This window comes from Pagrus major, chromosome 3 (genome assembly GCF_040436345.1).
Source record: "Pagrus major chromosome 3, Pma_NU_1.0".
Classification (NCBI taxonomy): Eukaryota; Metazoa; Chordata; class Actinopteri; order Spariformes; family Sparidae; genus Pagrus; species Pagrus major.
This window is the reverse complement of record NC_133217.1, coordinates 12221417-12293232: the sequence shown is the minus strand read 5'-3', so window position 1 is coordinate 12293232 and position 71816 is coordinate 12221417. Positions and strand designations below refer to the sequence as shown.

At 41.2% G+C, this 71816-nt stretch overlaps 4 protein-coding genes across 4 annotated transcripts in view; all 4 read right to left on the bottom strand.

The window, feature by feature from the left end:
• Positions 1-11180, bottom strand: part of rims3 (regulating synaptic membrane exocytosis 3) — a 22579-nt gene extending 11399 nt beyond the window's left edge. The window contains exon 1 of the mRNA XM_073463550.1: positions 10916-11180. Within this exon, the coding sequence (XP_073319651.1) occupies positions 10916-11180 (265 nt within the window). The remainder of the gene's footprint in view (positions 1-10915) is intronic.
• An 18973-nt stretch (positions 11181-30153) lies between these two features.
• nup42 (nucleoporin 42) lies at positions 30154-34746 on the bottom strand. The gene is made up of 7 exons (XM_073463195.1): positions 34455-34746; positions 32689-33031; positions 32492-32580; positions 32279-32355; positions 31559-31645; positions 31358-31460; positions 30154-30962 (listed from the first exon to the last, which is right to left on the bottom strand). Exons 1-7 carry the CDS (start codon positions 34672-34674, stop codon positions 30436-30438), a joined length of 1446 nt encoding a protein of 481 aa, XP_073319296.1. The 5' UTR covers positions 34675-34746; the 3' UTR covers positions 30154-30435.
• Positions 34747-36540: 1794 nt separating this feature from the next.
• Positions 36541-43836, bottom strand: LOC140993832 (gasdermin-E-like). Its single transcript, XM_073463385.1, has 10 exons — positions 43722-43836; positions 41741-41979; positions 40427-40619; positions 39951-40122; positions 39229-39349; positions 38905-39054; positions 38052-38173; positions 37724-37907; positions 37560-37630; positions 36541-36946 (listed from the first exon to the last, which is right to left on the bottom strand). Exons 2-10 carry the CDS (start codon positions 41949-41951, stop codon positions 36710-36712), a joined length of 1461 nt encoding a protein of 486 aa, XP_073319486.1. The 5' UTR covers positions 41952-41979; positions 43722-43836; the 3' UTR covers positions 36541-36709.
• A 6687-nt stretch (positions 43837-50523) lies between these two features.
• LOC140993908 (oxysterol-binding protein-related protein 3-like) lies at positions 50524-71193 on the bottom strand. The gene is made up of 22 exons (XM_073463469.1): positions 71106-71193; positions 62465-62656; positions 61285-61401; positions 60333-60386; positions 60128-60241; positions 59810-59962; positions 59606-59696; positions 59309-59412; positions 59015-59104; positions 58732-58891; positions 58498-58622; positions 58260-58391; positions 57795-57888; positions 57050-57285; positions 56283-56420; positions 55435-55498; positions 54979-55057; positions 54091-54235; positions 53435-53579; positions 53129-53255; positions 52162-52284; positions 50524-51312 (listed from the first exon to the last, which is right to left on the bottom strand). Exons 2-22 carry the CDS (start codon positions 62525-62527, stop codon positions 51216-51218), a joined length of 2451 nt encoding a protein of 816 aa, XP_073319570.1. The 5' UTR covers positions 62528-62656; positions 71106-71193; the 3' UTR covers positions 50524-51215.
• Between the last annotated feature and the right edge of the window lie 623 nt (positions 71194-71816).

Here is a 71816-nt window from a genome sequence, read left to right as displayed (position 1 = left end):
TATCAGCAAACTGAGATGCAAGAAGTGGAGTTGGGGTTGACAACATTTGGATTGTTTGATAAGAAGCCAGTTTTTAAAAAAGCTAATAAAGCTAAGTCATTGTCAGATGATAGCTGATGGGTTTCAAGATTGCATTTCAGACCATACACACCACCTCTTCAGCTCTCCACGAGGACTGTTTGCACGTGATTGGTTAATACTGCTCGGACTACAAACGGTAACAGCGAGACTTCCGATACCAAACTCTTGTCCCTTGCCTGCAGAATCTGCATTCATGCGCAGATATCTGTTGATAGCTACCTTATCTTCCTGGAGTCTCTGACAGCCTCACAGTGACACCACTGCCTCCGCTGATTTGTTACCTTTGGACGGAACCAGGATAGCCTTTGTCTTTGTGCCAACAGCTCAGCTACCTGCTGTTGGCGGCAGCTTCATATTTACATACAGACATCAGACTGGTATCAAAACTCTTATTTAACTCTCAGCAAGAAAGCAAACAAACGTATTCATATCAGAATGCAGGTGAAGTGCCTTACAACTGAGATCAGTTCACACTTGGTTGATGGGCATTGTTCCACGTGCAGAATCTAGCAAGGTTCGCAGGTATGGAGATACAAAGAAGGACAGATTCACAGATGAATGGCTGGCCAATCTGTCTGGCTAAGAATAGAGCACGGAGCAAGGAGGAGTCGGTGGGCGAGATTGAGAAAACATGATAGACGTTCTGAGTGAAAGCGAGAGCAAAAAAAGATGGAGATGAAGGGAGGAGAGATAAAGGAGAGGGAAAATTAAGACGTCAGCGAGCTGGAAGGAGCACAAAGAGGGCGACGAGGGAGTACGGCGAGTGGAGAGATGAGAGACAGAAAGGGGAGAGAAAGTGATTGCCGGTCAGCTTAGCTGGTGTTTTGTAGCCTCTAAAAGCACCGGTGGGGAAGGGAAAGCTTTTAGAGACACGAGTAAGGTTTCAGTTTGTGTGTGTCAGGAGAGCCAGTGACTCAATACGCTTCAAAAGAAAAATGAGACGGCGGAGCAGGCGTTGGAGTGAGGGAGACAACAGAACGGCAGTCTCACCTGAAGCACACAAGGACTATTTTTTCCATTAGTCATACTGAATATGAATAGCTATCATGTGTATTCATCCTGTGAAATGGCTATTATTATATAAGGGCAGTTCAAGTGTTACCACAGCACAGATGCTGCAGAGATTCAACAGCTTCCAGTGTTACTGTTCGAACAATTTGTAGCTTTGTATCCACTGTTGCTCATTTAGTTCACAATTCTTCTCCTCGGCGGTGAATTTTTCCCTCGATGGATATGATCACTGTAAGCTTTCCAAAATGTCTGCCAAAATTCCTGAAGTGTGTTTCCTAGCTGTGACTCAGAGACAGAGCTAGAAGTAGGGCACGAGTGAGTCACCCTGAAAACACCCCTGAGTACTAAAACGCCTGGTCTATTCTCTGGTAAATGTTTTTAACCAGCGGAGATGGTAATCTGTGACCTTTTGGTGTGTTATTGTTTTGTTTTTCCTTCTCTTGCCATAACAATCCTTGATCACTTTCACGTCCTCAAACATTCACAAAACCACCAATAGGATTGTTAAGACAGAGGAACATTTAAAACATGATACGCATCTTGAATTATGAGGGAGGAAAGAATCTGGAATTGAAAGAACGCTGACTGTCATCGGGGAAGGAGAGTTTCCGCTATAGTCTTCTACTGTTACATAAGTGACAATGAGGGAATATCTGCACACACACACACACAGGGCATACTTCTGTTTAGATGAAAGTGTTTTAGTTATTGGTTTTGAATTGTGTCTAGAGCTGATACACCAGACGAGAAACAGACTCCTAGAAAATGCTATCCATGGCTATCTCCCATCTGCATCACATCAGCCTGTCCTGCAGAGCTATCTCTGTGGGGGAGCACAACATTCTTTAGGAAACCATCAAACGATTTTTTATGTACACTGTAGTTCAGACGAACTGATTAAAGCAAAACTTTAGCAGAGCATTTTCCTGTCAACAGAGTTACACAGCATCAGCGCAGCTCTTTGCTTATCAGTAATAACCGGAAAAGTACACTAACATGTGTCCTAGTCTGCAGGCTATCCAACAGTAAGGGCAGTTTGAGAATAACGTTAGCCAGCAAACAGAATTATTAGCAAAAACCACCTAGTCTGGGATTGTCTTTGATGGACATTTATCCACATGTATGCTGACAGCCTTCACTGGGTTAGGGTTTGACCTTCAGTGGTCAAAATTTAGAAACAGCTGTACAGTATGCCGTGAATTTGAGCACAAGCTACATTAGCTGTTCTCATGTTGGAAAAAGGTAAGAATCCACAAAAATAGAGTTTTACTTTGAGTTTCCATAAACTTTCTAATGATCTAGTAGTAAATATGACATCTTTGTCTTGCTTCAGTCCTTCCTTTGGTTCTTTTGAGACAAAAAAAAAAAAATCTGCTCCTTTAAGTGGTTTCAAACTTGAAAACTCAAGCTAGTCACATTCATGATTTACGTTTCAAAGGGGCTCTATCCCAGATTGCAAAATTGTTGTGGCCAAGATCTGGCCCTCACCGGACACGTTCATCCGGCCCACATACCGTGTGGAATGATGGCACTTGCCAGATCTGAGCCACAAGCAGGCCGTAGCGTGGCCACATGTCAGCCAAGAGCAAACCGAATAAACCAGAACTGGTCCAAGTCTGAGCCAGATCCAGCCCACCAGAATAGAGATAAACTGTGGCCCAAAGCCCCGATAAAGAATATAATCTCGAGGACTGCCCAATGCTCTGAGGGCCCATTATTCAGACGCCTAAATGTCCCATTGGACCAAAAGCCCATTTGTCTGCCAGCCTGTTATCCCAAAAACAAAAATCCACTGCTCTAAAGGCTGTTGTTCAAAACATACACATCTGGAGTTCTCTGTCCTTGATATATTGCTGTATTTGGAAGTGCAGGAAAGGACCAAGTTAGGTGACCTTTGTCATTGAAACAATAATGAACACTTGGTTAAGGTTGTGAAACGGTTGCAGTTTGGTTAAGTTTAGGCACCAAAACCACATTTAGTTCAGGAAAACATCATGGTACGCTGGTTACGTGAGTTAAGTTAGTGATAGCAGAGTGTGTGTCTTTGGAACAACAGGTCTTCAGTGTGAGGGGCATTTTTTTTTTCAGAATAACGGGATGTTAAACAAACGGGCTTTTAGTCCAATGGGACTTTTTTCAGACTATTGGGGTTTTGGAATAATGGGCTGTCACAACAAAGGCGAGGCACCATACTGAAGCTGTTCAGGTAGAATTTCTGTTGGTGTGAAAGCTTTGTACCTTTAATTTCGCTCTACACTTGCAAACAAAGCTTGCAAAGGCTCTGATTCTAGTATTTTGGGTCATTGGCATTACACAATAACAAAACAAAATGCATCGAGGAGCACTGGCGATTAGACACTTAATCAGGCGGTTTGTATAGGCAGGGAAATGAAACAGAAACAGCAGTGTTATCTTATTGAAACAAAATAATACTGAGTCAGAAGCAAGGCAAATGGGATTCTTAACATAACTTGTAATGGTGAAAGCCTCTTCCTTGTTACAGTCAGCCAACTCCAGATGATTTGTGTGACAACAGCACACTCAGAAATGTGGCTGCTATTGGTCTCAGAACAAAGCTGGAATCAATTTAATAAGCAAACTAACAAATACCCCTCCTCCGTGTCAGATTTTTATTTTTTTTTTTACTTTTCTGTCTCTGTTTCTTTTCCTGAGTCTCTGGTGTTCTTCCAACAGCATCTACAGCCGCCACAGAAATAAACACGCAGAAGACAGGAAGATTTAAATAAAGGATATCTAAAGGAATTTGAAATGCGAGGTTGAGAAAAAAGAGGATAGGTGTTGAGTGGGTTGAGAGAGCTAAATGGAGCAGGAAGGAGCGAGGCGACTGAGTGTAAATGTACAGGAATACACAAATGTATATGCACTCCTCCGCATATGAAAGTGCATTTTTATCCTTCTTTTTTTCCGTTTTTCTAACGTATTTTAGGTGAACAGGTAAAGAATTTAACTGCATTGATATCTTGTTTATTTCTGCATGTGACAATAAAGCCTTTGAATGCTTTGGATCCACACACACATAAACATGAGGTACAAATTGGGAGGGAGAGAGTTGAAGCCTTTCGCTGGGACGCTCACCAAAAACACACTCAAACAGACACACACCCACGCCTGGTTTCCTTTAATCTAACTCTCCCGGTGCGCTGCATCTCATCAGAGGCGCGTGTTTCTCTGCGAGCCGCGTCCCCTCCGTGCAGACTCACAGTGTACCGGGACCTGCTCTGCTGGCTCTGTTTTCACAGTCATGGATAAACCTGCTCAGGAGATAAGACCATGTTGAGCGGAGGAGTGACTCACCCATTAAACCTGGGAAACCATTTGTGTCAGTGTCTGCGTGTGTGTGTGTTTCTCCTCACTGTTACTAATAATAGCAGGCAATACATGGAACACAGACAGAACCTAAATGCCATCCCCAACACTCGCCTGTTACAAAACCCAGAATAATGAGACAATGACACAGTGGGAGCCAGGGCTCAGCCTAGGCAGTGCTGGGAATGGAACGACATGAAGGAAACTGAGATACATTATGGGGGAAAAACATACAGTGTGATTGTAAGAATGCATGAATATAGTATCAAAGATTAAGATCTAAATCTGGAAGCACACCTTATGCAACTACACCAGTGTTGTGAACATTAATACAGAGATAAAAGATGGAATTTATCCAATTTAACTACAGATAATCTATATAATCCCTTTAACCTTGACACCTTTATTCAGATCGATAGCATGTACAGAAAGACGTGAGATCAGGACTACAGATGTGGCACCATATCACGCTATAAAAAGTGAAACTTTTGAGATGTTAACGTTAAATAAATCTGACGAGTTACGGCTCTTTAAAGTTACACGTCATTGTTTGACAACACCGGAGGGCACAATTAAATGTCATTCATTAACACTCAGAACTGTCTGAGGTCTCAGCTGCTGTCTGAAAATGTTGACAGGGCTGCAGTCATAATAAAAAATAAATAAATAAAAAAAATGTCCTTGTCCTACTTTCAGGCATCTAAAATGAGTGCATGTGAAGATGTTAAAATAACTGATGTGCAGAAGCAGGGCCGCAGATTTAAATCATCAATCTGGCGATTAATCGAGTAATAAGATAAGAAACATTGAGCACTCTGCAATTCTTTATCATTCAATTATTTTTGCTTTATTTAAGAGCAATAGTAAAATACAAAAGAGAAAATAAGACTCTTAACTGAACAACTAATTGATATCCTTTTTTGAAAAATCAACATTTTTATATCTTAAATTACAAGAACATCTGTCTCTGCAGTGCACGCTAAAACAGTTATAGACTCTGTGATAGTTTGTTTTCTTGTGCTGTTACCTGGTTGTGCTGGGGAAGCTTGTGTGTCTCAAAGACCTTGAGAGCTATGCTGGTGGGAGTTTTATTCCAGAGAGGATTCACGAGTTTGTTTTCACTTTAACTTTAAAACAAATATTGATAATGTATTGTCACACCACTAGTCATGACTACTGTAAAAGGCCTGATCTTTAAAGAGCAATCAAGCCAAAGTTCTGAAAGTTTAACCACCCGAGGGAAGATAACGGCTGCATTTTGAAAACAGTGATTATTATTTTCAAATAGAGGACACACCTTACAGTCTACAAATGATGCTGGAAATGAAGTTGTTGTGAAAATTGCATGCAATTCTTGCTTGAAAGCGTCTCCGAAAACACCTCCTCGCTTGCGTAAGAGTTTTACCAGAACAGATTCTACTGATAGTTGTAAATTGACTGGATCCAATTCACAAAATGGAGCACGGCTAGAACATACCCTGCAGAAACTCTGACACAATAACAACACCATAACCAAATTACCACCTAATAACGCTTTAATGGTGAGCCGCTGACATATTCGCTCACTGTCTCGGTTCACTTTGTTTTTTTTTGTCAAAGTGTACAGTGTACATGTGTCTCCTCAGTGTACATCACTTTGTATATTCCTATTTAAGCATCCCTTATAAATCTCATTATCGAATTAATTACTTAATTATTTAATTTAACAGAAACAGACAGAAGACTGGTGATATCATCTTAAAAGTCATAAAAAGGACGCAATACATTTAGGATAACTGGGAATACAGAATGAAGGCATTTAATGGATTTTGGGGAGGACTTTGCAAGCTGAATTTATCCAGGTTCTTGCTCCTTTTTTGCATCCTGAGTCCAAATTACTTCCCTCACACGTTCCCTCTTCTCTGGGGACCCGTTGAACCCGTGCCTTATCGGCTATTAGGTGACCAACCGAGCGAAGCAGGGGGCCGGGCACCTGGACTCTCCCCATCAGCCAGTCGATGCATGTGTCACTCGGAACATAGAGCAGTGACAGCTGACCAGACTGGGCCATTAATGATTGCCAGGAAGGAACACAAAGAGGACCCTAATCGAACTTGGCCAAGCGAGGGGGAATGTTTGCCCGTTAATCCGTCTGTGTGACCTTCGGTCAGTGTGACTGTCTGTGTGGGTCACCCATCTAATTACATGCACACATTTTTTGCTTCTAGCTGGTATGAATTATAATGCAGGGGCAACAACAGATTAGGGTAGCTCATTTCAGCCTCGCTGGGTCATCGAGTTAACAACCTTGTTTGTTGCGAGGAAACAGCAGATTCCTGGTAGAAGAGTGACATAATCTTGTTGTTGAGTGGATTTTACGTAAAGGAGTTTACGTAACATACCTGGATCTGGATTCTGTTTACACCCCAGTCAGTTTCTTGGGTCTACTTGAGGTTTTTTCAAACAGGTGTGCACCAATCCCACTTTTTCTCCCCTTATACCTACATTTATAGCATCTGCCAATAGTGAGTAGAGATAAAACCAGTGTTATTTACTATACTGAGCTAGTTTTTGTAACGTTAGCTTACCTCAAATTGCAGTGTAAACACTTCCACTTTCAAGTAAAGGTTTGCCACTGCTTCACCATGAAATGCACCTATTATGAGGACATTCAGGGTAGAATGAGCATCAGCAGTATCAGAATTAGCTCACCATAGCACATGAGCAGAGTCGAACAGAATAATTAAAGTATTTTAATGTGGATCGGTCACATTTGTCCCATACACAGTCCAGCCAAATAGGTATCAGGAGCCATCTGTTTAGTTATTACTCATACTCAAGCTCAGGCAGTCAAGAGGTTTGTTTTGGAAATGCATCTCAAAACCTGTTGTAGCCAACACAGCAAGAAAACTCCCATGCAGGAGCTGAGCTGTGGGAAGGAGAGCTGTGGTGTGGATGGAAGAGTAAGGAGCGGTGCCCGATACTGGGATTTTTTGTTCCAGGCGCGATGTGTTCCTCTGGCAGCTGAGAACATCTAAATTTAGACACACCCCTCGTCTCCCCTTCCTCTTCTCTACATCCTCAGCCCCTCCTAGCCTCCTCATCCACTTTCCCCTCCATTGTGCTCTCCTCGTCACCACGAACACAGAGACATGAAAGCCCCTGTGGTGAAAATATCGACAGCTCTGTCTGCGTCAGACAAGTGTCAGCTGTGCATGAGTGCGCCGTGCTCTTTGTGTGTGTGTGTGTGTGTGTGTGTGTGTGTGTGTGTGTGTGTAGCAACAGCCATCTCATCCTGATGGGTACTAAAAACAGGTAATGATACGATGATAAGACATTGATGCAGGATTTAGGTGTGTGTTCCTGTGTGCACTGCCCATTTGCCATATGGTGACCATGTCAGAGCTGGCATGAGAACACGTATGAAGTAAACCACCATCCCTCCGCATTTCCTCTCCTTCTTCCCACTTATCGCTCAGCGTTGGCCCATCACCTCACAGCAGAGAGTGAGAGAGAAATGTAAACCTGCCTGGTCTTTTAATATTTACTTAATACAACCATGGTCCGATGAAGAGGTGTTATCAAAGGACTGAAGTTATGTGAGTACAGATCACTGAGGGACAGAGGATGGATACCATTTGCTACATCATTGTGTGTCATTAGAGTAATGAATATTTGAACATCTGAGAACTAGATTTAGATGTCAAATGCTGGCCAAATTCTTTTCCATGAAGTAGAAAAAATGTTCAAGCATCGAAAGTTGGCGTTGAGCGCTTCATCAGATCCTAAGACTTGTTAACTATTCTTAATTTCTGATCTCAATCATAACTAGTACGAGTATTTTATTCGGGCATATTGTCTAAACTTTCCCGATTATTGATTAATCATTTGTGTTGTCTTAAAATGTTTGTCAGTCCAAAACCTAAAGATATTCAGATTAAAGGTGCTGTACGCAATATTTTTTCCATTTAATTAATAGTTTAATAGCTCTGTATTCCAACAGTTATCACTGTCATTGAGTGTTTGATCAGTTACCCATGTCTCTTCCTCCTCTTGCTCATTCAGGCAAAGAGAAAAGACATTTTCTGATATTCACTTTATCCAATCAGGACCAAGAACTGGTCCTGTCTGCTCTTGAATATGCAGAGAGCAGGATCCTCATGTTTGCTGCTATGTCTGGCTGATATGATATGACATGATATGATATGATATGATATGATATGATATGATATGATATGATATGATATGATATAAAGCAGAAAAAAAGCCCAAAAATTCTGAATATTGAGAAGCTAAAAATCCAATTTTCTGCCATTTTTGCATTAAAAATTATAAACTGCATCAATTAATCGATTACCAAAATAGTTGGTGATTATTTTTCTGTCAATGGACTTATCTCTGAGTCCACTAATCATTGCAGCTCTATTCTGATTATAATGTGTATGGCTCTATACTTATTTGTTCTTTTTGGGATCTTTTACTTGGACTAATAATGTGATCTGGACTTCTCCAAGTTCTCGAAGCCGAACACACACTGTTTGAACACACAAAGATCTTCAGTTTAATATCTCAGAAGACAATAAAACAGCAAATATTTACATTTGAAAAGCTGGAGCCAGTGTTTTTTTTTTGTTTTTTTGTCTTTTTTTACATTATTGCTTAGAACAACTAAAATGGTTAATCAGTTTAATTAAATTTTCACAGAAAGACGTTTTTCCACAGACCTCAAAATAAAAAGGTATGATTTTGACAGTGGTACAGACACTCGGGTATGCTATGATTAACGGAGCAGAAAGCAACCACGCTCAGCTCTTGCAATAAGACTCAGCGCTCTCACCGAATAACACGCACATACTGTACGACCACGAAGTGAGCAGGCAAAAGAAACATGCAGACCCTGTTCTCACAAGGTTACAGTTCAGTGTACTGGAAGGAGAGACAGAATGTTCTGAGAAGATGTGGGGACGGCGAATGACGCATTTGTTATCGACAGACAGAAGAATGAAAAAAAGAATTTAAGTGCATTGAAAGAGTTGCATCCCCTGCCCCTCCTGACCCAGCCTCTCAGCCTTTACAAAGCCTCGGAGCGGGACATGTTGTTCCTGCTTCCCACCAGGAGTGAGTGCGTTTGTATCTGACGCTGAGGCGCAAAATGAGAAATGCTTTTGTTGCCGCTTCACAATATCTGTAATTATACCCCACAGGACACTTACAAGAACATAGTGTCGCTATCATTACCATACAGCCACCATGCATACGAGCTGTCAGACCCACTTCGGAGTTCAGCACACAATGGTGCTCACAATAATATTAAAGGCTTTTTAAAAAGGGCTCATTACAATGATAATACGACAAAAGGTAAAGCCAGTGAGAGCTTGTTGAATAAGATATTATAGGTATTAGAACTGAGGCAGTGCGCCACCAAATACCCTTTGGAGTGGATTATGCTAATGTTATTGTGCACACTCAAACAATCACTCTTGTTAGATCAGTGTTTCGCTTCCCTCGAACTGTTTCACTGCATCAGGAAAGCATTTAATCATTATAAAGGCATGAGGAATATTTTGGAAATGTTAAAGACAAGCCAGGAGGGTAAAGGTGATTTAATGTCCCACCTATTAAAAATTCAGTACTCATTCAGGGAGAGGATTATGATTTGGATCTTTAAATCTAAACCAAAATTTAAAGTCCCCCTCCAGTCAGAAATATCTTTTTCTTCTTCTTGCTATAGTTGAATTTATAAGCTTCACTGTGTAGAATGATGTATGTGTAGAGTTTGATGCCAGAAGGCAGTTTTCACATTCATTGCTCAAAGTGTAAATTTTCAGTGCCCACTGAAAATCTGATTTTAAGAGGCGGGCCTACGAGCATGATTTGTCACATCGCAAATAGTTTGGAGGCCAATCCTGGGCCAGTATCAGGATACACAAGTGTAATGTGGAAACCTGATGTGCACATAGCCTGAAATGGACTTTACAGTGAAGTAGGAGATATCTTGTGTCCAGCAGTTAAACTTAAACACCTAATTTCCCTTCTGGGATTAACAAAGTTATCTATCTACCTATCTATCTATCTATCTATCTATCTATCTATCTATCTATCTATCTATCTATCCATCTATCTATGAAATGAAATGAAAAATATTTGCATGTTCATATGTTGTGGAATTTTGAATGATAGTGAAAGAATCAGTGCCCTTAAATAAAGAGATTTATATCCCTACACTTAGGGAAAATAGACAAAATAGAAAGAATGTAAAACAGATGTGGATGTAAAAAAGACAAGTGAAAGTAAAACTGTGAAGCTGATAATTGGAAGAATAGAAAAAGTGAAGAAAGCTTAAGATTAAATTGCACTGAACGAGCTGAAATGGTGCAAATGGTGGAAAAATTACACAAAAGAAAAATATCTTGAGATAGAGAGTCGGGGGAGAAAACTGCACTTCACTGGCACTGCCAGTGAAGCTTAATCTAAGAAAGTTTACATCCAACAGAAGCATTTCAAACTTGAAACTGACCTTGCTGGTTGAGCTGCTGTGTGCTCTTGCTCCACTGCGACAACCCCACGATGGCCACCATCTTGGCGCCCAGACTGGAGCGCCGCTTCTTGTTGCCAGCCAGTGACGTGGAGTCCGGGCCCCCGCTGCTGGGACTCTTCTCCAGGCTGTACATTGCCCCCGAGATGCTGGAGGAGCGCACCACGTTCCGGGCTGCCGCACTAAGTCCGCTAAGGCCGCTTATCCCGCCCGGGCTGGGCACCTCCACAGAGCTGCTGAGCATCATGGTCCCGCTGGACTGGAGGGCCGGAAAGTTGGAGCTGGGCTGAGAGAGGAAGATAGAAGAGGACGAAAAAGAGACAATAAGGTGAAGGTGGAAGTAGAGAGGAGAGGTTGAACAGCTCAAATAAAAGGACGTGTCAATGAGCGGCGTGTCTGATGAAATACAGAATAATAGCTTGTCTTACAGCTGCAGCAGCTCCCCGAGGCTGAAGGACACTGAGTTGAAATTTCAACCACAGTTTGGTTTTCAATTATTGCCCTTATTGCAGAGGCAGCAGAAACGACTTCCTGCCCCATAAAAGACAAAATAAAAAGTGAAAAGCTCGGAAAAGTCGCTCTGATCCCCAGTAGTTTTGCAAACTGAGAAAACAAAGAACACAAAGGTCAGCAGACGAGGACAGTGCAGATGGCAGCAGACTGTTCAAGTGAGTTAAAAAGTATCTCCAGGAACACACAAACACACACACACAAATGTCAAGGCTGGCCTGCTGTTGAGGGGTGACCCTGTCAGCTGGTATTTGTCTCGTGTGTTTTTTTGGATTCCCATTCTGTGTCTGACCTTAAACCGTGACAGATGATGAACTCTGCAGCTCAAGTCATCACTGGTTGGGTGAACCCTGGGAGGATAACCGTGTGTGTGCGCGCACTCTCATCATACTTCGATAAACTTTGTAATATCTAGCTGATGCATGCACCACTCTTTGCTTGCAGAGGTACAACTCTCACTACAGCCTTGTTGTTGTAGTAGGAAAAGCACAGGTGTCACTGATACCAATAGTCAGCCAGCATGAAAAATACCTGAAACCAGACAGTTTAAATAGTGGACGGAGCTTCCAGGCCTAAAAAGTGAAGCCGAAATTGCCTTAAACCTGCGTTCCAATTAATGGCCAGCAGGTGGTGACTTGACTGGTTTCAAAAAGAAGTCTGATTCTATGTAAGCTTATGAGAAAATGACCCTACTTCTCACTTGATTTATTACCTCAAAAGACAGTTTCTGAATTAGTTTATGGTCTCAAGTGCCACTTTCAAGCCTTCATCAACAGGACACTGCTATCATTTTACATGATAAAGGTTTATTGTTATTCTGTAAAATATCCCAACTTCATTACGTATCGTTGTCGCAAGTGTTTCATAACCACGTTTGAGGGATCACTGCAAAAGAAATTTGAGTATAACAGCCGATATATCCAAAAACTGCATATCGGTCAGGCTCTGGATATCTTCCCCAGCTCCACCCTCTGATCCAAATATCCTCACTTCTGGCTCCAAAGAACCAAGACAGTGACAGCCAGAATGCCAAACTTGAGGCTCCAATACAGAAATCCACAAACCAATGGGTGATGTCACAGTGGGTTTAATCATTTATACCTGTGCTTCCCCACATGTGACATGTCAAACATTCAGCGTCTCTCCGTTCCTTTCCTTCTCTCCTTTCCTTTCTCCTAACTTCAGAGCGATTATTCCGAGGCTAAAACGACAGCCCGTGGGCACATGAAATATGTAGATGCACTGTGGCCAACACCTCGATTTCACACTCCTTTATTAATATTTCTCTTTCTTCACTTCTCCGCTCCCATTTAACTTCTCTTTCCACCTGCTCTCTCACTTAATCATTACGACCCCTGCTGTTATTTCTTTTTTGTTACACAGAAAGTACAGCAATGCGGTCTTTTGCTGTCACAGAACCCATTTAATACTCGCCTTGTGAACTTCAGCTGGAGTTCAGCTCAGGTGGTTCACACGCTTCAGCACACCAACACAAGGCAGGGCCTCAGACTAACTGTTCAAACTGGCTACACTGGTGCGCCTTTTTCATTGAGGTGCACCAGCACATCATTTAGGTGCACGCAATTAGACATTTTAATTAAGTTTCTTAACACGTCATGTAAATGATTGTTACAGGAATAAAAGTGCACTTACACGTTTTTCTTCATTTGAATCACACGCAACAAGAAATTGCAATAACTTCAAAAGTATTTTGAGTTTATTACTAACATGAGCATGAAAATGACAAACACTCATATGCTTTTATTAGGCAGGTATAATGTGTGTAAGCATGGTCATATTTGCTAGGTAGCATTAGCATGAGTACAGCTGTGAATCCCATTAGTTCTGCAGGTATGTGACCATTAACCAAAGTATTGGAAAATGAAATTGTTGACCTGATGATAGCACCATAAGGAAAGTTATGGGACTCATAAAGACATTATAATCGGAACATAAATGTTTGTACCAAATTTATGGGAATTTTTTAGACGTTTCACTCAAAGGATCACCAGAAACAGTAGTCTTCAGCATCCGTACATTAAATGCAGACCCATCCAATAGTTGGATGAATAAAATGGTTCAGGGACCAAAGCAGCAGATCCAAGCAAGAGACCACCCAAGGTAAGTTTTCTAGCGTGACTAAAAGTCATCAGTTTTACATTCTCCATGACTGGTCGCATGCAGGGAATGATGCACAAATGCTTTATGCAACTTAAACTCTCACTCCCATGACTGGAAATCATAAATAATACATACACAGTACAGTGAATTTGCCCTTATTACGTCTTGGAATCGAGGACTCGAATGTAAACGTCCTGGGCTTCAGATGTCTCTGTAAATCATCATCATCGCCCCACTTTGTCACACCACTACAGTCATGATGCTTACAGCCTGAAAAATGCTGCTGACAGGCACTTTTTGCAGGGAGGTATTTAGTATAACCACAATAACCAAAGTGGGTGCTATTAGGGAACAATGAACTGACGTAGCAAAGGGCAAATTTTGGCATTTTGTAATGAAACTCCTAATAATAGCCCACTAGGAGGAGGTGGAAGACCGCACGCTTTGTGAAGATCTACTGCAGTGACATTTCTTATGACTGGAAAAGGGTAACGAAAGGGGGAGTAAGGGGAGTTGGTGGCTTAAAATCTAAAATGCAGGTGTGCGTTTAAGCCTTATTTCCTTCCCCCATCTTTTTCTCCCTCCTTCACCTCCTTCCTTTTCTATTCCAACCCATGCGCACTTCTCTCCGGCTCTCTGGGGGGCTTCTGTATACTTTGAGCACACAGCGAGCGGAGCAGGAGAAAATGAGCATAGGGGAGGGATGCTGAGAGATCATGAGCAGAATAAGTCTGTCTCTTTCAGAGAGCCATGAAGACAGAGAAGAAGAAGAAGTAGTGAGGGAAGACGAAGGACAGGGAGAGAAACGTGAGAGGAGAGGACGCCTCAAAATGAATGGACGAGGAGAAAAACACGGCGGGAAGCCGGGGCCTGATCTGTGAGGAAATAATGGAGTGAAAGCCAGAGAGGGAGGAGGAATATGACACTGATGGTGACAATGACTGAGACATGCATCCATTCCTCCTTTCCTCTTAATGATGAGATCTTCAGTCTCTCTCTCTCTGTGTATGGTGTGTGTGTGTGTGTGTGTGTGTGTGTGTGTGTGTGTGTGTGTGTGTGTGTGTGTGTGTGTGTGTGTGTGTGTGTGTGTGGCTGAAGACACACTCCACAGTGAAACAGGGTGAACTTCAGTACTGTATATATTATACTGTAGGCCTGTATATGTTTGCCCAGAGTACATTTACACTGACAAGTGACACTGGTGACTGTGTTGGTATCATAACGTATATTCTGTATGGAAGTTTCACAACTTCTTTGTGAGACTAACATGCTGAGATTCATTCAGTTAAAGGAATAAGTCAACATTTAGAGAAATATACATAGCAATACCATTAGGTAACCTCAAGGTTAGCTTAGCTTCGCATTTGATAAGACTGTTCTGTAGGCCATTTTGGGGGCTCCGAAGCTCCGATGAGAATAACTTGTACACATTCGAAGCTTCGACATTGTCGCGCGCAACACAGGCTAGCAGACTTACAGTCATTATTCACTGATATACTTTGTTATTATTGTGATTTACAGTCTAATGAGATGCAGGAACAGTAGCAGAGACATCAGCCACCATCCCCTTTCTCACTCTCTTCATGAGTCTTTTTGCCTCGATGCAGCCCAAGCCCCCAGGAATAGCACAATAGTGCAATTACAACATCACGTGATGCACACCAGCCCCAAAAGACTTCTTCCCATAAGCTTACATTGTGAAAGAAGCAGCTGTAAAACGGTGAATAATTTTGTTTTAATGTCCCAACCCCCTGCCCAATGACTCATTTCACCGTCATAACTTGATCCATTTGGGCTGATAACACTTGTAAAGTCTAGAGGAGCTGCATGACTAAAGGTTTTTTATTCCCCCATTTTTCCCATACCCTGGCTCTAAACCTGAGCATTAAAGGTGCTGGCAATTTTCTTAGCCTTAAGACTCTTTGCAGTGTTTTTCCCAAAACATGTTAAGAAAAAACAATTGGTTACCCATCATTCACAAAACACTCACAACCAATATTTTTGTAATGGTTATTTTTAAATTTTAAATCATTTATGTTGTAACAGTAGACAAAATGTTGACTCAAGGTCGACTTACTTGCTTGACAGACCAGTGTGGTACGGGCAAAAGCTCTGAAACAATGAGAAAGCAGCTCTGTTTTTCCAACAATAGCCTATTTAGCTTTTTGGGTATAAAGTTCTGAATTTATTTATGCGGTATCTATTTTTGGGGTAGCAGAGTCAGTTGAGAAAAATATCTAAAATACAACTTGAGTAGTGCAACGGCCTCATTATTAGGAAGCTGTTATGTGGTTACTTTGTGTCCTTTTGTCGTCGAAGCAGAACATTTCTCAGTTTTTAAAGAGTTTCTGATTTTGTGAACTCCGTAGCATATACGTGAACCACAGAAAATATTAATATTTTATTTAAAGCGGGACAAGAAGCAGCCTTGTGATATCAAGAAGAAATAAAGACACAGTTTCAGCACGTCATATTTATGCTGTTCATAAATAATGTATGATTTTCAACGAAAGAAAAAAAACACCTGATTTGAGGAGTCTTTCAATCTCTAATATCAGCAGTTGAAGATGCCACCATGTACACGTCCCCGCACAGTGTTTTTTGCTGGACCTAAAGGTACAACCGGAGCCCATCTATCTTCATGTTGAGGCCAGACAGCTCCCCTGCCATATGTGTCTGTGCTCTCTTAACTTCTCATCTCAGAGCTCATTTATTTCTCCTCCCGTCAGCAAATCGACCCCCTCCACCCAGCCCGGCGGCTGAAAGCCCCTCCCCCACACCCTGAGACCTCAGGTGTTCAGTTTTGTAACCATTAAAACTACGCAGACTCAAAATTTAATAAAACGTGTGAAGTTCTGAGCTTTGGACGATTTCTCAAACACTTCACAGATCCTTGTTGGTAGACATCAAGATTTCCCAGATCGAGTCTTCCTGGTTTAAAAACTGTCTGGATGAAAACTCTGTTGGCAAGCAACAATGTAAAAGACTGTCTGCTTTCAGTGTAAGTTGATGCAGAGAAAACATGAGTTAACACATGATCTCTCCTTTCAGTTTCTCCCATAAACACAAATGCCACAACCTTGTAATTAGATATGGCTGAGTAATCCATTAATGGTCTCTTTAAAGTCGCTCTCTCGTATGAAGACCACACTCACTGCTAATGCCGGTCAGTTAATTAGCCTACAATTTAGCTGCAAAGTAGATGGTAAAGATACACTTCAGGTCAAAGTGTCTAAAAAACATATAAAGCCAAGCTAACTACAAAACAAATAAAAACAGTAAAATAAATCTGTGTTATTGTCTTATTTAACTTGTTTTTACTTATCTTACTTACTTTTTGCTTGAACTGTTGCGTGTTACTTTCTCTAATTGAGTGTTTTCTTGTGTTTGCTGTTGGAGTCTCTTTTCATGTGTTTTTGCCAAGTGTTTTTTTGGCGGCTACAACTCAATTTTCCCAAGTGGGACAGTAGCTGAGCTGAATCACAGCTAAATTAACATGGGAGAAAAACATATATATATCAGCAATGTGCTGTAATTAATAAGCAGTCAAATGTCCTCAGGCATTTAAATTATTTAAAAAATCAGCATCTTTATGCTATTTACTGAGAGCTATACTGACTCTTAAGTGGCCATGTGTGGTTGTTTGAATGCCAGCTGCCAGTGTTTACCACAAGGAGCCTTTGCCTCACTTTAATTAAAACATGTAAACATAAAAACATGATACAGTATTTTTAATTAAAGCAATAGTTGGGGTCTTTTGATGTGGGGTTGTGTGAGGTACTTATCTCTTGTCAGTGTATTACCTACAGTAGATGACCGTCAGTCAGTATTAAATATAAAGCGTAGATTTATATATTCTTATTTAGTTGTCCCTTCTTTTACGTACCTAAAATACGTCTTGCTGTCGGTCCTGTTTAGCAGCACAATGCTCTGCTTCCCTGTCGGTGCCATGCGCTGCTTCTCCACACAGGTAGAGAGCTGACGGTCATCTACAGCAGGTAATGCACTGACTAGGGATAAGTGCCCCACATCAAAAGCCCCAAACTGCCACTTTAAAGTGGATTGTTGCTTGTGCGGCCGCAAATACAACTGGATCATTTTGTTTTTTCCTACAAGCGACTACCAACAATACAGGACTTAACGTGAGTATAGACATTTCGGTATGCAGTAAATGTAATATGAACATATAAAGAAGGATAATACTCAAAATCATCAACAAAAGCAACTAAAGAGTAGGTGTAAATCTATAAAGAAAGAAGAGATATAATACTATGGAATCAAAAGAACATTTGGTAATTGATGGTATCGTATATATATATATATATATTATTGCATACTTCTACAGCATTATATACAACATTTTAACCTACACATGTTGTGTACATACACGTGAGTGAAAAACATCAAGAATTAAAATAAATACTCGACAAACAATCACACCGGTAGTGCAGAAGGACAGGCAGGAGCTGTAATGCACTTCCTGTTGAGGCAACCATGGAAACTTCCCAGGTTATGATACGGTGTGTGTCGGCCTGGCGCCTGCTGCCATTGTGTTTGGCCCGGCGTCCTGTTTGTGTGTGTGGTGTGTGTGTGGCTGATGTATCTCTCTGATCACAAGGGGTCTCTTAAGGCGAGAAAACAGAAGGTTGGTTTTGCAGCCATTCATACACACACACAGATACACACAGACACACACACACACAGAGAGCAGGAGTGCCAGGCTTGTGGGACGACTGTGAGCCAAATGGATCACACACAAAATCACACACAGAGAAACCCAGCATAGTGCACACACACATATGCTGCACTGATTGTGCGTGCCAGAGTGTGGCAGAAGAAAGAGCCGAATGACGAGGGGCACTGACACTGATGGGTCTTGGCTGGCGGACCTGAAGTAACATCCAAGTCTTCTGTAAAACACTCAGCTGTGACACAGATTTGATTTCTTCAGTAGCACATTGACCGAGAGACTACAGTGTATCAGAAACAAATTGTCCAGATACAGTCACAGCACCATTAAATATTCACAAATTTCCCATTTCACACTTTGCAAAGCAATAATATGCCTGGTGCACACACACACACACACACACACACACGTCAATTGAATTCTAACAGCCATGAAATGAACAGAAAAAGGAGCTCATGAAGAGCTTACGCCTCGCCTCTCCCATTGGCCCAATCAAATTTTTATCCAATAAAATCTTTAATGAGGTGAGTCATTGAGTCACTCGCTCTGCATCACCTTGTGACAGCAGACATAAATTCGATCCGTCACACCATGTTTTCGCACAGACTGGCTGAATCATGTTGAATCAGCCGTGGCAGGGGAGCAAAGGTTTACATTTTGTCTATCAGAGCAACAATTAAGGGGTAAAACTAGCCTGTCTGACGTTGTCTAACATTTTATATGGAACGTTAAATCAAAGCAAACAGCACACATCTGTGACTGGTGATAACAGCACGCACACGGATGGATAAGCCATCATGTTTTCTAAGCATTCAGCACATGACAACTCTATTTTCAGTAAAGCATGATCTGTTTTTTTTTTGTCAATATGTCATTATAAAGAACTGATTATAGGACTCATTTATTAATTGCATACCTGAATTACATAAAACACAATGACACTATAACCCCAATCTGATGCTCTACACTAAAATGGTACACTCAAATTGGTCACTTGTAGCGTAGCCAAACAACTTGAACTTGAACAAACAAATCAGCTAAATATGTCTGCTTGTCTAGCGTGACGTTAGCGTCCAATATCGCTAAGCTAACTTGAGAAAAACAAAATTACCTTTTTTCTTCACCAAACAGAAAAAGAGAACTTTATAACAACTACTCGTTGTGTTTACCTGCATCCACTCAGCAAAGACGGAGCGCAAAAACCTTGGCTAACACGTTAGCATGATAGATCTATAAAATGATGTCCTTACGGTGATATGCCAGGAAACTATTGTTGTTTTATTGCTGGTCAACTATTTAAGAACATCTTTTCTCAATTAAACAATTTTACAATGCTAATATTCACTGGCAAGTGTTTATATAAAATAGTGTGTAGCATAAATGTAAAATTAGCAGGCTTATTTGTTCACCCCATGCTAATATGCACATTTGTCTGCAGCTAACATGCTCACTTTACATCAGCTTGGTATAAACTGACATAAATAAATACCTTTAGGAGCTAACATTTGTTATCAAGCTAACACATTAAAAGATAAATGTGTTGGTTTTTTTTTACAACTTGGGTCATATTTTCATAGTTTCAGATATCATTACTGCTGGTTATGAAAATATGGAAGACTGCAAAATTTCTCCAACGGTGTAAAAACATGAGTAATCTAAAACCACCATATTGCACATAATAAACAACAAGTGAACTGAGCTTATGCAGCTTTACCCACTTGTGTGCTAGTTCATGAAGCAGTAAACAAACACATTTGGCAGGTAGATGGTTACCGGTTCATAACAATAGCAATTACATGAAAATACTTCTGGCATTAAGCCACATCAATAATCATCAAATCATGGTGGAGTATCATTTCAATCGTTCACTCACTCATCCCCTGCTTCCCCCACGTTCCCCGCTAATCCCTCCACAGCTGAGTTAGCAATACAATGTTTTCATCTCAGCGGTGAATCAAATACCTCGTCCAGGAGTCGTGCCAGCTGCCTTTTGGAGGAGTGAGACCTCTCTCATATCATCACTTATCAACCCCATAGCAGTTACACCAGCTCACAGGGTGTCTCTCTACACATCATTATGGGGAATCTGGTGTCAAAATGACACAGACTGAACAAATTGCCTTTAATTGTTCAATTAGGTTTCCTGAAATGCAAAAAAGTTGTTTGGGAGAAGAAAGTCTGTTTCCCTTTGTTGCACTCAAAAGGTTGACCTTAAACCTCGTCTTGCTCTCATCTCTCAATGCACCGTCACAAGACGGATCGCAAAGTTCCTCCGTCAGCAGCAGGGGGACGGACAGCTAACAGAAAATAGAAAAATAAAAAGCCTTAGTGGCTGGGCTGGAAGGAAAGTGGGTTAAGAGGGGCGTGATGGATGAGACCGGGAGCTTTCCTGACTCATGGCCTGCTTTCTCTGGTGACTAATGTGGTCAGTGACATCTCTCTCGCTGCCCCTCAGCCGCCCCCCTCCCATCTCTCCGTCCCACCTGGGATTGTGGTAGCCAGCCCGGGGCGGAGTAGCACACAGGATCTCACTCCCGCTTACCAAGTCTGGATCACACAGTCCCAGCTTAGACAGCATGGGTGGTGTGTGGGGCTGAGGTGGGGGGGTACAGCAGGCCTTTGGGGTCAACCAAAGCGTGCCTCCCTGTCTTATTTACTGCTAAACCTCTGGAAGGGACGTGTGCACTGGAACGTGGTCAGGTCCTGCGGGAGGACAAGATAAGAGCTGTATATTTATCTCTCTGCCCGCTTATGTTTTTAAGACTTCTATCACAGGCTTTTAATCCATTTGTCTCCCATCTTCCTTTTATATGTGACCTCATTTTTAAGGGTTGCTTGAAGGTTTGAGTGTTTGGCTGATCTGTCAGGCTGATAGTGGTCTTTTTCTACAAGCGGGTGTTATCTAGTCCTGTTTCCATTAATATGATACACTTCAAGGCTTTAAAAGTTGTACTTCATATTTTTGTCTTGATTATTAAAAAATCTGTTATATGCAATTAAATGTACATAATGTTCTTAAGTAATTTAAATGTATACTGGGTGCACCTAAATGAAAAAGTTAGGCGCACCAGTGCAACCAGTGTAAAATGTTCATCTGGAGCCCTGTCAGAGGTTTTCTTAGTATTGTTTTAATCTGATAAATTCAGTATGATTACATTGGTTATGAATGATTATGACCTATATAATTACCTACACCAAGGTGGTTATGTTTCTGCCCGCGTCTGGTTGTTATCATGTTGGTTTGTCGGCAGGATTACACAAAAACTACTAAACGAATTTTCACGAAACGTTGGTGGAGGATGGGTCTCAGCCCAGAATAGACCCCATTAACTTTTGGTGCGGATCCAGATAAAAGGACGGATTCAGGAATTTTGAATAATGCATGGATGTTGATGTAAAAAAATCAGGCGTATTTAGGTGGCTGGTATCTGTGAGTTAGTGACTTGGCGGAGGTATGCGCTCTATGGAGTGCCATTCTAGTTTTAATGTTTAATTGTATATATTAGTTTTACAGTAATGTGCATGAACTTCTTTTATTTATTCATCATGACAGCTCATTGTCTTGGCACATCGTTTTCTTGTGTGTTTTGTATAAATATGGCACAAGTCAATAAATAATTAATTTTCAGTAAAGATAAAAACATGTGGTAATTCAAACACACTGCCCCTTTTTTATATTGGTATATTTATTTTGTAGGAGGTAGTACAGAAGACTTTTGTCTCCTAGACTGGTGTTATATTAGTAACCCAGTAACTCACATGCATGCGATAGAGGTCACCTCTGCTCCTGCAGCAGCCTCAAACATGTATCAGGTGTTCGGGGGAATTGATTTTTTTCTGAGGTCTGTTGTTGCGGAGTCCCAGTATAGATTGGAAAAACTACATTGATATTCGACTGCATGATTAGCTGACATTTGCTCACGAAAAATATGACTTCAAAAATATAGGTCAAAACCCACATCCATATCTGTGTGAGTATGCAAAATAATCTCATACGTGCCTCATTAGCGAGTCCAGAATGGAGCGGGAGGTGAGGCGCGATACTGACCGACCATTCATTGGCAGCCAATCACAGCTGCCCTCTTTGATGATACATAACAGTTGGCCAGGGAATTGTGCCTTACAGAGGGTTGTCTACAAGTGTGTGGCCACATAAGATGCAACAACACACTCACACTGAAGCCTGCTCATTACAATGATAAGTGTCTGCTCTGCCCCTTGGTTGTTTTCATTTTATTTTCATTTCAAAGAAGAGCAGGACCAGCAGCTGCCAGCTACAGATCTGAAGTGTGGTCAGATGTGTCAAGGCGTGTGTGTGTCTCTGTGTTTGTGCGTGCTGCACTATACTTTGCCTTTGCCCTTTCTAGCTATAAATGTTGAGAAGTGTGTGTGAGTGAGTGTGTGTGCGTGCGTGTGAGCAGAGACTCTTTGATGGAGGATGATACAGTGGATATAACAGTCAGGCTGGCCTTTTGAATAGCCAGTTTATCCGGCACTATCTGATGCAACTCTCTCTACTACTCAAACACACACACTCATAGGCACTCACACACACACACACGTAGGGCTGCAGCCAACGATAACATTCATTGTTGGTTAATCTGTCGATTATTTTCTCCATTAATCGATCAGTTGTTTGGGCTATAAAATGTGGAGAAATGGTGAAAAATGGCGATCAGCGGAAATATTCACGTTTAAAGGTGCAATATGTGAGAAATTGAGTTTAAAGCATTCAAAAAGTAACAATATCAACAGAATGTGAAAAAATAAACAGTTTTGACATCTTAGCTAAGACGTCAATGTAGTGTTGCAGCGACATCTACTGGCGTTAGCATGCTAACCGCTAGCCCTGGCCTGTCCTTTTTTTATAATAGCCTATCACTTCAAGCTCCCAATCCTGACTGCTCGCTGCATGGCTGACTGAGCTAACTAGCTAGCAGCACCTACAGTTAGCAGCAGTTAGCGGTTGCTTGGTGTCATGCTGCCCCCCATTTGTATGAATTTGAGAGGACGCCAATTCTTACATATTGCACCTTTAAGAAGCTGTAATCAGAGAATTCTGCCTTTTTTCTTTCTTTAGATAATCGCTCAAAACCAATAATTGATTATCAAAATGGTTGGCGATTAATTGAATAGTCGACGTGATTGATTAATTATCGCAGCTCTGCACACATACAGTATATCATGTTGTCCAATACGGGCCAGCATGACATTTTCTTTTGGACATCGTAATGCAGAAAATATGCTTGGGTGCAAATGTTACTATAATTACTAAAGTCAGAGTGAAGTTTCCTCTTTCAGTGCACTGGTATTATTTAATAAACAATAAAGTTTATTGTTGAGCTGTAAAATAACCTGTCTCTGGTGTTCGATAACCCCATTTACACACCACATTCATTTACATTTACTTAATGCGTGTATGTAGGTCGATATATATCAATATTGGAATTTTTACTCCCACCAAAAATCAAGTATTGCTCAGGCTCTGAATATATTTCACCCTGGTGAACATTTCACAAAGACAGGGTTTGTTCCCTCAGAATTCGTGAGTGTGTCTCAAATCTGTTTGACAGCCACACCCATCCAAATGTGACACAAATACATCATAGAATACTTCACAGACAGTCATGTGAGCTGTTTGAGGACAGAAAATTGGACGACAGCCTCTTTTTCTCTTCGCTTTTGGACTAATAAAGAATGCAGAATTTGTGGAAAAATCTTTCTGGATTAAAATGTTGGAGTTAAATGGAGCTATAGAAACACGGCTTTCCACAGCAGAGTGAGTTGAATCTCCTTCCAGCTTTTACTGTCTCAATTCTGTCTCAATGGATTACTCAGAGGATCAAGTGTGAGTCAGGCGCGGATTTCAAGAGTTAAGCGCGAGGATAATTATTCTTTTCCCTTTAAAAGCGGCCAAGGAGGGCCCCGCTCCTTCAGTTAATGTACTCACTTCACACTCTGACAATTACACATGTCAGAAACATCAAACAGCTTTCAGCCTGCTCTTTGAAAAATTTAAAGAAAGACTCTGGGGCCCCGTCACGTGTCTCTGCCCCATCCACAGGTGGGGATCACAGTTTGAGCTCGGATCTGTGTGGCCATCTGATATAATCTCACACCTCAGCGTGCACTTGGCCTGACCTGAGAGCTGGCAGAGGACGGGGCATCTGAAAATATGCTTATTCTCTCCCCGTCACCCCCTTCCCCGCTCCCTTCCTGGCGCTTGAATGCGCTCACAAGCACAATCGGAAAAAAAAGAGGTAGCAGTGCATGTCTGACCTATCCTGAGGCTCCCGTGCACGTTTGACCCCACGAAACCCTGTCAGGGCACAGCAAAGTCGACCTCTGACATCTGCTCAGTGGATACAAAATTAGTTTCTCAGTTCTTCAGCAACAATCACACCAACACCTCATACGTTTGAGTTATTGGTGCTGAAAAAAAAATAAAAGAAGAGTATTTAGGTCACCTTACAATCACTCCCCTACAGTCCTGATGTGCATTATCTTCTCAATATCATCTCATATGATCATATTAATCCCTTCAGACAGTTAATGAGATTGGCTGAAGTGGCAGAGGGCATGAAACTGTCAGCTGTGAGCACATCTTGGGCATTGCTGGGCTTCTATTGCAACGAAGGTGAGAGCAGAAAAAGAAGAGAAGCAAGTGTTCATCATCTCATCCAGTGCACCTCCACAGCAGGCCTATACATTATAACAATAAAGACACATTCAGCTGACAGCGCCCAGTTTGAGCTGATCAGCGCTGGATCATCCTCTGTGCCATTAATTGCATTATTCAGTCTCATCAGCCCGTTGGCGCTATCACCACTGCCCTGTGCGGGAATTGAGCCCCGCAATTAAATAAATAAATATTTTTTTATTTTTTTTAAAAAAGGCACTTACCACTTACAGCAAGGAGCGGCGAAGGCAAGGTGCGGGCTCGGAAGTTGTCAAATGATGGTTTGCTTCTGTCGTATCTGTAAGAATGTCATCGTTTTGGGTTGTATTTTTGCAGTGCTGGTGCGCAGACGGCGGTGTGCAGGACGCTCTCTTCTCCGCTCTGTGCTGCTGATCACACGGCATCCAAGGCGCGGTGAGAGGCGCGCTGCTGTGGAGGGGAGAGGAGGGGAGGAGAGGAGAGGAGGAGAGGAGGGGAGGAGAGGGGAGGAGGAGAGGAGGGGAGGAGAGGGGAGATTAGGCCTGGTTGCTCTCAGCGGCGTGGCCAACAGCGACCACGTGTGGCCATGTGGAGGATAAACACTGTACATCAGTCCTGTATGAGACATGTCAGGTTAAAGGTCCAGTGTGTAGGATTTGAGGGACCTGACAGAAATATGTTATTCATAATGATGTTCTCATTAGTGTTAAATTGCCTGAAAATGCTTTTACGTAACTTCAGAGTGAGCCATCTACAGTCGAAGCGGGTCACGGCGGAGTCCGCCATGTTTCTACGGTAGTCGCATTTTTAGCGGCCACTTTACACGGGTAGATTTTCCCACAAGCGTAGAAGAGGCGTTGGTGTGTTGTTGTGGCGAGTGGTCTTTAACTGGTTGAAAATCTGAAACTTCACCACTAGGTGTTTTGGGGAAAAGACCACTTCAAGAATATGTTTTTTAAAAAGCAATTAATACAAGGTGTTTCTATTAAGTAAAAGAAATCTGCCAAAGGAAAAAGGCAAATTTGTCAAAAGTCCCATTTATCGGAAAATGAAAAAGTGTAATGTGTAAATCTGACACACTGGCCCTTTAAATCAAGTCGGCCACCACGGAGGTGCATGGCCGGATTAGCCTGCCAGGTGTGTCAGGGGTAAAAACTTTGTTGCAGGTCCCTGTTGACCCCCCTTGTGGTAATTTAAATACAAATGTATTCGGGAACGTGCATCATGTAAATGGGTTGTAAGAGGAATTGTTCGACATTTTTGGAGTAACAAGCTTAATTGGATGAGAAGAACGTTAAGTGTTTTTTACACATATGGCTTGCTCTACGTCTCACCTATTTTTTGCCAGCAGTGGCAAAAAAAAAAAAAAAGCCATTTTGTGGATATGTTTAATGATATTTTAGAGTAAGTTTCCTGGAAACACATTTAAACTGCAGGTGACTCATCGTGCACTCGGGGGTGTATATTAATTATTTGCCCAATAATCGCTTTCTTTATTGTATGAAGCTGCCATGGATGTATAAAAAGAACGTACGGTGCTTGGGACCGGACGTCAAAGATTAGTGTTTAAGTGTAACTTTAATGTGTTTGTATTTGTTTCCTTTTTTGTCATTCATCACATTTTTGTATTCAAAGTTACATTATTGTAGCTCGATCTTAAAGGTTCAATATGTAAGAACTGGCCACCTATCAAGTTCATACTCAAAACAAATAGGTGGCAGCATATCACCAACCACTCACTGCTGCTGACTGTAGCTGCCCTTGGCTAGTTAGCTCAGTTAGCCATGCAGCTAGCGCTATCAACTGGGAGCTCGGGGACCAGGGGTGTGTTGGTGTTTAAGCCGTAAGCACAGTAGCTTTGGACCGGGATGGGCCCAGGCTAGCTAGTTAGCATTCAGTAGATATCTCTTGAACACAATACAAATATATCATAATGTCAAAACTGCTATTTATTCACATTCAGAGGACAATTTTAGGTCATTTTTGAGTGCTCTCAACTGAATTTTTTATAGAGATTGAGTCATTTTAAAGTGCAAAACACACTCTTTTGTAGTTTGATGCAGAACGCAGACGCATTGTGTTTTGCATGTTCTCTTGGCTGAGGCAGCACCGTCTGCATGCACAGATGAAATGAATCTAATGAATGCAATCTAGTGTAATTTTCTGCTCGGCCTCTTCGTGCCACTCCGCTTCAAATGATCCTCACCCACTCTGGTCTCAAACTCAGCCCATATATCCTCTGCACTGACAGTGTTTACTCACACAGTGCGTTATTACTGTCTGTGAGCGGAAGGTATCCTGATATGAACCCATAAACATCTGCAGCACAGAAACCCAGGTCCAGAACCTCGCAGGTGAAATATGTGCCACTCAGTCAGCCATGCAGCAAGCCACTCAAATAGGCATAAATCACCGGCCTTGGATCAATGCCCTGCTTCCCATAGGCGAACCGCTGTGGCACAACACAATCAATTCTTGTTCTGTGCTGCAACAGTAAGGAGGGTCGACTGGAATCAGACCCCATCAAACATTAATACCAGCGCTGAATCCGAATCAGCTCATTGGCATTCTGTACTGAGCGGGGATTCAAGAGCATCTGTTGCTGTCATCAGGCGGTGTAGTGACCACAATCGCAGTGTAATAGCAATGAATACTATGTGCATTTTAAGTAGCGTGTGTCATTAAAGTCTGGAGAAGGCAGCCAGGGAGGAGGGATTGCAGTAGCCGCAGGCTAGAAAGTCATAATTCAAAGGATTGATCGGTTTAGAGCTCTGACATACATACACGGCTGCAGTGTATGGCTAAACAGGGAATTAGCAAGATAGATAACCCCAGTGTCCCAATGGAAAAGTGTGTCAAATATAATAGAGCACCATATACTACGTATGTCCGCTCCATGCTGCTGGAGTCAGGTCACAGTCGATTGAATCACAGTACACATCGTGGTCATGGCATTGGGTTTGTGTAATTTCACAGGAGGTTGGGGATTAAAGCAGGAGGAGGGGGAGTGTGTGTACAGTACACGATAGGTGTGTTTATGTGTGTGTGTCGTCTCTCAAAATCCTAGCTCCCCCTTGGGAATATTGAGCAATCCCCATGAGGGAAGGACGAGGAAATGACTGCATTCATAAATGATATCCCTCGCTATTGAACACAACAGGTCGGATGCGTAGAATTTAATAATTTCTTTATTATAATATAATTGCATCTTGCACCATAACCTTATATAGGTCTTAATGTACTCCAGAGTGATTAATTGCCACCAATAAAAAACATTCTGAGTCGGGCGGTGTGTGTGCACAGGCTCATCCCTCATCTTTAATATCGCCTTGATCCCACTCTGAGCAGCTCATGCATACATTACATAAACACAGGCAGGCTGGCAATTTGATGCCACAGCAGCAGTGAGTGATTAAATCTGCTTATTTGCTGTTGGGGAAACAAGGACGCACAAATGCTCATGTTTTTCAGTTAGATGTGTTTAAGAGTCACAGGATGGCAATTTGCACAAGTTTCAGTGAAAGGAGTGCGCAAGAGCCTTTTCATGAGATAGTCTCTTTTTCAATCGTTCATTAATCTGTTGAATTATTTATGTATTATCTGCTAGCAGGGGGTGGGTGGGAGGTTACTGCTGACAGACTGAGAAGTCGGAGAGGAGATTACTCTGTTGCATCCTGTTGCTGGCAGTCAGTCGTGTATTCAGAGCCTTTACACGAGTGAACGTACTAATAACGATACAATTAAAGTCCTGCATTTTGTATGTATAAATGCAAGTATAAAATCATTAAAGGAGACATATTACGCTCATTTTTGGTTTCATAATTTTATTTTGTGTTACTGATAGAATAAGTTTCCCCCTCTTCCCTGTCTGAAAGGCTCTGTTTAAGATCCTGTCTCTCTAAGCCAGTCTGCTCTGATTGGTCAGCTCACACACGCCCGAGCCAGCACTGCTAACAACAACAGATCAGCTGTGCTAAATCAATTCTTTGGTGCCAAATTAATTATGCAAATGTGTGACATGGTGTTGTAGTGTGATGTCACGGAATTAAAGGTGAGACCACTGACAAGGCGTTTCAGGAGCAGTGTTATCTGAGGGAGAAGAGCTTCCATTGGTGCAGACTTTGACCTTTTAAACTTTCAAGATCTTTTACATGCACAAGAACTCTTCAGGCTCTGTTGGTGTCGGTGTTCTTGCAGATAAGTCCTCCTCTGTGGCTTGTGTCCACTCCTCCTGCAGATGCACTTCTAGCTGGGTCTCCTCTCTCTTCGTCTCCTCTGTTTCCCGTCTTTTTATAGGAATGTTGAGGCTGTAAGGAGTCGTATCTCCAGGCCTGGTAAACGCTGCAAATCTCACAGTAGTCTCTGTAACTCCGTGGTGTCAGGCAGCATCCACACAGCGTGACTATGATTGGCTGGCACAGTTCTTATTAAACTGTATTAGTTATGTGTACAATGCCTTCGACCAGGCCATGATATATTGACTTGGGATGATTTCACACACACAATCTCACACTAAGACACACACTGGAGGCAGCTCCAGCTCAGCTTTACCCCTTGCCGTTATCACAAACTCCCCGTCAGCTGAAAATATGCTCCAGTCAGCAGAGCCGTGAGTCCTACAGCAGCAGAATAGCTTATTGCTGTCTCTTTGTCACTGTATTCCTCTTCTTGTGGTCCCACCGGGTGCTCAACATCTAATGAATACGTATTGAATAGCTTACTCACTCATTGTCATCTGTGCACTACCACACTTTCCTCTCTTTAGTGGGCCTGCAAGCTCGTGTTAATGGATGGATTTAGATACCTGGCTGTATTTATTTCAATGATGTCACATTACATTCTGAGAAAACAGAGGAGAATAGCAATAGAATAACAAACTACCTCTTCTTCCTAAAGTTAGTCCAAAGATATAAGTACCCATTTACACTTGCTGAGTATGTTTCAATAAAATGTTGGCTTGTATTCCGACACCCTCTCCAGGATGAGTAGTGCAATTACAACCTTTATAAATGCAGCTCAGTTGATCTGAGGAAATTCAATTACCATCCCTTTGAGTATTCAGTGAAATACATTCAGGTAAAATGACATTATGTCTGAATTGTTGCAGAGGTTTTGTGCAGGTAAAGGTTTTCTACCAAGTTGAAGGCATGTTTTGTTTTAGGTTCCACTGATAATATAGATTGTTTGCATCAGAAACTCTGCTGATCAAATGATTAGTTTATGTCAACAAACTGGAAGAAGTTAAATTGCAAAAAATTTATTCCGCACAATCCAACCTGCAAGACATTCGATCATTTCAAAAATGGCACTTTATATGAGAGAAGACACAATCTATAATATGTGGTGTGTATTGTGTAGGTGTACATTAAACATACATTGCCCATACACTAAAATCGTTGTAACCAAAGCAAATGTCTGTGCTAAATCGATCTGAAGTATCTAATCAAAGTCTAGTCAAAAGAAAATCTTTACTTCGTATAAATTATCTCTATTTAAAAAATCTTGACAACTTTTCCTACAGCATTATACCACCAGCATGTCTGCCGGGGGAGGCTTTAGAGGGATCTGGCCTAGAGTGAACCTCTTAGCCTTGAACTGATTCAGTTCATCTGGAGTTAGTTTGTCCTCAGGTGAAAACAGACTGTCCGATGCTCCACCGGCTGACACGGCTCCTGCTGCAGTCGGAGCAGCGGCTGTCCCGAACCCACCACTCGTCTGTCCAAAAATACTGCCGCTTCCAGCTGGAGCAGGTGCTGTTGCCCCGAAGCCGCTCCCGAATCCTCCTCCGGTGTTTGCTGTCGAGGAGAAACTGAACCCTGAGGCGGAGCCAAATCCAGAAGGGGCTGCTGGCGTGCTGGAGGTCGGAGCACTGAAGGAGAAAGAAGATGCCGCGGGGGAACCAAACCCAGAGGGGGGTTGTGTAGGAGCTGCTGAGGCACTGCCAAAACCTGTTGTGGATGATGGTGCCGCTGAGGAACCAAATCCACCACTTGCAGAAGCAAAGCTGAAAGAGCTGGCTTGGGCTGGTGCTGGTGCTGGAGCCCCAAAGCCTATAAAAGGCAAAAAGATTGTGAGTGATCACACAAGCAATGGCTCAATGGATCAGTTTATTCAGGAAAGACAAGCTAATTATAAATGTTTTGTTCTATAAATCCACAAACTTGAATTCAGATGGATTCATGTCCATGACACTACGTGTTGTAAAACCATCTGCTACAGCACAGTATTCAAGAGAGATGAGGGATTCTTCAAAGCAATAGTACATCCAGTTAGCTAAGCGTAGCACAAAGACTGGAAATGGGTAAACAGCTAGCAAGGCTCTGTCCAAAACTACCAACATCCATTCAAACAGAACATCTTAATTAGCACATTAATTTTAATCTCAAAGTGCTGAACTACTGCTTTACTGCCCTACTGTTAGGATTAAGTAATACTTAATGTTCACCTTTGCTTCCAAAGCTGGATGTAGAGGATCCAAATCCAGCTGCTGTCGTTGAACCAAAGCCACTTGAAGATGCCTGAGGTGCCGGGTTGTTTAACTCTGCAAGCTGCAAGGAAAATAATTATCATACCACGTTCACTGTATTTATAAAAAGTCCTCCATAAAAATAAATGGAGGCATTGATACCGTATTTGTGTGTCTTACCACAGCTGCGCGAGTCGATGGATTCATGACTTTCAGTTCCTGGATTCTGCTTCTCCACTGGTTGAGCAGCTGATTGATACCATTAATCTGAACACATGAAACAGGAGTTTTCTTATTCTTACTCTTTATAAAATTCAGCATTTTAAAACATTTTAACAGACAACACATAGACTAAGTCAACATCATGTGACTGGCTCCTGTTCACACAGACTTTTTAAAAACAAACAACTGGACAGTTTTGGTGATCGTCATCCTGCATCACAGGATCCACATGGGGAATATGTGTTACAGGGTAAGGAAATGATTTTCCTATCAATAAACATTGCTTATACAGATCCATTATACGATCGCTTCCTAAATAGATTTCACAATAAGCAGATGGATTTATTAGTAATTTAGTTCTTGAAATCGTGCTATAATCTACTCGTTTTCACAACAAAAACAAACCGTACTAGAGTCCACTTGGAGGCAGATCGAGACCACCTTTTCTTGGCAATATCTTCCCACTTTTTTTGTCCTGCATCAGAGTGCGATTTCTCTGTTCCCACATGCCCAAATGAACCAATCTTTCTTGGGAAAAGGCTCCCATTTAAAAAAAAAAAAAAAAACACACACTCCAAACTAGCCAGGTGTGAACAGATTCTCACTGAAGAAAGTCTTCTACTTTCTTATTGGCCTGAAGACAAATGTTAGAACATACATGAGCGACACTGCACTTACATAGCCCTGCAGATCTCCTGAAGCTTTAGTGTTATAATACTCCAGCCTGAGCTCTTCTGGAGAGAGCTCAGTGAAACCTGGAGACAAGAAATACCAAACATGCTCAAGGTTAGTGTCGTGGTGATCGGTATAATACACACGACATGTACATCTCTTGATGTGACGACAAATAACAACAAAAATCATGTTATTAAATGCGTATTTGATACAGACCAGATAAAGGCGTCTTGGAGTTAGAATAACAGGAGAAGCCCCACTGCCCTGAACTCTCCCATATGTCCATGTCCATCTGAATTATCTCCCTGTGTGACCATGAGACAGACATCACATGAATTAAGTCCTAATGACAACATTCATTTTAATGCTGCACAAAAAACAAAACAAAACTGAAAAAAAAATGGCAGACTCACAGTTTTTTGTCATCATCTTCATCACCAGCTGGCCCCTGATGTCCTCCTCCTCTTCCTCCCCTATCAAAGGTGCTTGGAGAATTAAGCTGTGAAAATCTGTTTTGACTGGAGAAACTGAATTCAGAGGACTTCACGTTATCTCTTCTCCCTCCACCTCCTCCTCGGCCCCAGTCATTCCCTCCACCTCCACCTCCTCCTCCTCCTCGTCCCCAGTCATTCCCTCCACCTCCACCTCCTCCTCCACCTCGACCCCAGTCATCACTTCCATGAGACGAGAAGGATGAAGGCTGGATGTAGGCTCCTTTTTGCTGAGAGGGATTCACCCAAACTCTGTTTCCAAACCCTAAAACATACAACATGCACACAAATACCAGTCAGTGTTGAGAACAAAAAGGTTTGGTGCTTGACAATTACAATCATTATACTATGCCCACATTGTTATTGTTATACAGCCACTTCTATAATCTACTCTGTATGTACAACACCTGTAACAGCTTTTAGCCCAATAACTATTTTTGTGTGTGTGTGTGTGTGTGTGTGTGTGTGTGTGTGTGTATCTAGTGTCACCTTATCAGATCTTCGATGAATACCATATGTTGTACAAATGGCAAAGGCCTTTCAGAAAAATGTATGATTTTGGCTTGTATAAATAAATCTGACTTGTCTTGAACTAGTCCCTCAAAGTGTAATGCTACCATTATATGTCCGTCAGCAAACACGGTTTTCTTCTACGTTATCGTTTTCCTTTCACATTGTGTTTAGCTGGCCTATAACGCTTGTTTACCTTTGTTTCCTGACAGTGTTTTCTGCACCCCCTTTCTTTAATTTATTTCGTAACAGCAGGGCTAAAAGTGCTCCAGTTATCAGACAAAACCTTAAGTTAAATCTAAAAAAAGGACCTAGAAGTGAGTTAATTCCTAACCCTTATGTTAAAGGGTAAGTCCCCTGTCACCCCCATGCAGATGGAAAGTACGGTGAAGATTTGTAGTTCACAAAACATTTCTACATAAGGTCAGTAACGTCTTTTGAAACTAATTTGGGATTCCAGAGACTTGGACTGCACTGGACAAGCTGTATGGACATTTTAAAACGAGTCCCCAACGACTTCAGTATTTCAGGAAAATGCTATAATGCTGTTTTGCTGTGACTCTCCAGAAATGTTTTGTGGACTAAGAAACTTCACTTTTGTCCGCGTGTGGGTGGAAACAATGACTGAATTTTCATTTTTAGGGGTAATGTTAAACTTTTTAAAATAAAGACAATTTTGAAAGACATGAAATTAGTGCTCTTGATCAATGTGATTGCTCTTAAATTTGCACTGAGATGTACCTGTTTATGCATCATCAGTGTGCACTTGTATGTCTGTTTGTAGTGTGTTCAATGTTGTTGCTGCCCTTTCGACCAGGTCACTTTTGAAAGACATTTTAATCTTAACGAGGCTCTTACATGGTTAAATAAAGAATCGGTCTATATCCATAAAGATAAACGCTACCTTTCTGACAGTTATAATGGTGGATTTTAGTTTCCCATTGAAAAGTACTACGTTACGCTGAGATACGCTATGTTTCTACTGTTTTGTCTGTTGTTACAGGTTAGTTGAGTTTATATTCAAATAAATGCTAGCTAACGTTACCACCACAATTCTGCCTGTTAGTTAGTCTAAGGTTAGCTAGTTAACGCAGGAGACCTACCTACCTATTGTTACAAACTGAATTGACTTTGGGGATTTTAGGAGCTATGTTAAGTTTATTCCTGTTTGACGGTACCTCCACCTCCTCCTCTAGGCTGCTGCTGCTGCTGCTGCTGAGAAGAGCGGCTGTTGTAGTTGTTGTTGTAGCTGTTGTTGTAGCCTCCACCACCACCGCCTCCTCCTCCTCCTCCTCCTCCTCCACCTCCACCTCCTCTGTTTCCTCCCCTCGGGTGCTCGTTCCAGCACTTATCGCCGTAACGACAACGGCCCTGAAGAAAGAAATTACACACCGGCATGTCTACGCGGTGCTACGCAATGTTTCCTCTCTGACTCCCGCTCGGCAGTGTTTTCATGCGACCACAGGAAGAAGCCAGCTCGAGTTCGTGTCGCAGGAGATTTACGTCACCGGTTACTAGGCTTGCCTACCAGCGACAACAGCGACCTCACCTGGCAGCCGAGTTAGCTTGTGGCATGTCAAGGTCCCATCTGGTTGGACAGGGTTTACGTTTAATCACATCATGCACTGCTAAATATATCGAAATGTTTACTTGAAGACGAGTTATCTGTTTTATAAGCTCACCCACTAATATTTTTTAATGTCAGAAAGTGCCCAGCTACCAGGCATTATTAACATGTGCTTTGAGCTTAATTATAGGCCCTGCCCTCCACACACACAGGTGTTTGCAATTATTCTGCTTGATCAGACTTCTTAAATTGGGCTGTACAATGCTGGAAGTTTCCTGAGGCCAGTTTAGTAGTGAAGATACACTTTGTTAGCATGGCTGGACTGTCCTGTTAGTGGGCCCTGGGGCAAATATTCCCAAACAGCTTCGTTATGACTACCCCAGGTTTCCAATGTGTTCATTACTTTGTTGTGACTTGATTAAACATATCTTTCTTAAGTATTATTAATCATATGACAAATACGCAACGGTTTAGCTTGCCCCACCCTGCCAACAGGTGAGCAAACATTTTCAGAGATTCAAATCTGTCATGGCCTGTGAACACACACGCACACACACACACACGCACTGTACTGACATGTGAAAACCTGTGTGGGTGTACAAGAGCATAAAGCACACACACACTTGTACAGAGGTGAGTACGGTATGTCTTTTACAGTGTTTATATAAAACTTTGACTTAAACTGTCTCAGACTTGTCAAGATGAACCCTTTTCGACAGTCATACATGCATGATAATGAATATGTTGACAACATCAGACAAATGCTGTTGGATCTTAGTCATGGAAATATAAAAAAAAATGAGCTAAGATTTTCAATAAAATAGTATTTAATGGAAGTTTAATTGTTTACAGTTATTCAAAGAAGAGTACAAAGTAAACATTTTCCTTCAAGATTTCCAAGAAATCATCTCATTTTTTATTTCGTTTGACAAAATTATATAAATTGACAGAAGAAATGAAACAGACTTAAAAGCAATTGTTTTTCCAAAATGCAATACTAAGATATAAAGCAAAATGTTTCTTATGGACAATAAATTAGAACATTAAGTGACAGTTAACGGAAAGTGCCTGTAAGGCCATGGAAAAGGCAGCTTCATAAAACTGTATGGATCATGTAAAAATACACATAATCTAAATATCAATACTGTAGTTTGACATTATATAGCATGACAAGTGTTATATATTATAGTTTTCTTGATAAATAAAGCATATTTCTTGATTAAGAACAGTAGCAGCAATGAAATGCACATCCTGGCAAGAAGAGGCATGCAGCAGCTCTCAGCACATGTATAAATGTTATCAACTTTGTCACAGGCAAGCATCAAATCTGATATTTGTTTTTAATTAAAAAAATTCAAATCTGTAAACATTTCTCAAGCTAATCTGGTGACCTCAGGGGTCACTGTCTTTTCTCCTTTCAACGATGAACATGACAAAAACTTTATTGTGAGCTAAAAATGAAAAAAATATAAACAAAGAAACTTTATTTATACAAAACAATAAGAGCTCCGAGGACATACTTATTAAGGTGCCTCATCAAATACCTAAACTCCTTAAAGTTTTACAAGCAAGTGAGACAAATCTATGAGCCATTTCAGAGCTGTACCAAAGTATAATTCATCACATAAAATATATATTTATATTATATTATATTATCTATATATTTTTTTTACAAAAATATGAAGTGCTTGCTGAGTAATAAAATATATGTAGGAAAACATATGTAGAGACATCCAATGTTGTAACAAATGATATGAAAAAATAAATGATAATAGCACTTAGCTTAGTTCAAATAAGCTTGACAATAAAGAGAGAAATGGATAGACTATAATCCATGAAAAAGAAATAGTGCACATGTAGACATTACTACTTCTTTAGCCCTTTGCTCAGTAAGGACAAACCATGTGTGCTGAGACGGAGGACCAATGGGTGAACTTCTTTGGTACATCCTGTCTTTATCCACAGCCTGTCGCTGTCTCTCCTCAGCATCACATCGGTGGAGGCGAGCAGCTGTTCTGCCAGTTGGAAGGCCTGGCTGTCCTGCAGCAGGACTGCAGGACACTGGATGGAGTAAGGCTCGCTGCTCTCTTTCAGCCCGCACACCTGGTGAGATAGATGGATAGATTGATGAATAGGTCTTCATTGCAAAGTCTCGGTTTAAAGGTTTAAATCGTACTTTTCTTAAACAAATTGTCTGACGTTTTGGGAAATTCTGTATGCTTATTCACTTTATCCTTGAGAGTGAGATGAGAAGACTCATATTTTCACTACATGATGATGCTACAGTAGAGCAATCAGCCTGCTAGGTGACAGCAGCTTAGCATAAAGACTGGTACCAGGTGGAAATAGCTGGCTTGTCTGTCGTTGTGGCTTCGAGAAAGTTACAAAAGATGTTGTTTTTTGTACAAATTAAACAAACTACATATATTTTGGTCATTAAGCGAGCTTTAGAGATGTTGGTTAGTGAATTTTATTACCTTTAGACTGAGCAAAGCTAGCTTTTTCCCCCTTAATGCTAAGCTAAGCCAATCGGCTGCTGGTTGTAGCCTCATATTAAGTGTGTAGACACAAAAGTAGTATCAATTCGTACTGTATTAATATTTTTTTAACAGTTTTCGCACTGATTGAGTCAAATAAATAAGTCACAATAATAATATTTCGATTCTTGTGTAACATTCAACAGTGTGAAAATGTGCAGGAAAACAAGTAAACGAACCAGTGTGTCGAAGGCCTCCAGAAAATCAGGACAGCTCTCACTCAAGAAGCTCAGAGTTTCATCTGGCAACGCTACAAAAAACAATTAAACACACAAAATGATTAAACTGTGGGAAATGCATTTCTTGTTTTGCTCTGAACACTGTTTCTGTCGTTCAACCTCACCTTCCATGGCACTGACCAACAGGTGAGCTGCATTGAGGTGGGCAGGAATGGCACACAGGCTGTCCTCAGTGGGACTGTTGATGCAGAGCTGGTTCACTATAGCTATCACTAATTTACTCTGACTCTCTGACAACTCCTCTTGCCCGACCGTATCCAGCGTTTCCCCACAACACATGTCCTCCAGCTAACAGAGAGAGGTACAGGGAAGAAGGAAAATGAAAACAGTCAGAACAATTGATTTTTGCCCCAGTGTACTGTCTTTAAAAGAAATAAACTGTGTTTATCGGTGACTGTGTCCATGTATTGGTGTTGGGGTCATGTCACTCACCAGACACTGCAGATATGAAAGAGCAGTTCTGTCCTTCAGAGTGTCTTGGAGCTCCTTGAATAAGGCATGTCGAGTTGGCTGGGAGAGCTCGGCCAGAGGAGAAAGGTCCATCTCCTGTGATCCTGTAAGAGACCGAGAGATACTCCTGAAGTCCTGAACATATAGGCGTCTCTTTAGTTCGTAGTCGGTGGCAGCCTAAAAGCCCTATGGTGGTCACGGACACCCTATTGAGTGTCTTTCCTCTATGATATATTCATGTCATAAGTGTATTTTTGCTGTATTAATGCAGATTTTCATTTTATTTTATATACTGCCAGGTAGCTTGTGAATTTGCCCACCTGAGATCCATTAAGCTTTATGTTACTGTAACCTTTAATAATACTGTACATCATCATCATCATAATTTATTTGTTGATTATATTTTATTATTAATCTGAATTTGCAAAGTGACTTGAAACTAAAGTTTTCAAATAAATGTAGTGAAGTAAAATGTACAATATTCTGCCTGTGATGGAGGTAGACATAAAGTAGGAGGAAAAAAGGAAAAACTCATCTAAAGTAATAGTTCCTCAAAATTGTACTTAAGGGTGGCACTTCCCCACCACTGCTAGTCAGCTAATATTTTAGAAAAAATAACTTGTGAAGCTGTTGAAACAACAAATCAATTCATTCACAATGTTGTTTGTGTCTGAAAGAAAAGGGAACCAATGTCAGTTCCATTGTTTTACGGTTTTCTTTTACTTCCTTGTAAACGAAAATACAAATGATGTAATAAAAAAACAGTTAAACAGTCAGACATGTTATATCCCATTAATGAGTAACTGGCCAAATATACAAATGAATGGGAGCGCACCATTTTGCACCACACTGGGAAATACGGTCTCTGGACTCTTCTTCCCATTGCACTTGCCGTCCATCATATCCAAGGAATCGTGGGATGGCATGGATAGCATAGTTGAGTCTGACTCAAAGCCTCCTATTGTGCCAGGTTGTAGGCATATATCTGAAAATGCACACAACATCATGGATGAACACACAGAGGAGGAAGGGCAGGTATAGTAAACAACTAAGGTGCACAAGCTTATAGTAAATACAAAATGACATTTTTGACATTTCTTTGCCAACATACACACACAAAGACACACAAAGATACAAACCCGTCCTCAAACACACTCACCAAACTGTCCATTCTTTTTAATCTCCAGTTCCAGGATGCTGTATGCAATGACCGTACCAGAAGGGATCTCCAAGGAAACATTGCTGTTCGCCTCAATGTTGTTGCTTTCCTTCACACACACCTGAGAATACACGTACAGACACAAAGCGTTTTTTGGACCTGATGAATTAAAATATTTTTGGATGGATGAGCTGATGATTGTGCTGCTGAAAGAGAATTTAAATGAGAAACAGTTTTATGGAACAATTAACAAACATTGAATCTTTCCCCAGAATATGACACTAATGTTAAAACTACACTACTGTATGCTGGATTTCCCTAAAATAAAAATAACAGTAAAGTCTCATACAAACATAATCCCTTTAAATCATCACTTATGACTCATAGAAATGTGTGGCTGCATTTGTATCGAAATAATCCCACATTGCAGTCTCCGTCTCTCTCCTCTGCTCTAGGTCTGTCACAAAGAGCTGCCAGTCTGTGTGTCTGTTTGACTGAGGGCAGGGTGAGGCTACACGCACAGGCTGAGCAGAGTGGCAAACAGCAGACAGGATGAAGTGTGCACTTCACAAATTCTGGATGGTTGTGTGGAGGAGTGGGACTGTTTATTTGTCCTTTGTTCTCAATAACATCACTCCCTCTCTGTATGTACTCTACAGCTTCTCAACAGCTGTTGCTCTGTCTTTCTCTGTTTGTATTTGATTTCAATGTAGGGGACCTACCTTCACAGAGCTCCCCAGCATTAGCCCGAGCATGCCCCCGAAGCTGCACTGCTCCTTTTTCTTCTGGGTGACGTTGCACGAGCTGGTGGTGAAGATCCTGTCCTTCACCACTGCCAGCAATTCAGCTCGCTTCTGCATCTGCTTCACCAGCCTGTGCTGCATGTCCACCTGCCTGATGCAAAGAGATGCCGGTTTTTAATCTACAACAGCAATGCAGTACATGTGTACCATTTAGTTAATCTTATGTGTCAGTCATTAACAGTGATGATTGCATTCAGATGAAAAGACTGAGATAAGGAACAGATCACAAGAAACATAGTAAGATGACACTATTGATGGTGGTGATTAAGTCTCTTAATGTGTCTTGTCTGACGTCTAAATACATTTATAGTGCTCATCTCATTAATAATGAACTCATCAACCTGTCACCCTCTACTGACTATGTGCAAACAGTACAAAAAGGAACTATTCAGTACCTGTCACTGGAGTCACGTAGCAGCTTCTTCACATCAAGTTCTTCTTTCTTCAGCTTGCCAAAACATGATTGGAGCTTGGTGGAGCCCCGCCCCTCCAGTGTTAGGTTTACAGAGCCAGCCTCAGTGTCCAGCTTCCCAGAGAGTAAGTCCCCATACGTCCCCTCATAGGTCACAAAATCTTTCTCAGACACTCCTGAAAAGACATGTGGTGTAAGCATATATTATTTATTATATATATATATATATATATATATATATATATATAAATATATATATATATATATATATATATATATATATATATATATATATATATATATATATATATATATATATATATATATATATATTATTTACTTATTTGACATGTATGGATGAAACTTATAAACGTATGTATTTATTTGTGTTGTTATTGTATCACTATTGTCATATATGTATTTGTATGTCTTTCAAGCCTAATTCCAAAAAAGTTGGGACAATGTGTGGAAAAAAACAGAATGCAATGATTTGCAAATGCGTTTCTTTTTTAAAACTATTTTCATTTGAATGCAGTACAAATGGTGCGTTGCCAAGTCAGAGCTGGGAATAGAGTTGAACTGACCGCATTACAGCACAATAAGTTGGACTACCATTTCTAGCTAGGTTAGCCATCGTTCACAAACCTAGTTGATGACAACCCATTACCCAGTATTTTCTGCATATAAATACTGAATCAACATGTCTAAGGATAGAAATTGCACCGTTTACTGTGTGTAAGACTGATATAATTAGACACCACTAAGACAGAAGTGAAATGAACAGTATCTACGGCTTTCACCACTGTTGCTAAGTGGAGCGACCATCTTGGATTTTGAGGTCGGGGATTGGTGAGGTGCTAATCTGACCTCAGGTCAAACCTCAAACCTCAGAAAATTTCAGTTCAAGACAAGATATTTAATGTTCAAAGTGATAAACTTTAAGGCTTTTTGTAAATACACATCCAGCTGCATGGGAGCGTCCCAACATTTTTGGAATCAAGGTTGTATTTGTTTTGTTTTTTTAACTGAAGTTTTTTTTTTTTAACTTATCTACATACTGTTTATGTATTTCTATTCTACATTTTTTATTATAGCAAATTTAGCAACTTTAGCAATGTAAACCTCTCATTTCCATGCCAGTCAAGCTCATTTGAATTGAACTGCTTCATGCAATGTGAAACCGTTTGTCACACAAAAAGCTCAATCGCATGGAAATAAAATATCACAATCACATAACTTGAGCAATTTTTTATGTCTTTGCATGGTTTGAACGGTCTGCATGTCCACAACTACATACCCGGAGTGAGCACCTTGTCACCCTGCAACAAGTCGCTGAGGGTGAAATCTGTCGGTTGGTACTTTGGTTTCTGCCAGAACCAGACGCAGTTGCGCTTCACGACCAGCGCCATGGGAACCAGTTTGTGTGAGTCATTTATTCTGGAAACGTGGATGAGACTTCCCTCGGTGTCAATCTGACGTAGGAAGTTGGCAGTGGCTTTGGAAAACATGGCCTCAGCAGACGAGGACTGCAGACAGCTGGAACAGAGAGAGACGCTTAAGGCCTCAATTTGACCTCATTTTGGAAGAGCATAGAAGAGAAATGCTTTTATTCAAACCACGAGGGTAATTTCCAGTTGGTATTCTCCCCAGTTTTCCCCTTTTGACAAAGTTTACCCGAGTTTGAGAAGTCCCAGCAAAGCTGAGCAAACCCAGAGTGGGTGATTGTGAGTATCATGTAGCCCCACATGACTTGTCGAGCCCTGCAACAGTAGGCAATGACTCACTAGACTAAAAGGAAGTCCCCTGCACGTTGGTAACATATTAGTGTGACCACAAATGAACGCGTTCAAACATACATACACACCCCAGACTTGTTAATTCTGCTGGCTCAGCTTTCATACTTTGAATATTTAAAGTAATGAGGCGTGATGGGGATTTGTGCTGTGAGGGAAGAGAGGGGAGGAAGAATAGAGGAAAGGCTGCTGGTTTGGGGAATGTTAGAGTTAAACATAAGAAGGCGTCGTTGGCTGGAGGACAGAGAGAGGAGCCAGTGAGGGGAAATGAATGTTAAAACAGGAGAGAGCATTGACCTCTGGATCTTTCCCACTGAACAAAATCAAGAACACCAACACCTTCTCAGTATAAGTCAACTCCCCTCGACATGACATCTCAGCGTGTTGAGTCACTTGTTTTGAATTATTTAACAGTTGTCGTAACGTCAGTGGGGACCTTTCTCTCACCTTAAACTCTATTCCAAAAGCTCGAGTATGCTGTTTCTAAATATTTAATGTTTCTTTTGTTTAGTGTGAGGTGGACCAAGGAAACAAGGGAGAAAGAGAGAGAGGAGGACATGATAGCGTCTTGTTTAAAGGGGCACTGTGTAGTTTTATTATTTATAATATTAAAGGTGCTATTTGTATTTTTTTGTATTCTCATTCCCATAACTGACGCTTTGGGGTGGTGGCCGACCCGTCCTATAATCCCAAAGCTTCAGTAAGTTTTTGACAAGTTGGGAATGAGTCAACTGTTCTTATAAATAGCACCATTAATGAGGTAATAGTACAAACTCTTTTTCCCTAACTGAATAAACAAGCTGTTCTCAGAGGAAAATAAGGTCCCCGGAACACTGTTTGAAGCTAGAAAGGTGGCAGGGTCCGCCAAATATAAACAAAGTGAAACGGTATGAAATTGTGTTTGTTTTTTCAGTTTATTCAGTCGTGAAACGCAAGAGAGTTTCTTTATTTCGTTTGTTGTGGGCATAACAAAAACATTCAATGAAGATCTTTCTCTTCTGATTAATATGTCTTTCCCTAAAACTACATAATGCACCTTTTTATCACTTCTAAAGATAACGTGACCTCAAACAAACACTCTAAGGTCACTTTTGACCTGGAACTGAAGTCCATAATAGAATAAAGTTTCAAGAAAAGAAGAATGGACTACTATTTCCCAGTTGGTTTTGCGCCCCCACAACATTCCTGCCCCGTGTAAACAACTTACACACAGCCACACACACTTGCACGTGTGCCAGCGCGCGTGTGTATTTCCCGGCAGTACACTTCACTAATATAACCAGGCTGCAGTGGCTGGGAGCTGTGCGTGCCTTCGTGGTGATCTCAACATGAGCCTGAAAGGGCGCATGACTCGGATTATGAATGTAAAATCAGATGAATTCAGCGGAGAAAAGTATTCTGACTGTAAAAATCATAACAACCCGACCGCATTCATCTCACGTGTATCTCAAGCAGACAAGACTGACTCAGTGTAAACGAGCTTACCTTTCAACAGCTTATGGAAAACTCTTCAAGTTCAGGTTTTGGCGTCGTTCGGTGCGTCCACCGTGCGTAAAAGTGGACCAAGTTGTCCAAACGCGGGCAGAAACGGTCCCCTGGCTGTAACAATGACGCTTCCCTCAGAGTGTTGATACAGAACTAATAACAGCGGTGTTCAGTCAGAGCTGTGGCTGAATTGTTGGACAAGGTTTGACTGTAGCTGTCCTCTTCTCGGAGGAGGATAGAGACCGCCTCCTCCCACCCTCACTGCAGAGTTAATTATGATCATATGAACTCAGGAATCTGTGTGTGCGTGCGTGCGTGCGTGCGTGTGTGTGTGTGTGTGTGTGTGTGTGTGTGTGTGTGTATAGTGTAGTGTATTTGAGGACATGAGCGGACTTGCCCATTTCTTCTTTTCCCATTAAACTCAAAGTGAAAATTGTGCCTTATTGATTCATTCATTCATTCAGCTCTGCTGCAGACCTACACAGTAGTGGTTTTCAAACAAGTTGAACTGGTTGTGACAGGCTGCCGCCAGCTACACCAAATCCTTTCTAATTAAGAGCACCTCCTGTGAAGTTTAGTGAACGATTTCAAACTTTTTTTCCCACCGAGAAATAACAAAGAAGTTCTGTACCTCCTAAATGTAGGCTATGAGTGTCACAAAGATGACAAATTATCAAAATATCACACAAATAGCCCAATAATTGGTAGCCAATGTGCATTCCCTTCACATACAGAAGTGCCAGGTGTGAACATGATGCTGAAAGTGTGTTAAACCTCATTTAGGTTGAAAACGAGTGGAAATCCCCTTACGTGAGAAGAAAACCACTTCCAGTGTCAGTGCTGTTGTCAGAGGACAAACTAGTCTATGTCGTGGGACAGATTGACAATGAAATGGTGTAGGTACGGGGGTTGTGTGAATGAGTGGGTGTATTGCATTTTGGTTTGTGACATGCTTGCCAGTAGTGAGTAAGTAGTAACTTTGTAAAGGCTGACAGGGAGTTGTCACTCAGATGTAGAGATAATGGTCCTCTGTCCCCCTGAGCTATGAATAAACCAAGGTGCACACATGTAGTCACAGCCGGCTCAGACTCCTGTAACAGTTGCTCAGGGCCCTGTGGCCACTGGCAGCAGTGGTGGACGAACTTAAGTCAAAGAAGCAGTTTCACAATACTTAAAAGTGCTATGTGTGACACAAGATCCCTGCAACACAAGATGTATACGTCTTGTTGTGCAGGGATGTTTTTTTAAGTTAGCATGCTAACCAGCTAGCCACTCGCCGCATTGTACGTATAGAGAACGACACCAACACTACTCTGGTGCTCTGAGCTCCCAGTCTGGACAGACTCAGCTAATACGACTGCTAGCTGCACGGTTAACTGAGCTTACCGGCAGCTACAGTTAGCAGCAGTTAGCGGTTTCTCTGGTGATATGCTATTTGTTTGGAGTACGTTTCTCATATATTGCACCTTTAATCAAATCTATCCCATCAAAGTGTGCATTCGTATCAAAAGAAAAAGCACTGATCGTGTATTGCCACTTTTAAAGAGTTTATTTTAATTAGGTTAACTGTACCATTATGATTTTGCATTTTAACATTTGTATTAACAAAATTACAATGACGCTTCCCTCACAGTGCTAATACAGAGCTAATAACAACTCTGTCTGTGGTCAGAAATTAAACTATTAAATTGTGGTTACCCGTGGCAAACAGTCTGCTTGAGGTCTTCAGCACAACAGTTAAGCAAAGGGTTTGCCTGGTTTTTAAAGCGAAAAAACTCCTGAATGTTTTAATGAATTAATGAATGAATTAATCAAAAATAACCATTCCCCTGCTTGTCCTAGGATCTACGACTTTGTCAATAGAATCCTTTAGGATTGCCTTACATTTCTAAAAATCCTACACAAATTCTGTAAGAAATGTGGTTTCTTTAGGATTTTCACAGTCCTACTGGAAAACTTGTTTTTCCGATGAGTTCCAATACAATCTCTTAGGATTGCAATGAATTTCAAAAAAAGAATCCTATCAGACTTGTTCATCCCCTTTATGAAAAGAATGTTTTGTTCTTGTAGGATTTTCACACTCCTATTGTTATTTTTGCTATTGGATCTCACATACATTTTAAAGACTAGAAGAGACACATTTTGACAAGAATTACCAATAAAACTGTTATTTCTTATTCAGAATCTGACTTGATAATGGATTCTTGGAAAATCATGTTAAGGCACTGCACCACAAATAGCTTGTTGAAAATGCCCAAGAAAACATATTGCCTGTTTCAGCGTCATACTCTGCATGTTCCACCTCGTGTTTTCTGTTATTATTATTATTTATTCATTATTAAAATAACACCAAGTATCATGGTCAATGGATATTGCCTCCTCAACCCCTGAGTGTAACTGGAACATCCAGCTCAAAGTAAAGTGTTCATGGTTTCTCATGAGTTAGTAATACAGAGTAAGCCAACTTTCTAGCGATCATGTTTTCATGTTTTCATGTTAAGACCTGCCATCTTGACGCTGGGCAACCAATGACCAGCACGAATGACGACTAGTGATCGTGTTGTGGTACCAACAGACAACTAATCTAACTACTGCAAGATACAAGCATGGAGGAACCAATTTTACATTTGAATGTTTTATTGATTTTCATTTTATCTTTTTCATTTATCCAATGGATTGTGGGGGAAACCGAAGCACTCGGAGGAAACCCACACGGTCACAGGGAGGAAAACTCCACACAGAGAGAACTCAGCCATGTGGTCGAGCTCTCTCTGTGAGGCTGCATGCTGTCCCAGGATGGTGATGTCATGACCTGTCCTACTCTGCCTGTGACTGGCTAATCCTGATTTTCTTACTCTAAGCCTACCCAATCTCACTCCCCATGCCTGAACCTAACCAAACCAACCAATGAAGGCAACAAAGCAGAGGCAGAGTAGGACAGGTCATGACATCACCATCCTGGAAAGTAAAGTTTGGATTGTCTATATGCACTAAATGGTGTCACACAGCAGGTGTCCGGCTTTGTGCACCATGTGTAGTCAGTGCAAGAGTAAGATGATGTTGTTTTCAGTTTTCAGTTGCCCTCTGGTTAGGTTTAGGAAAGGGTCATGGTTGGGGGTCTACATAGCGTTTTCGGCTATGTATACCTGGGTGCTAAGAGTATCGCTGAAAAAAAAGGGTCCTGTGGTCTGTTACAGCCACTCAGAATGAAGTCTAGTCAGGTGTCACTGATGGACTTTGACTCCTGTTGCTTCTTTTTTCTTCCTCAAGAAGAACGCCTCTTTCTTTTCTCGACAGCCTGCTCCTCAGGGACTTCTGCCTCTTTCACACATTCTGGCTCCTGTACAACATAGAATATCCCCTCCATATGTTCGGGATCATGGGCAGCACAGAGGGTCCCATCCACAAGTTCTGGATCATGTGCAACACAGAGGAAATCCACTGCCACAGGTTCTGGTCCTGGAAGACACGGAGGGACTCCTCTTCCACAAGTTCTGGGTCCTGTAAGACATGGATGGACTCCTCTTCCACAAGTTCTGGGTCCTGTGGAACAGCAGAGGACACCTCCTCCTGCTGGCACACCTGGTCCTTCAGCTCTTGCATAAGTCGGACATTTTCTATTCTAAGGAACTGATTGGCCTCTTCCTCAGCCTTGAGCTTCACATCAAGCTCAGCGTTTTTTAAGGTTTGATCCTGAAGTTGGATTTTCAGATAAATGTTATCAGACTTCAGGTGGATGTCAAGAGACAGTTTGTAGTGCTCAACTTTCTGACAGTAAGCATTCTGCTCCAAAATCATATCCTGGACCTGCTTCTTGTGCTCTGACACCGTCCTGGCATGAGACTTCAGATGCATCTTGACCTTCTCCTGAAGGGTTGCATTCATCTCTTTCTCTGCCTTGATGTCAGTGTCATACCTTTGCTGGAGATTGTTGTGTGAAGCAGTGAGCTCCTCGAGCTCTCTCTTAACCGCCAACAACTCATCCTGGTTCTTCTGTGCAGCCAACTGTTGTTGCTGTATCTTGTGTGACTCACAGATAGCATTGTATGCCGTGTGAAGCTCATTGAATGATTTTGTGTATGAAGAAGTGAGATTGTTAATCCGTCTCTCAGATTCCCACTGCTTCTTCATCTGTTTATCCAACTTACTTTGCATTTCCTCCAGCTCTTGGCTAAGCTCGACAATCACCTTGTGCTGCATGTCACACTCGAGTCTTTCTTTCAGTAAAAGGTCTCTATTAATCTTTCTGCAGCTTTTCTCTCGATGGAGCTCAGTATTCAAATACAGAATCTGCTCCCAGACAGTATTGGTTTCATTTCTTTCTAATTCCAGGTCGGCAGAGAGCTCGGAATTGTGTTCCGTTGCTCTTCGGAGCTGAGTTTTCAGCTCCTCCACCTCTTTGACAAGAGCCTCCTTCTCTGTCCCGCTAACAAAGTTGGAGATCAGAGCCATGGTGCTGTTGTAGGTTGACTGAACTGTATGAAAAAGTGTCATCTTGTCTTGCTGTCTGGAGTTGTTGTCTGTCTCACAATGATCGCCTGTTGAACAGTTCTCAGATAAAACTACTGTCTAAACACTTGTGAAATATGTCAAGACCTGCAATGATCACCTGTTAAAGGTTTTCAAGTGAAATTAATTTGTATCAGCTCTGCTGTTAATATACTGCTGATGCACAGAATGGAAGTGCTTTAATGTCTGGAGATCAAAGTCCCGGAATTGTGTCTTTTTAAGTTGTTTCCTTTTTATGTTCTGTTGTTGTTGTTTTTCAAATGTTTAGATTTTTTATTTTTTTTAGAATTTTTATGTCCTCAGACAATTTCAATGAGATAAAAAATGAAAAATGAAAAAATAAATAAAATCATTATTATCGTTATGGAGAGCTATCAAATAAATATTTCTAATAAATGTATTTCTGGGTTTGTATTATTACCTTAATAATAATGTCATAGAATAATCACTTTTCCAAGTGGTAATTTCTTTTCCAAAACTGCACAGTGCACCTTTAAGTAGAGGCCAGAAAAGAGAGAAAAACAAGATGGCTGCTGTATTTTTTTGTCCCTACCGTGAGAATATCTGTCTGACTGGTGACACGCGGTACATCTCACCCATACTGGCCTCTCTTCACTGGCTCCCTGTACATTTTAAGATTGATTTTAAGATTTTATTGTTTGCCTACAAATCCCTTAACGGGCTAGCTCCAGCCTACCTTACTGACCTTTTATAACTTTATGTCCCATCAAGGTCACTCAGGTCCACCGACCAGCTGATCTTGGTTGTCCCAGGGTCAAAGCTGAGGCACAGGGGAGATCATGCTTTTGCATCTGTGGCTCCCAAACTCTGGAACGAGCTGCCTCTAGATGTTAGGCTGGCCCCCACACTGCCTGTTTTTAAATCTCGCCTCAAAACACATTTTTATTCTTTGGCTTTCTTAACTGGTCTTTGTGTTTTTACTATGTTAGCAATTTCGGTTTTATTGTACAGCACTTTGGTCAGCTGTTGTCGTTTTTAAATGTGATTTATAAATAAATTTTGATTGATTGATTTATTATAGCAACAATTTGTCAGAAAACAAAGTGAAATAATCTTCAGATTTAATCTAGTCAGGCTAGTTTCAAGTATAGACTGCAGTGCTGACTATGCGCGGGTGTTAATTAAATAAATAAATTAAGAAAATGTCACTCAATTTCATCTTATTCATCATGTATGTCTGCACTAAATGATGTCACCAAAGTCAGTGAGATTTATCCTCTGGAGACATTGAATAACTGTACAAAATGTCATTATTCAAATATATTGCCAATGCAGCAGTGCCAGATGTTAACACTATGGTGTCAGAAACCTCATTTTAAAAATGAGTTTCTAAAATTGGTGGAAACCCTGTTTTTTGTGAAAGGACAACATATTCTGGGGTCAGTGTTGTTTGTGCACAGAAATAATATGTGGGTGGGTGTATTGCATTTTGGTTTGTGACATGCTTGCCAGTGGTGATAAGTAGTAACTTTGTAAAGGCCAACAGGGAGTTGTCACTCAGATGTGGAGATAACAGTCCACAGCCCCCTGATGCACAAACACAATGTGGACATAATGGCGCTTTAAGGTGCAGTCTCTTTGAAGGAACCTCTGTAATAGTTAGGTATCCTGTCTGGTCTTCATAAACTCTTGAGAAAAATATTTGTGACCTTAACAGCTAAATGCGCCACTACCCAGAGATGGGCACAAATACATCTCATTACAAATGACAAATACTCACTCATCAGATATACCAAAATAAAATACAAAATACTAGTATGACAAAATTATTTAAAATACAAATAAAAATGTGTCTCTTTTAAAAATAAGAAGTATTAAATCATATGTTTTAGGTGTTTAAATATACAAATACAAGCTCTTATTTAGCTCTTTTTTTCTGCCCCCCGAAAAATACAAATTACAAACTTCTCAAATTTGAATAATTAAATAAATTTTATTGAAAAGCTGAACATCTCTGCTGGACGGCCCTGTGAAAACAGGCACGTGCCTTGCTTTGTGTGCCACAAGCAGGACAGCAAACTGCTTTTGACCGCAGTGAAAATGTTGTTTTTGACACAGCTAAACACCAACAAATATGGATCGAAGCAGAATCTTGAAAACATGTTGTGGATTTTTGAAATGACTACATCTATCTTTTTCATTAAGTGTTATAATAATAATAATAATAATATTAATGTAGTTATCTTTATCTGCAACTGTGCTGAAATGCCAGGTTTAAACAGAATGAATAGACATGCAAAAAAAGACAAACCAAAATGTGACACATTATAACTTGTCCATCCATTGTACAGTTTATTATCTTCTTTGAACATAGAGTATTATTGCTGTTTTCCTCATTGATAAACATTGTCCACAGTCTTTGACAGTCGTGATTCTAACAAGGCAGCAAGAAGTCTGAAGTCCCTCTTTTATTATTACAACCTCTGATCAGCCACTTGTTTAACTAATGAAAAACATCATGATGCTGACTGGATGGAGGAATACTTGAGCAGGTTTTGACCTTTTGAACAAGTTCATTTCCAACCCTGATCCTTTTCTCTCCACATATCATACTGACATCATCCACAAGATTTTTTAAAGTCTCTGAATAAAAGTGTTTTTGCATGACTGCTCCAGCAGTTGATTGAGTGAGGCACTGCAATAAAAAGGCACTTTGGTAAATGCTGAGATGAAACAGAACATAATGATACGAATCTATGGAAATGACAGTTTTGATAATGAGAGGAGGGAATGTAACCTGAAGGAGAAACATAATAAACAAGAGAAAACAAAATCATCACAAGTTCTACAGGCTCTGCTCAGTCCCGAAAGAGGAAGCAGGAAGTCCATTTAGGTTTGGGTTACCATGACATGAAGCAGCTTGTTTTAACCAGGTCAGGACACTTGGACACTGGTCTCAGTTCAGTTTTTAAACTTCCCTATCTATGATAAGTTGTAGTGGAGAGGTTTGGTTAAATCCAGAGGTCACCACAGCACAGGGAAGTCCATTTTAATGAAGCCAGGGTCTCTGCGCTGCTCCCAGTACGAGTTGTTGCTCACCCACGTGTCGTTTTTAGACTTCCTGCCAACACAACACAAATATAATCAATTTGATACACTTGATACATCTTGGATGAGTTCATCACTCACAATACCTGTCAAATGTTTAGCCTATTAAAGGGTCAATTCACTCCAACAGCGATGTCCCTTTCCAGAGGCTCGTGCTAATGACAGCGCAGGATGTAAACATTATATGCTGTCCTCCTTGGCAGAGCTTAAACATTAGCTTGCTAAGTTAGCTCAGTAAGCTAGCAACCTCACCCATCTCCAAAATATCTCCAAAACTCTGTAACTCACACCAAACTGATCTACACTGATTAATAGTACTACAGGTGAGGGGAAGAAATAGATATTTCTTTATTTTGGGGTGAACTGTGCCTTTAAATTACCACAACAGTTTCCAGAATAATCAATAAATGACTTGATTCATGCAAAAACAGTTCTATTTTAAGTTTTGGTTTCTTTATATGGTTCATTATCAGTATTTATTCTGCAATTTGTTTTGTAATAAAAGGGAGGATTAATAAAAGGGAGGATTAATAAAAGGGAGGAATAACTAAAAGTTAACAACGAATTGAGTCTGAGAAGTGATGAGACATTTTATTCCTCCTGAAATGGATGTGATGAAAAGGACAATGACAAAACAAACAAAAATAACTTTTTTTGTCACGATGAGCTCAACAGTTATTTTAACAACCCAGTTTGTTCATCCGAAGTCTGCAGACTGTGACAGTCACAGAGATTTACACCACATGACACTCTTGCTGCTATGGAGGTGATCTCTGATCATATGCAACAGGCCAATTACATGGAAAAACACATGCAAACCCTGTGGTTGGTTGCTCACAAAGACAATAAAACAGCAGCGTACTTGAAGAAGCGTGGCTGGTGTGTCATGTTGTTGTCCTGCAGCACTTTCCTCCTCTCCCTCTGGAGCTGCTCTATCCTCTGCTTCTGCTCCTCAGCTCCTTCTGTGTTCCCCTCCTCCAACAGCCTGGACAGAAAGGACAAAACTAGGGGGTTAGGATAGCCTTTTATAAACACCAAAACCACTAAAGTAGGCTGTAAGAGATTCAAGCTCTGTGGGAATTTTTAAACAACAATTAAAAACATTTCTTTTAACTAAATGGTGATGTCACAACTGTGCAATATCCAGTTATAGAACGTTTCATTTGTGGAGATGAGCTCAAAATGAAGTTTGAAGATGGGTGACCTCCAAGCAAGTATCAGAACAAGGGAGGTGGAAAGTAGGAAAGGGGCCATTGGTGCCCCAGTTTACGCCAATAGCCCACATTTGTTTAAAGTTGCAGATCACTGTAACCCAGTTCCAATCCCTTCTGTCTACTCTAGAACAGTTGGTATTGTCTTCACCTTGTCTGCCTGTCGACAGATTTTTTTCAGCTCGACAGCGTCACAGCGAACATGATGCAGACAGGAAACTTCACAGGTGACACCTATTGTGGTAGGAACTACCACAGAAGCAGCTCTGAGTATTCTGCCACAAGTGTAGTGGAGAATTTGGGTTGTTGCCATTTAATAACCTTTTATTTGACTGTTGTTCATCCAAGCTAATACATGTAGGAAATGATTTCTTAAAAAAAAAACACCATCTTGCTAAAATAAAATCTATATATGAGAAAAACAAAGATTCTCTCGATCTCATTCCCCTAGATCTAAATTTCCAAAGTCTGTTGCCATGGTTATGCTCATACTTCAGACATTTACTGCTTCACACCACATTGGCTCGACCAGACTTGGCCGACGAAACCATGTTTTGGGCCAAATGGTCTGATATGGCAGCTACAAATAAACATTGCAGATAGGTAAAGAGTGCCGACCTCTGGTCCGGCCTGAAGCGTGTGTCTGTGGGGGGCAGCAGAGGTCTCAGGGTGGAGTCCAGCTCATTCAACTCCACTGCAAACTGGGTGAAGCCATAGTACTGTTCTTGGTCCCCTGGCATGGGGTCTATACACACACACACACACACACACATTCCGAGAGAGAGAGAGAGAGTGAGAGAGTGAGAGAGAGAGAGAGAGAGAGAGAGAGACAGCTGTCATGTTGTGTCAAGCTCAGTTTTGTATGACTGCAGTGCTGTAGACTAAAAACTTAATCACTGAAATCTCCAGGGACCAAACACTCACTTGCTCTCCAGATACATGTGGCAGAAGGTGGGTGGCCTTGAAACACAGAGTCGTGCCATTTTCCAAAAATGGAGTGTACGACTTTCCCTTTTGAATCTGTAACCACGCCCTCTATCTCGTTCACTGTAGAGCTCCATGATTTTGCCTAGAGAAAACAAAAAGGTAGAAAGTTTGAAAGTCTTATATGGAAGAAACATATTACACAAAATAGGAGCAATCATCCTAAGTATCACATTTAACAGTTGTGTAATAAATACTGTATGATTTATGTCAGATCACGATGTGTAATTTTCCGTGCTCATGTTTTGAAAATTCAGTTCCTATCTTTGTCCACAAGATGGCGTGGATCACCTTGATAGTAAAGATACTGCAAGTAAGCATATGTTTCAGTAGGCAGCACCACATTTAAGAAAACTGCAGAATCTCTTTACAAATGAACAAATTTCAAGTGTCTGTTCAGTGGACGACAAAGTTTACTTGAGGCAACTGTGATACTAACAATAGTCTGAAAGAGGTTCATGTGGATATCACAAGACGTGCCATGAAACACATTTTACCCAATTTAAATTGTGGAACAAAGATCTGCTTCTGTCATCACAATTGGTGCACAGACATTTAAAATAAACACAGTGATTTGAATATCTACTCTTCCTGACCTTGACAAATGTGATTTTACACTGGCAGGCATCGCTGTTGATATTTTTGATGGACATCTCTCCGTAGTGTTCAATCCAGCGCTGGCCGCTCAGGATGTTATGGATGCAGGACGTCACTTTGTTCCATTCGTAGTGGTCCCCAAACCTGCAGATATCAAAAAAGAAATTTTAAGCTTAGTAGCACCACAATGTGGGTAGTAAATGCAAATGAACAATGTTTAGTTTTCCTCCATCACTTAGAAATACAGTGCTGTGGTTTGAACTACAGATTGCACTGCCACATTTCTTGTCTGCCCGCCTCCACAGACAGTCGGACTGAGAGAGGGTTGGCTCACGAAACTCAACAGATCAAACTGTCTGCCTAGGCGGTGCTGATCAAATAAGAATCAAGATTCTGTTACTGCACTATTCGTGTTTTCAGAAACATATTTTTGTGTACTGTGTAGCTGTAATACGAGAAAGTTTGTCACCAGGCCACCATTTATTCCTGCTTGAAATGGAGCAGCCTAAACCACAAAGCACTGGTCAACTGGCAGTACATCACACACCAGCAGAAGAGTTTTTTTGTCCAGCGCAACCCAGTGCGTTCCGGTTGTTGTAGGTTGTCTACATTTTGAGCAAAAGGGAATACCGCAGCCTTTTTTCCTCTATTTTCTCTGGTCATGTAGCATAGTTACAGCTCAGCTTCATGAAAAAAACATCTTTCCAGTGGTGAAATACCCCTTTAATAGGTCAACAATGCATGTTGTTTCATAATTTGTGCTTACACTTACAACCTTTTCTGTGTCCAATGACATGGGCACTCATATTAAACATAAAAGAGTGCAAACACTCATGCACATGCAAAAACACACCCACACACAATAAATAAAAGAGTAGAGGACTTACGCAGGTAGTGTGACATGGGTGGTTCCCATGGGAACAATTTCCATGGATTTGCCCCAGAATTTATTTTTCCATCGAACATCTAAAAGAAACACAAAATAACAGGTGAGATTTTTTTTTAATTTTTTTAGAGAAATTCAAACAAGGTGGTTCCTCTGACTAGCTATAGCTGTTGAGTTGTTTTAAACAGATTTCTAAGTGTGGGAGTTTACAAATGAGGTCATGTTATTATTATTATTACAGTGATTTGTCACAGTGTGTAGATATCAAGCACCTAATTGTCATGCAGATTGATCGCCAAGGCAACATGAGGTTACTTTACAATAATTTTCACCTTAAATATATCCTACAGCAAGTCACAAACACTCTGAAATAAAGGTGTGGCGGCTCTGATGCAATCTTCAAAAAAGCCCCAGACAAGCGGAGGGGAAATGGGACTCTTGTTTCAAACATGCTCACCTTGCCAAAAGCTGAAGTTCCTTGAATCAGAATGACATGCTGACACAGGTGGGTGATGACTCACCTGGGAAATGAAGAGCAGAGACAAAAGATGAGATAAAGGCACTTTATCAAAAGCTTTACCACAGCAGACAGCGTCGCCCAGGAAGTCGTATCATGAATCAGTCAAAAACAAAACATGGGAAAGTTGATACCAGCTTTAAACAATCACTACATGTATATTGAGGTATCATTATAATTACTGTAAACAGAAAAGACCACCACAGAGAAGAACGACAGGTTAGAGCACATTTCTGCTTTACATTGTAGGATGGATTTTGTGAGGAGTCTTGTAAATTGCTTAGCACGGGAAGAGGGCGCTGTTCTTCCAGTGTACAAGGACTTCATTGATACCTCTGACATGAGACAACCAGACCATTGTGCAGGGATGCAACCATGCAATGAAGGCCTGTGCTATACTCTTAAATAAATAGAGACATAAAATATACACAATCAGAAAGAGACGGTCATTGAATCGTTATGATTTTATCTCCATGTTAACCATACTCTCATTGGCCCAGTAATTCATAAATACTTTTACACCTCCCTTTTCATTACTAAAGAATTTGTTTGTTTGTTTTAAATGATAATTTAATTCAGAACAGGATTCAAATTGATAAATATTTTAAATGTAACTAAATATTGTTTATAGAACAGCAACAATAAAGTTTACAACAGCATTCTATTAAAAATATCTCACTGGAAACAAAACTAAAATTTAAGTCACTCACATAGAGATGCTGCATGCAAGACCTTTTATTTGCATAAAAATTAGTCTGTCTCATGATTTCAACCATGTGAGGTCTCACCTGTTCAGCTATAAACCTGAAGCCTTTATCAGGTCTGTCACACTCATACGTCTCTCCCAGGACAGGGTTAAAGGGTTTACTTCCAGCTCGATGGTAGGTGGATGCATACGCAGTTATTGCAAATGTAGCAACGTACACCTGCACAGAAAATGAGAGAGGATGAATCACACTTGTTACATGGTCGTGCTCAAGGTATTGGCATGTTTGTCTACATGAGGAACATGTGAACGTGACGTGTGCATGTGTAAGCGTGTGTGACACCATTCTGTGTCTCAGATTTGAAGTGTGTTTACATGGGACTTTTGTATGGATGTATAAACTATGTGTGTGTGTGTCTGCAGGTGCAGGTAAAGTGTGTTTGTGTACAAAATTTCTACATAGTATTGTGTGTTGCATATTCTGCAGTACGTAGGTGTGTTTGGGGAAAAAAAAGTCTTCCATACAGGCCCAGGAAGAAAAAAAAAGACAATTGAAAGCTTCTTTCTTGCAAATATGAAATATTTATCAAAGCCTCTAACAGAAGCGCTCACAAAGCAAAAGATGAACATCAGAGTAGCATTTAAAAGGCTGCCTGAGCATGAGCGCCGAGCTTGAAACACAGTTCCTATCTGTGTTTTTCTACCACAGCTAGTTTGACGTTCATCAGAAACATCATTGAAATTTTATAACGAGGTAACTTCCAAATGTCTTTTTCTTATGGTAACGTTTTTTACCAATGTTCGAGTGAGACTATTTTGTGCATGTGTGTAGGTGTAGGCTCCTCTCACCATGCGCTGGTAAGGGTCATTGGTCTGGTTGGCGGTGTCCAGCAGCTCACTGTACTCCAGCTCCTCACACAGCCTCTGCAGTGTGTTGAGCGGCTCATTTAGCTGCACCGGCATGGCCACTTTGGACAGGTCCTTGCCTATGTTGTTCCTCAGGATATTCCACAGGCTCACGCTGCTGTCGGGGCTTGGGGAGGGCAGCGTGGAGCGCCGACGAGCCAGGGTCACCACGCTGCTAACTAGAGGGGAGAAGAGAATAAATTGACAACTGAGAGCTGGAAACGGAGAGAGGTGGTGGCATGAATGTGTGATTTAACCAGATGAATCCAGACACAATTCTAATTGCAACTCAATTATGTCATTAAATTGCAACTTTTCTGTTTTGTGCTACCTGGAGGCAAACATTTATGCAGAGAAAATGTAAAACGAACACCATCTGCAGCAGTGAATTAATGATGCCTGAACACAGATCCTTTCTCATGCACTGTATAATTAAACACAGAGTTTATAAATACATCTGGAAGTTGGCGGTGGTCATGTTCAACACATTCTTAAAGGGCGAGTGAGTAATTTCTAAGAACCCAGACATTTAGGTGCCGACACTTTTCTGGAAAAATACACAAACGCAAACAGAGGCTGAGTTACAGTCACACTCAGGTGCATTAAACCAGACAAGACAGAATAAGGTCTCTTTGACTTTCTCTCTGTCCACACACACAGACGCACAACTTGCTACTGTATCGTGTACCAGAGTTGTGTCTCTCGCTGCCTCCCTCGTTGCTGTAGGTATCCATGGAGACGCTATCACTGACATCACTGATGTACGAGTCATCGTCAGACACCTGGCGACAGAAAATTGATGGAGAAAGGTCAGCGAGCGACCAGAGCGTAGAGTCAAGAGGACAAAAACATACAAACCCAAAAGTCTGCAGTCATCAGAAGAGAAAAATACCCCAGTGTCTGTTGTGACTTGAAGGAATTACACTCCAAAACTAATTACATTTCCTGTAAATTTTTATTTTGTTTTAGTGAGTTTAGTAAGGGTTAGGGTTCCAAAAGTCTTGTTATTATTTCTATTTTAGTTAACAAAAATATTTTTTCACACCTTAGTTTTAGTTTTTAGTTGTTTTAGTGAACTATAATAACCTTGTTGCAGATGTGACTTGTGATGTGTTGGATGAGGAAGAGGATAAGGTCGTACATAGTCTCTTACCTCATTTTCAGAGGAGGACGATGAGAGGAGGTACTCCTGAGCATCAAAAAACTCTGATATGGACTCTGGGATAGATGCTTTGCTCTCATTGGACGCCTGGTGGACCAATGAGTGAGAGCCGCCCGGACATTCCTGATGAGAATAAGAAGTCGGTTGAGTAGAATTAGACCTGTGGTGATAGGGGGATTTGTGGTGTAATCATGCGGAACAATGATTTTTGAGTCACGGAGACACTCACTGAGGCGTAGGCGGTTTTCAAGCCCATGACCTGCACCGGCTGTGGGGCCTGCAGGTCGATGGTGTGCCTCAGTCTGTCTCTCTCTGCTACCAGGGAGCTAAAAGTTGATTTCAGCGTGGCGTGGACTGGCGAGAAGCAATTAAAGAGGGAGAACAACAGGTACAGAGTTGTCACTGAACATAAAAAAAACACTTGGAAAAAAATCATCTTTTTCTATTTAAAAAAGGGACTCACTGTTGTTGGCCAGCCTGCAGAAGTCCTCCTGTAAACGGGACACATCTGTAGGTGAGTCTGGAGATTCGGGACAGACTTCCTGGGTGTTTGTCTCAGTGGTGGAGAGGTTGGGGTTTGAGGCGTGGAGACGAGGGGACTGGGAGGAGATGCAGCTCGGGACCTGGTGGACAAAAACAAAGAAAGGTCAAAAACAGTCCACCGTTAATTCACTGCCACTGCTGAATGATTGAGAACACATTTTTTAAATAATTATCAGCAGGAGAAAGAAAAGCTGACTGTGTACCTGTAGTGTGGCTTTGCTTTCTTTGCCATTATTTTTGGATCGCCATCGTCTTGGCCTCTTCTCTTTTTTGGGGATGTCATAAGTAGACGCCTGTGGTACCAAAAGAAACCGAGGCATTAAGGAAGGGGTAAACAAAATCACTTTCCTTTTTTTTGGGTGATCAGGTCAATACTGAAAGTTATTTTTAATCAGTCTTGCACAGTGTTCCTACACGTTCTTAAAAATCAAATTTAAGGACTAGTTTGAGACACAGATCATCATAGCTGACTTAATCTGTGTGCCTAATGTGCTCACCTGTAGTGCACTAATGGCCGGGGCTGAGTATGTGCGGTGAAGGACCTCCATGCTCTTCAGCAGCAGGTTGAGTTCCAGCAGGTACGACTCACATTCCTCCAAGTCTGAGTGAAAGAGAGATCATTATTAGTCAAAGTATTAGAAGTTTGGGTGCATGCAGGCACAATGATGAGAGATAAAAACATGAAAGATTCACTGCAGCGAGACACACTTTAAGACACTGTTGACAAGGCAGGGTGACACAGAGGCCAAGAGACAATAAGTCAGCGGACAGATATCGACAAAACTGCAACCAACCTTTGCAGCACTTGTCCATGTCCTCTGAGGAGTGGAGCCAAGAACTGACCTTTGCCTGGTGGATTGACGCCTGTTTGGTAAGAGTAGCCCTCTGTTGTTAAAGGAGAGACGGATGAGGATGTGTCATATGCAACCTCACAAAACATACATCATCAAAATCATTTTAAAAATTATTTCAAACAAACGAGCACCAGAACAACTTACTTTTCTCAGAGAGTCATTGAGGGAGGGGGAGGGCGAGGTGTGAGGGTGGAAGAGGTGCCTCTCGTGGGGATACATGGCGATCTCGTTCTGCCGAAACACACGGTGATGACGCAGCTTTGACACCCACTCCTCAAACAGCTCTGGAGACTTCACCTGGAGGACATGAAGTCAAATTAGGAGCCAAGACTTTGAGAGCGCTGCTGTTAGCATCTTTGTACAAAACAGAAACCATGTAGGCGTCGTTTATATGTACTGGGTATCTCTAACAGATGGCACTGACTCATGATGAATTCAACAAAACTTTGTAAATGGAGTTACCTTTAAGTGATAGATGTTATCCTCTGTGTCCAGGTCGATGCACATGGCTTTCTTCTTGATTGACATGACAGAGAGACCAACATCGATGCAGCCGTGAAGCTTTCCCTTCTTCAGCTGTGAAGCGAAACACTTTGTTAGCTTTTGTCTGTATGTGTGTGAATGCAAGAATGTGACAGACAGATGGCGCTGTTGATGCAATACTCACATCTGGTCCACGCTTTGCATACTTCAAGATGCCTTTTTCTAGCACAAAGTATCTCTGAATGGGAAGAAATCAAACTCAGTCATAAGACTTATTCTTTTTTCATCTCTTAACACACCTGAATTACAGGTTTAATGCACTCTTTGGTTATACAACAGCTAAACACAGCAGTTAAAAGAAAGGTATGCAGACATTACGCAGTTTTGCACCACTTTCCCTTGACCCTGCCATTCATGATGACCATGTATAGACATAAAAACAGCTTACAAGCGCACCTTGCTCACTTTATCTTTACAGGAGAAAGGAATACACGGATAAAACACTTTTAAAGGCCTCCTATTCTGATAAAATGTTGACTATGAAAAGTGGCAATCCCATCATGTTGCAAGGCTGAACTTTCCAGGTATGCATAAGCACACTCACACGCAGAGAAGAGGGGGAGGAAGATGAGTCAGGGCTACAGTGTAATCAGCTGGGACTGAAAGACTGGAAAGAAGGAAATACAGCGGACTATAATGGTGAAGAGGAGGAAATGTGGAAATAGACTGAGAGGTATTTAAAGACAGCAGGTCAGGACTCAAGTTAAACATTTAGGGAGGACTTAAAGCATCGCCGGTTCAATGCTGTTATCAGGAAAGAACAAAACGTTCATAATTGTAATATTTCTTTACCAAAATAGATATAAGGCTTTTTAGAACACCATCTGTGCTTTTAGAAAACACAGCTAAATGTGATGAATACAGTATAGAGTTTAAAAATACCATGAATGAAAACCAAGCCTTAAAGTCTCAAAATATAGGCAAACCCCTGTGGCTCGCTGTCTGACAGCCGTTGTATCAAAAGCAATCATGTTCAGAGTGAAAATAGGTCTTTGGTTCAATAAAGGGCAGCAGCAGTGTTCTATAATAAGAAGTGTTTCTGTCTGGGGCTTTAAAAGGCCTGCCGAGGTGCTCACCTTATGCCACCCCTTCATGGGCCACTTCCTCCTCTTGAGCAGCATGCCCTCCTGTCTGTCAGGCTCCTGCATGCTGGCAGGAACCCCCCTGAGCCCCTCCACAATCTCCCAGCTGTCCTGGAGGGAGACAAGGGAGCAATACTGTATGAGTTAGACAGAAATAACAGGAGTAGACCCAATCTAAACATGTAAACATTACACACATCATCATCATCATCTTCACAGATGCCATTTGAAGGATAAGTTCACCCAAAAATTCTAAAATTCAGCATTATCTACTCACTCCCAGGATGATGGAAAAATGTATCGAGCTACACAGCAGAGCAATGTTGCAGCATTCTCCTAAACAACTAATGTAGATAGGGACTTAAAAAACACCTGAACGAAAAAATAAAACGGCTCCATACAGGTCATCAGGCATTATCCAAGTCTCCGGAAGCCCCGAGAATCCAACTTCATTTTAAAAGACAGTATTTACTTCCTTGACGTGCGGTCCAGCTTGTGCACCCACTTCAGACAGGGTACACACTAACGCTTTCTAGCTTAGCAGCTACAGAGCAGATTTCTACTTTAAAAAATGATGTCTTTTTAAATCAATTTTGGAATTCATTTTGTAATATTCTCTATATTTTAAAACAAGTCCCCATCTATTTCAGTTGTTAAGGAGAATGATGCAACACTGTTTTGCTGTGAAGCTCCAGAAATGTTTTGCAGCCTACAAAATGTCACCCAACTTTACATTGACATTGGGTTGAGGAGATAAAGGCAAAATTTTGGGTGAACCTATCCTTTAAGTGCGATAGTGTCATCACTGCAATGCAGTTGATCTTAAACAAAGCGTTACTGTGCTTAAAGCAATTTTCAGTGTTTAAAGAGTGCGGCTTTGCAGTTCTAGGAAAGCTTAAATGTTTGGTCACAGAGAACAACCTTAACGAATTAAGTCAGTTTCAACTGTTTGATCTAGACAGCAAACACAAACACAAGCACATGCACAGTAATGATATGCCTCATAGCCTTAGGTGTGCCACACTGCATGGTGCATTTAAGTTCAGCTAATCTGAGGTCAGCTCATATTAACTGAGAAGAAGAACAAAATGCTGAAATGCTAACAGTGGCTGCAAGCACTAACAAAAACTCACATACTGTACATTAAAATTACCACACACACACAAACACACACCTGGTTACTGTCATGCTTGGAGGAGCCGCTGCTGTCACTGTGAGTGGGCGACGGCGATGTCATCTTTTTGCGACCAGACTGCCTTCTCCCCACCGTAGTCTCGTTTCTGTGGAAACCGCAGCAACAGAGATCACAGCAGAGCCGCCAGGAGCATCACTCTGACCTTTGAAGGCCACGCCAAAACAGTCCGCACTGCAGAGAAAGGTTGAAACGAACTGATGTCAGAGCCGCACAAAGGTTGCTTATTTTAAAGAGGACAGTAGCAGCACGCAGAAGCAGTCAGAGAGGAATCACTTACTCACTGTGTGAGTCTGACTAACTGTGAACAAGATAATTGAGGATATGAAATCCCCAAAGTAGCTTTGTTTTCAGGAAGCCAGACACAAATATCTTGGATAAAAACACATGAGAGGCAAATAATCTTTTATCATGAGCTGTCACAGCTCAGGGTTCAACTCCCATCATGTGACTTCAGACATGTTGTGACTGATGTCTGGCATTGTGTTGACTGAGATAAATTTGAGCTAGGTACAAATATAAACTTAAAGAAAACATCAGTGTTTATGATCATAACTGTACCATAAAAGATTTATGATCAAAGGCCTACATGTAAACAAGCACTTGAGCCTCAGGTAAACATTAAAAAAAATCCTATTAGAGCGTACAGAGCACCTTACAAACAAAACAATCTTTTTTTGTTTTAAATAAGTTAGGACTCTAGAGGTCACTTCTACTTCCTTGTGCCATATGTTACTACCACTCAAACTGAACACCAATAATGTGCAACACAGATACTGTACTTTCTTTTAGTATTATCTGATTAAAATGTGTAAATATCCGTACCCATGATGTAGGAAAATCCTCATTGGGTAGCTGACTGAAGGTTATTCATTCAAGATTATAAAAACTTCTTCTCCTGTAAATAGTTCCTTTGCTCTTGTGATCAAAAACACTCATCTGAAACTCAATTCTGACGCTGTTCTGTAAATAGTTTTCTAACAAATAATAAATGGTAGCAACTTCTGATCAACTCATATCAATTTCAGGCTTGGATGAACGACTTATGGGTTAGTCCAGGTTTAAGCCCATACATTCAGAGTACTGATACGAATACATAGATATAGTATTTTCTCCCCAGAAAATACTCTATCTCCCACTCAAAGAGATTTTAGAAATTAGTGACAAATTGAGTCTTTCACTAGTTCAGGCAGCTACAGTTGTTCTATAGTCACTTGTTCCTTATCAGTTTAAACAAATATGTCTAATACATATTTCTAACACTGATCAGCTGCCATTAGCAAACATTTAGTGCTCACTTCATCTGCATACTGCACAATCGAGAACTGGTTCCTTGCAGCTTCGTCACTGGGTTGTACTTCAAGCAAATATGACTTCCTCTGCTTCCCCTAGCCCTCTCCTCCCTTATCATCATTTTTAGATTTGAATACAAATTCATAATCAAATGTTGTGTATCTGAAGCCAGTTGGCTTGTGAAGTCAGGGACAGTGTATGTCGAATGAGTTATATAGGACTAAACTAGAATTATGTGTTATTTTTGCAATTCATTGTTAATTGAGTACCCTCAGTGATTGTGGCAATTCTGCGATTCCAGACTGGAGCTGCAAGTCGATCGAAAGAAAACTAATTTCAAACTCGATAAGCACTTAATCACCCAAGTTATTTTTCTAAATTTTCAAATGGCAAACAAATTTCTGGTTCCAGCTTCTTGAATGTAAAGATTTGCTGCTTTTCTTTGGCATCCATGATAGTATAGGAAGAGTCTTTGGGTTTTGGATTGTTGGTTTGACAAAAGAAACAATCTGAAGATGTCACTTTGGACTCTGGGACACTGTTAAGAGTATTTTTCACAATATTTTTGTTATTCTCATTAGTTCCAGCTCTTTTCTGAACCAAACTACAGTAAAAACAAACAACATGAGTTAACGCATCTGAAGATTTTTGCCTTTTGGCTGAGCAGGGAACACCACATTCTCACTGTGATGTAACATTCATTCCTCTCCTTGCCACAAATGACATGCCCCAACCTGGCTGCGTGTTTTATTATTCCCTCTCTGAGTTTTAATGCCACTCCCTTTGTACGCTGATCCCGTCAAAGACTGAACTCAGGTGTGTTTGTGTGGACGCTGTGTACTGTACATGTGAGCGGGGCACATCCCTGTCTGCTGGATTAACGTGGTGAGGGAAAGCCTGTGTGCTTTGTGTGTGCTGGGGATGCAAATTTTTGTAAACTATCCGATTTTAACTACGCTGCTGCTAACTATATCCTGTGCAAACGGTCCGGTGGTTTGAGTTTGTGTTTGTGTAGTTCCCCAAGGCCTCGCTTACAGTCAGTACCATGCCCAGGACATGAGTCATCGACAGGAAAGAATGTGCTCAGCGCTTCGATACCCCCGACACACCATAACACAGAGTCAACACTGGGCTAAAAGCAGACTGAAACACACAGCCATCCCACTTACTTCACAGGCTCTGGAGCACAGACAGAATATTTGAGTGGGCTTCAAATGATAAACTCTGGGAGCTGGAAATTAGCTTATCAAGCTGTTGTGTTTGCACTTTTCAGGCTGTGACTTGCCTGGCCTCTTCAGCTGCATCTGAAGCTTCTGAAGCTTCAGTTATAAATCAGGTTCAGGAATTCATTTCACATAACTTCTGAATATGTACATCGGTCTAAACTTTAAACCACAAAAGCTGCGTCCAACCATGAAACCTGTATTGTTGGCATGTAGTGTGGGAGCTCAGGTCCTCAATGGTAAATTTCCATCTCTGTCTGAATTCTTGGAAGAATACAATCATGATTACAAACACGATAAGTGGTGAGTAAGGGCATGAGCATTAAGCACAAGTTTACATAACACATTCAGCCCTGCTTTCCATTCCTCAGCCCTTTCCCTCTCACACAACTCAGCAGCAAAGTTTGCAAAAAACACTTCCTTTGAGCAAAACCTCAAAAACTGCCACCGCATCTGCACCGATTTCAAGCGTCCCTACCTCACGACACGTCCTCACTTCAGTAGCTTAAAAGCTTGTATGAAAGCTGCGTATTAGTCCAAAGTACTATCTGCCACAGATGAACTGTAAAAATCTGCAAATGAAGCTGGGAGATGTCAGTCCCCGAACATCCCACTGAGTGCCCTACTTACCTCGGCTGAGTGATTACTGTAGTGTTGTACACCGCTGTACTGTAAGACTAGAAGTGCTGGGGTTTTGCCTTCAGTCTTACGTAATGGGAGTCAATCATTAATGGCCCAGCACCTTGTAAACGATCTGTTAAGATGGAAAGGGGTCATTCTAGCAGCGAGGGCCAATGTCGCAGAGTCACAAGGCCCATACGAGCGGACGACAGGTTTAAAGGTGAAGGAAGTGTGTGTTTCTTTCTTTTACGTGTCAGCATTCAGGAGATCAGCTGATGAGAGGGCGGAAGAGATAAAGCAGATGCAAATGAGACATGTAACGTAGTCGTTTCTGCTCTGTATCGTAAACCAATGGGTAACATTTTGCATAACATAAGTGCTGTGTGGTCTGACAACCAACCTATGCATAGTCAAATAATGTTATGTAGGCATGCTCTTCTTTTTTCCCCTCTAGCATGTTTTCTCTTTTGCTGCACTGAAGGAAAAAGTACCTACAACTACCTCAAAAGGAGAACAGGTATCTCCCCTAAACTTCCTTTTTTAAGACGGGACTTAAAAAACAGTTTCTTAACCACTGGTTAATTCACAAGACAGGATTTTAGCCCTGATTTTCCAGTTGCTGTAGTTTATGAAGATCACAACAAAAAGCCCATGATTAGAGGCAAATTAGTGCTCTCTCCTACGTGCGACGATCACAATGTGTGAACCCTTCAAAGACGTGATCCAGGAGCTCACTAAACTAAATATCTGGTTGTGTCTAGGGGTAGACCGATTATCTGGGCCGATATTCAGCATTTTTCCAATTATTGGTATTGATGATTTTTGTGTCTGATCGCTGATAAAATAGATACAATTTAGAAATGCAGTGCTTTGGCTCTGAGGCAGCATCCCTTTTCTGTAAGTGGTAACCACTGTGTGGTCTCTGTGTCTCCAACACTATCTGATGTCGTGAGTAATAGCCCATTAACACTGAAATTAATCTGAATTTGCAAAGTAACGAGTATCTTAATTTATCAAATAAATGTAGTGGAGTGAAAGTATTAAGTAGACTATGTATACATGTCTCAGAAATATGTATGTTATGTATATCAGTTCCAATTACTGGTTATTGGTCTACTGCATTACTATAAACAGTATCGGCCCTGAAAAAAACATATCAGTCAACCCCTAGCTGTGTCGCTGAAGGGTCGGGGAGCCAGGAAATGAGCCGAGAAACCAATGATGGTAGACACTCCCCTTATGGCTGCTTACAGGATCTGATATTCAGTATTTTTACGATTATGGGCATCTGTGGGTTTTTCTTGTCCAATCACCAATGAAATTATTTTGGCTCTGATTCAGATGCCTCTCTTTGTGTGTAGTCACCACTCTGTGGTCTCACTCAATATCCTGCCCACAACACTATCTGATTGGTTACATAACATGTTAATTACTCTTTTATTTATTTATTTATTCTATTCTACTTTATACGTTATTGTTTTTATTTCCTTATTTGTATTTATTCTATCCCTTTTTGTTTCTGTTGTCAACTGTTTTGTACTAGATCTTGACACCAATTTAAATGAGGATACATACCAAATGTTTTTTTTTTTCAAAGTAAAATAAATAAACTAAAACTGAATAACAGTCTATCAGCATTGAATAACCTGAATCTGCAGTGGAGAAAAAAAAAGTGCAATATTTGCCTATAAATGTAGTGGAGTGGAAGTATAAAGTAGCAGAAAATAGAAGTACAATACTTGATTTATTTGTACTGAGTTACATTGCATTACTGGTTATTATACATTTTGACACAAAGATTTTAATTTTTACTGCAAAAGTAACACATTGGCTCCAAATATTGGTTCTCAGCCCTGATAAAACGTAGCAGTCAGTCTGAAAAGCACTTTGAGTTGTTCAGGAATGCTGCTTTCAAAAGGCATCATTCAACTAAAATCCAAACAACAATGAATCAACAAGTCATTACGTCCACCATTACATCCTTTTTGTGTGGAGCATGGCTACAGGCAACACATACTGTGTGTTTACAGAAAGCCCTGTGGCTTTCATCAAGCAAAGCCTCATCTGTTGTTCACCAGTTGCCATGACAGGATCTCAAGACAACGAGGCTGAAGCCTGAGGAATTGTCAGGCTGGAGTTACCAGTCCTGGCATGACAAACACACAGACATTGACTTAGCAGCCAGTCCATCTGCTTTCTGCCTATACGCATTCTAGCAAACAGCAGAGCAGTCCACATAGTTGTAGGCTACATCCTCCCCATTACTGGCTGACTGGGACTGCAAAAAGGTCCTCACAGATGGCCCATCTGTGACTTTACCTCCACTCGAGCGTCAGAATCTTCCGGTAAAGCTTCTTCGTAGATTTATCTCGAGCTAAAGCTGTGCATGATCCTCTGATTATCAAACTGAGAGATGGCATAAGACGCTTTAAATAGATCACATCCGGCAAGATTATCTGACTGCTTCATACATCAACGCCCAAATTTCATAACGAAATAGAGAGACGGACATGTTGCAGCATATGCTCTAGACTGGCTGGTGGGAGTAGGACTAAGCTCACCTGACCTCTGACCTCATGTCTATGTGTTTTTAGCAACATTTTTCATCTGGAAGTGATACGGTGCCTGTGTTTCCTGTATACAGGCAGAGAAAAACTAAAGTGGGCATCAGCTCCCGATCAAAGAGATAAAAAGCAGCCCAGAAATGTCGTTCAGCAGTCAAGTTATTTTCATGTGCTCTCTTGACAGACAGAAAGAGAGCGAGCTTGAAAACCCGCAAGCTCACAGATTCTTGACCGATGCATTTTTGAAAAGCCGCATCACAAAAGATGTCTTTCTGTCCTTTTCCTGCTGAGACAAGCGACACTTTGTACTGCTGCTCAATCACGGGTTGCCATGGATACAAAAATAACAAGGCAAAGACGAGAATATGTTCAGTTAGTTTGTTCTTTATAGCAAATCTGAGGGCATAAAAAACATGGGGCTATTTATAGGACCCTGTGCCGTTACCAGCGGAAACATGATTTCACACGAGCATCAGTGGAAGTAGGGCACAACATCCTATAACCTTATAAAACCATAAGAGATGACAGGCAGGCTGTTCTCAGAGTGGCCACTTGGTATATTAGTCAAGGCAGGAGTGTTGTGTATTTACCAGCTTTAAAGTGGGTGTTGTGGAAAGGAGAGAGTGACACAGAGATAACTCAGTGAGTCACGTCAGCCACTGGGATGTTTACACCCAGAAATGTTGCAGCAGGAATAAACATTTTGGCTCAGCTGACTGATAGACTTAATTGATTCCTGTGGCGCTATCCTGTGTCGGCTTGAGATCACAAGAGTGCAGGGGGGGGGGGGCGGTCTGGAACAGCGCCACCTAAAGTCAGTAGAGAGTTCGTCTCAGTCTTGCTCAAGGGCACTTCAATAGGGCAGATAATAGGAACGTGTATGATTAGACAACTGGTTGATTAAAGGCTGCTACCTTTGCTCGTTGCCACCAGAAATATTAGTCGGTAAACGTATTACTTTTTATCAAAATACACATTTAAATTACATACGTTGTTATTTGAATCGCTAATTCATCTCGCGGTTATTTTCTAGGAAATCTGATTTATCATTTGGTCTATAAAATGTCAGAAACATCCGTTTCCAAAGCCCTCAACGACATCTTCAAATTTCTTATTTTGTATTAACAACAGCCGATCAATATTCTGATTCATCGATTAATCAGCTAATCTGCCAGTTAAATTAGACAGAACAACTGTCAGTAGTTTGTACAAAGGCAGTTATGATTAATTCTAATTAAACCCATTTTGTGTCTTTATCCTCCATTACTCTCTAATGTAGAAATCAAGACATCTTCTATAACATCATTACAGCTCTGTAAACCAGCCTCACCCTCAGTTGGGATATATTAACAGTATTGTTTACACCAGCTGAACTGGCGACGTGTGCCCGGAGGCAATCTGTGAATGGCACAGTGATAGTGATTCCATCACTGCTCATGAAAAACGATCCTGTCTGGACTAAGAGGTGCTAAGGCCAAGTATTGATTTACGGCAGTATAAAAACAAAGTCACTCAAGCACCACAAAAGCCTGGAGTGAGAACGCTGAACGGCTCATGATCATTTCACAAATTAAAGTTAATTAGTGATTTAAGATCAGAGTTTTCTCACCCATTATAAAGGATTAGGTGGAGCACCCAAGCCGTTTGGGCACCACCTAAATGAGATCAAAAGCAATGTGGAAAGGATCAAAACGAAATCATAGCTCTAATAGTTTTATTTAGAAAATTTCATCATTATGCTTTAAGGGTTTTAAATATGTATTATCTGATCTAGCTTTTTCAACTTTCTGTAAGTAGATGTGTGAAATGATGAATGAATCTTCTTCTTCAGGGAAGACCCTGAAACCTCTGACCACACAAATGCACCTAAGCCTTCCACAAATCTAGGTAAATACACTGCCAATAGCAGGGCTCCAGGGTGCAACTATTTTGGTCACACGTGCACCCAGAAATCTGTCCACACTTTCAGTGGTCGGACCAGTGCGCCTGAGATATGGTTCATTTTGTCAACAATCTCTTGATGCACGCGAGTTGAATGAAGAAAAACATGCATTTACACATTTTTCCTGCTTACAAGCAAAAGTATCCATGACAAGACCACAGGGACCCTTGTCACATCTTTATATGTCTATATTCACATTAGAGAAGCTGGTACCTTTGAACTTGTGGCACTGAAGAAATGACTGAAACGAATAACAATTGTGTCTGTTGATCGACTTATGAATTCATCCTCTAATAATATCAGCTCTAAAAAAAAAGGTTTGTGTGGGAAGTATGCTGTCCTATCAAAAATACAAAACACCAAACAGACACCAACTTTGAATGAATGACCATCAAATCAGACCAGACTAGCAGCACTCTGCTCACTAGAATCAGGCTATTTATTAAAACCACATTGTAAGAGAATACTAGTTTGCTTATGTTGGGGATTATATCAGCACAGTGAGCAATGTGGACAGGCTGAATTAAATAGTCATTAAAGGAGACAAACTCCGCGGGAAGACACCACAGGTGTCCCGTTTGAATTCTCAGCTCACAGCTCAGTTCCTGTTGCTAACAGCCAGCACAGCAATTCAAACTTGTCAGCGCAGACAAAATGTCCCATATATCCCATGTGGTCGTGACCCTGCGCTCACACACACACACACACACACACACACACCCTCCACAAACCCCCAAACATCAGTTTCGGACTGGTTAAAGGCTCTCGTGTACAAATTCGGCACCAACTGTCACGAAGAAGTCCATTAATAATTCTATCGAAAGCGGTATTTCACTTCAGCGCTGAGGCGACGAGCGAAAAAGACACGACAGGAGCGCTGTCAACTCTGGCGTTACATTCAAACGGAGAGCGGGACAACAGCAGCAGAAACACAGATAATTTCACATGAGTTATGAGTATAAATGAAAAGAGAAGCTTACGTTTCTGTGGCCGAAAGCTACAGCATCCCAACAGTGGAGAGATACAGTGCCTGGCTTTGAGTGGCTCCTCGCTTCAATGCCCGAGCTTCGTGGAGGAGGCGGGGCTCGCTCGTTGGGCAGGAGTGAGCGACGCGTCGCTGAGCCAATCGCGATGGAGGAAGAAGCAGAGGGGGCGGGGTAACGGGGGCTGGGCGGACACGTTTGTTTGAACGGACCAGAGAGTGACGTAGACAAAAAAATGTCAAAGATAGACAATCAAGGTGAGAGTTTAGGTCAGACAAAAGGAGTGTCAGGTGAGCCTCAGCTGTTTAAGTGACGTGAAGTCATGTAAATGAATGATTTAATGTGCTACTGTGTGTTAATTTGTTATTGTATGATTCTGTTTTTTGGTTTCAGTAATGATTTTCACACCAAATACACTCATTAGCCTACATTTTTCGCTAGCTAACAATAAGCTACTTGACTTCTATATTAAATGTAGGCTAAACAACTTTAAACAAGGGCACTTTCAAAGGGCAGACACAATGCTAGGCTAATTAGAAATGCACCTAATGGTTATTTTCTTTAATGAGTAAGGTGCCAATGACTGTATGATACTGTTTTTTGGTTTCAGTAATGATTTTCACACCAAATACACCCATTAGCATACAATTTTCATTCATTCAGCCTTGTTGCCAAAGAAGCTAACTTTAAGCTGCTTGATTTCTGTGT

What these genes read in the sequence shown, in the direction of transcription:
- nup42 (XM_073463195.1), bottom strand. Translation starts at nt 34,674, where the DNA reads ATGCCGGTGTGTAATTTCTTTCTTCAGGGCCGTTGTCGTTACGGCGAT. An exon ending in GCCTAGAGGAGGAGGTGGAG is followed by an intron (nt 33,032 to 34,454) that starts GTACCGTCAAAC and finishes TGTATGTTTTAG; the next exon opens with GGTTTGGAAACAGAGTTTGG. An exon ending in CTCCAAGACGCCTTTATCTG is followed by an intron (nt 32,356 to 32,491) that starts GTCTGTATCAAA and finishes TCTTGTCTCCAG; the next exon opens with GTTTCACTGAGCTCTCTCCA.
- LOC140993832 (XM_073463385.1), bottom strand. Translation starts at nt 41,951, where the DNA reads ATGTTTTCCAAAGCCACTGCCAACTTCCTACGTCAGATTGACACCGAG. An exon ending in TAAAAAGAATGGACAGTTTG is followed by an intron (nt 39,055 to 39,228) that starts GTGAGTGTGTTT and finishes GTGCATTTTCAG; the next exon opens with ATATATGCCTACAACCTGGC. An exon ending in GTTGGTCAGTGCCATGGAAG is followed by an intron (nt 37,631 to 37,723) that starts GTGAGGTTGAAC and finishes TGTTTTTTGTAG; the next exon opens with CGTTGCCAGATGAAACTCTG.
- LOC140993908 (XM_073463469.1), bottom strand. Translation starts at nt 62,527, where the DNA reads ATGACATCGCCGTCGCCCACTCACAGTGACAGCAGCGGCTCCTCCAAG. An exon ending in TGAAAACCGCCTACGCCTCA is followed by an intron (nt 58,392 to 58,497) that starts GTGAGTGTCTCC and finishes TATTCTCATCAG; the next exon opens with GAATGTCCGGGCGGCTCTCA. An exon ending in GTAAAATCACATTTGTCAAG is followed by an intron (nt 53,580 to 54,090) that starts GTCAGGAAGAGT and finishes TGTTTTCTCTAG; the next exon opens with GCAAAATCATGGAGCTCTAC.